Here is a 71,651-nt window from a genome sequence, read left to right as displayed (position 1 = left end):
CAAAATCTCAGATTACTAAACCAGAAACCAATTCACCGGCAGTTTAAACGCATTATGCTGTAACGGACCTAAATCAGTGTACACAAGTCCGAATCAGGTTTTCTTTGAGGCATTTTAAAGCTACTTCAGAACACTACAAGTTTTATGTTTTGGCCCAGAGCTAAATCAGAATGGATCCTGGTCAAAAATCGTGATAAACTGGACTGAACTGAAGAAACGGACTGCTGGGAAATTCTTAAAACAGTAGGGGTATTTTGGACTTTTCACGTTCTGCGTTGCTCCGATTGAGCTGAAATTTTATAGGCACCTATAAAACACCATTCTCTACAACGTTTCTTCTTTGACCAAAGGCCAATTCGGCCTCTAACATATAGGTACAATTTCGGACAGAATGCTTGGGAAATTTTCCAGAAATCTGGAATTTTTAGCTCTAAGTGTAATTTCCTCAAATTTCTGGTTCTAATCACCACTAAACAACCTTATATAACCTTAATTACAACATTCATGCATCATACATCACATTGAGCAGAAAATCAGAAACCCTAGTTCATCAAATAAATTGGGGAAAACCTCTAAATCATGCTAATCATCCATAATCTCACCACTATAATCACCTACTAAACTTAATTTAACAAGATTAGATGTAAAACTTGGAGAGATAAACTCTCTTACCTTGAATAAAAGTCACCAAGAGTAGCACAAGCTCTCCCCTTCAAGAATCACACCACCACTCACTAGCTAGTCACTAGAAAGCAAGTTTAATCGGTTTACTTCGCTCGATTCCTCACTTATTTGTTGGATTTGGAGATGAAATGAAAGATTTCCCTTGGAGTTTTTCCTCCTTGATGCTCTCGGCCAGCTCCAGCAGAAATGAGGAAGAATTGGCTAAGTGTTGAGGTTATATGGATGGTAATGGTCTTGGGTAAGAAGCCATGAGGTGGTGACACTTGTCACCACCACCACCCTTTCTTTTTCTCTTTCTTTCTTGCCTTTCTTAGCCACCAATTTTCGGTCAACATGCTGCCAAGAGAGAAGATATTATGTGCAAAAGTCAACAACTTGTTGGGTAAGAAAAATGGTGGTCAAGCGGTGCGTTCAATCGGTAATGCGCGGGACCCGCCGGTTCGCGCCGTTTTTCTTAAAAACTCACGTACTAGGGTTTTTACCTCCCATTCACTAACCTTATATCATTGCTACTACTTACATATTATTTCTCACTTAAAAGTCACTTTTAATCATCAAATTGATCCTCGGCCAGTACCGAAAATTCATCCGGCGGAAAAATCGAAAAACCCTAATTTTGCTCAAAACTTGAAACCAAAGCGTAAAACCTTATTTTCTAGGTTTATTTACACTTAGTGTGAAATAATGAGGTAGGGGGCCTTAATAAATAATAATTTTCAAATAAAAGGCATTTTTGAGGAAAAATGTAGGAAATTTGCGGGTCCTCACATCCTCTCCCCCTTAAAAGAATTTCGACCTCGAAATTCATACCTTTTGTCGCGAACAGGCCAGGATACTTTTCTTGCATATCCGTTTCTAGCTCCCAAGTTGCTTCTTCCACTTCATGATGCTTCCATAGTACCTTTACTAAAGGAATCTGCTTGTTTCTCAAGTCCTTCACCTTCCTATCCAGTATTTGAATAGGTCGTTATTCATAGGTTAAAGACTCGTCAAGTTCAACATCTTCGGGTGGAAAAATGTGAGTCGGATCCGGATGGTATTTCTTAAGCAAAGAAACGTGGAAAACGTCATGGATCCTAGATAAGCTAGCGGGTAACTCAAGTCGATAAGCCACCTTTCCTATTCGCTGCAGCATCTTGAAAGGTCCTATATATCGTGGTTGCAACTTTTTCCCTTTTCCGGATCTAATCTTTCCCTTTAATGATGTGATCCGAAGAAACACCTTATCTCCTATTTCAAACTCCAAGTCTTTCCTCCTATGATCGGCATAGCTTTTCTGACGGCTTTGGGCGGTTTGAAGTCTCTGGCGGATCACTCTCACCTTTTCATAGGCTTCCTCAACCCATGGTATAGTAGCCGGATCTATGACTTTTCTCTCCCCTACTTCATCCCAATGGATTGGAGATCGACATCGTCGTCCGTACAAAGCTTCATATGGAGCCATTTGAATAGAGGAATGATAACTATTGTTATACGCGAATTCAACCAAAGTCAAGTATTGGCTCCAACTTCCTTTAAAATCCACAATACAGGCTCTCAGCATATCCTCAAGAGTTTGAATAGTTCTCTCAGATTGTCCATCAGTTTGCGGGTGATACGCTGTGCTATAACTCAGCTTAGTTCCTAGAGCCTCTTGTAATTTCTGCCAGAATCGGGATACAAACCTAGGGTCTCTATCAGATACAATGCTCACTGGTACCCCATGTAGTCTCACTACCTCATCCATATAAAGTTTAGCAAGTTTCTCCAAGGAATATTTCATATTTACTGGCAGAAAATGTGCAGTCTTAGTCAATCGATCCACTATTACCCAAATTGCATCATGCCCCTTTTGTGTTCGTGGCAATCCTGACACAAAATCCATCGTTATGTGCTCCCACTTCCACTCAGGGATCTCTAAAGGCTGTAACAAACCTGACGGCTTTTGATGCTCAGCTTTCACCTGTTGGCACGTAAGACATTTTTGCACAAACTGGGCAATCTCCGCCTTCATTTTCTCCCACCAATACAGATTCCTAAGATCTTGGTACATTTTATTATTCCCTGGGTGCACCGTATACCTAGAGCAATGTGATTCCTCTAAAATCTCCCTTTTCAATTCCTCATCCCTAGGTACCACGACACGATTTCGAAACTTTAAAATTCCATCAGGGCTTAGATTAAAATTAGGTAACTCCCCTTTCTTCACTCTCTCTACCCACTTCTGCACTATTGGATCCTTCACTTGGCCCTCTTTGATTCGTTCCATCAATGCCGATTTCGTCTCAATATTTCCAAAAACCACCTTTTCCGATTCCAAACGAGGTTTCCACTCACATACATCTTCCAATAGGCCCCACTCTCTCACTATAGAACTTGCCAGTTGAGCCTTCCGGCTTAAAGCATCTGCTACAACGTTGGCCTTTCCAGGATGATAGTTAATTGTACAATCATAATCCTCTAAGAACTCTACCCACCGACGTTGTCTTAGATTTAACTCCTTCTGAGAAAATAGATACTTAAGGCTCTTATGATCCGTATAAACCTCGAAAGTTACACCATAGAGATAATGTCGCCATTTCTTCAAAGCGAACACTACAGCTGCAAGTTCCAAGTCATGGGTCGGGTAATTTTGCTCATGAGTTTTTAACTTTCGGGATGCGTAGGCAATCACTTTCCTATTCTGCATCAGCACGCACCCTAGCCCTTCTTTTGAAGCATCGGTATAAACCGTATAACTATCCTTTCCACTGGGCAAAGCTAAAACTGGAGCCATAGTGAATTGTTTCTTAAGCTCTTGAAAACCATTTTCACACTTAACGTCCCAAATATACTTTCCTTGTTTCTTGGTCAGGTTAGTCAAGGGTCCTGCAATCCTCGAGAAATTCTTTATAAATCTGCGGTAGTATCCTGCTAGACCTAGAAAACTTCGCACCTCGGTGGGATTTTCTGGCTGTTTCCATTTAGCCACAGCTTCCACTTTCGCCGGGTCTACAGCAAGGCCATCTTTCGAAATTATATGACCTAAAAACCCCACCTCTTCCAACCAAAATTCACACTTACTGAACTTAGCAAACAGTTGGTGCTCTCTTAGGGTTTGCAATACTATCCGCAAATGTTGTTCATGCTCCTCCCTTGACCTCGAATACACCAAGATATCATCAATGAACACCACTACAAACCTATCCAAGTAAGGTTTGAACACTCGATGCATCATGTCCATGAATGCTGCCGGGGCATTGGTTAAACCAAAAGGCATCACAGCGAACTCAAAATGCCCATATCGAGTGTTAAATGCCGTTTTTGGCACATCCTCCTTTCTAATTCTCAACTGATAGTACCCTTGTCGCAGATCCAACTTGGAAAACACTACAGCCCCTTGTAATTGATCAAATAACTCATCTATGTGGGGCAAGGGATATTTATTCTTAATGGTTACTGCATTCAATCCTCGATAGTCAATGCACAACCTTAAACTCCCGTCCTTTTTCTTAACAAATAGAACTGGAGCTCCCCATGGAGACTCGCTCTCATGAATAAACCCTCGTTCTAGCAAGTCTTGCAGTTGCACCTTCAACTCCTTGAGCTCAGCGGGTGCCATACGATAAGGAGTTTTAGAGATGGGAGTGGTTCCGGGTACTAAATCAACCTTAAATTCAATCTCCCTTTCGGGTGGCAAAGACTCCAATTCTTCCGGAAATACGTCCGGGTATTCACTGATTACTGGCATGTCTTCCAACTTAGTCTTTTCTCCCGGAGTGTTAATTAGAAAAGCTAGGTAACCACGAGCCCCACGACTAAGCAACTTCCTAGCCCTTATACCCGAAATAAGTGCAGAAGAGGCTATCATACCCCTCACATCAAGCTTTAGAGTTGCCTCCCCTGGTATACAAAATTCGACCACTTTCATCTTACAATCTACTCGAGCATGATAGTGAGCTAGCCAATCCATACCTAGGATAACATCATACCCCTTAATGGCTAGACTAATGAGGTCCACTACCAATTTCCGTTCGCCAATCCAAATATCACAACTCCTATATACCTCATTCGCAAGCAAAGTTTGATTACCTGTAGGTGTTCTTACCTCTAAGTCATAAGGTAACCTTTCAACTTTCGAGTCAATTCCAAGCATAAATGCAGGATTAACAAAAGAGTGAGTAGCACCGGGGTCTATTAAAATTCTAGCTAACCGGTGAAAAACAGGGATTGTACCTTCTACCACCTTGGTTGGTTCAAGCACAGTTGTTTGATCTAGCGAGTACACTCTGGCCGGTACCCTCGACCTAGCCCCTCCAGCAGTAGTCGGCTTTGGGTTTGACCTGGCAGTCGACTGAGTGTCACTGATTAGCGGACAGTTGACCATCTGATGATCCGCACTTCCGCACCTCAAGCACTTCCGAGCCTTTCTCCAGCACTCGTCTTCAGTGTGGTTCAATTTTCCACAATACCCACATGTCACTCGGGGAGTGGAGGTTTGACCTCCCTGAGTAAAACCTCTACCTTGACCTCTACCGCCCTGGCCTCCCCTCTGGGCATTCCCTCTCGGAGCACTGCCCCTAAACGTGTTCGAAAATCGTCCACTTCCAGCTCCACGACCGGATTTAGCGGGTGGCATGCTCCGCTCGCCTCGTACCGACCCTTGGGCTCCACTAGGTGCCCCTTTCCGCTTAGCGTGGAAATTCCTTACTTGCGTCCTAGCAGTTTCTATCCTTAAAGCCTTCTCCAGAACCTCCGTGAAAGTATTGATTTGGACCGCTGCTAAGGCTTCTTGCAATTCCACATTTAACCCTTGTATAAACCTTCGTACTTTCCTTGGTTCCGTAGCAATCAATTCGGGAGCGAATTTAGACAATTTGGTAAACTGAGTCTCATACTCAGTTACACTCATCAGTCCCTGACGGAGTTTAATGAATTCGTCCTCTCTCTTCTCCTGGACGATGGGTGGAAAGTATTTTTCGTTGAAGTCCCGTACAAAGTTTAGCCAAGTCCAGGCAGTTTTCTCTCTCTCCCACTTGGCCCTCACTACATTCCACCAAGCCCTAGCTGGCCCTTCAAATTGGAATACGGCAAATTGGACTTGTCTCTCCTCAGTGTAGTTTAGGGCAGCAAAGATATTTACCATGGTCTCCAGCCATTTCTCAGCTTCATACGGGTCTGGTCCTCCTAAGAATTTGGGTGGAGAGAACTTCTGGAATCTCTCCAAGGCTCTATCTTGCCCCGAATCAGGGTCTCTAGGTTGATTTACAGACCCTTGACCCTGTTGCTCCACCAACCGAGTCAAAATATTAGTCATCTGTTGGATGGCAGTGGCCACCTGATCTCCCCCGGCAGTCTGGGGTTCAGGTTGCTGTTCAACCGCTGCCTCCCTCTCCTCTATCGGTTCAGGCACCGGTTCCTGTACTTGCTCACCCTCACGGCCTCGCCTGGAACCGCGTTCTCGATTAGTTTTCTTGGTCCAACTCCTTTTATCCTCCATGTTTGAGAGTCAACCAACTAGAACATATAAACGGGGTAAGGTACGACTCATATATCGCGTTGCAACAATATAACTAGAGGCAAATAAACACGTAAGAAACAAGCACTTTATTTACATATCAAACAAGTCGTATATACAGGCCAACAAGTCACGTAGTCAAAGGCTATAACAGCCAAGGAACATAGAACAAAAGATATTTATATCCACCAGGACACGTCTAAAACAAAAACAAAAGAAGACATGTCGTCCCACTATGTTCCTAACTAGCCCACAAAACCTCCTAAAACCCCGATCCTAACAAGTGGTCTGGCTAGACGCCGACCCAACTGACTCCGAGGACGCGCTCGGCTCCTCCTCCATGTCCTCCTCAGGATCCTCCTCTGGATCCTCCTCAGGGGCACCGGGAGCGGCAGGAGCTACAGGCGCTTGGCCTTCCTCGGCCAAGTCCTGGATCACGTCCTCAACAAGTGCCTCGCACTTGGTCAGGATGTGGTCAGTCCGGTCTCGTATATGGCCAACTATGTGCATCAAACGTCCAGTCACCGCATGAGCCTGATCACGGTAAGCATCTGACTGCTGCTGCTCTGCCAGAACCGCGGCCTCCAACTATCGTATCCGAGCTCCCTGATCTCGGAGAGTGGCCTGGAGACGCTCTATCTCCGCAAAGCACCTACGATTGGTGCTACCCAATCGTCTCCGATCGTCATCTATAGCAAGCACTACTCGGTCAGGGTAAGAGTAGGTCTTCCAGCAATCGCAGCGCCGGATCTTGCGCGCTGGGGACCACCGCTGCGCTGGCCCGCCGGGAACCTCCTGGTATGTGATCACGCGACATACAGGGCCCGCTAGATATGGCTCGACCACGGGAGCGTCAGTAGGTGCGTCAGTAGGCACCTCAGGCACCTCAGTAGGTATCTCGATCGGTATGTCAGTAGGTGCAGGCTGGGACGGTCCAGCACCCCCAGAAGAGTCAGTGTCTGCCATCACCTAAGTTTGCAAATAACATTGCAAAGGTAAGTACACATCAAGCACAAAACAAGGCTAAGGCTAAACTCGATAATAAAACCCTAGCCTATCAAGTCAAGCACTCAAACTATCCAGATCAATTCAAGCCTAAGCTCTGATACCACCTGTGACGACCCCACCTCTCCCTAAGGCGTACCAAAGGGTTCGGCGGACCGCCTGCCCAGCTCTCGCCAGGACTCACTCACTATCTCAATCGAATCATAAATACACAACCATGCACCATAAATAATATTCACGATTCAGACTTATAATTTACATTGATAGGAGTCAGGTACAAAGTCTTAATACACCAACTAGTACAAAACGTATACAATCCAAGTACAACATGTTTCGTTCGAGGAATAGCGCGAGTACAAGACCAAAAAGTCAAAAGTCAAAACAAACGGCTACACTAGTCTTTTACAAGTCTCTCGCGTCACCCGTACCCCTGTAAGGAAAACAAACTAACGGGGTGAGCCAAAGCTCAGTGAAGTTCCCAAATATCAAATTGGTCAGCAACCAAGTTATAGCAAAATAAAAGTGAAATGGCGAGCAAACAAGTCAAATCAAGGAAATAGTACTTCAGCTAGTCAAGTAGTATTAGATGCACATTCACATATAAGGATACGGTATTCATGTTACGGCTCCATTCCAGCTTGGTCAAGTGGTAGTCGACACTCCGTCAACTTTCAAGTAATTCCAAGTCCAAATAAACTCCGCTACACGCCAATTTCCGTCCACCGATCAACCCCCTATTCCGGGCCCGCATGCCATACGAAACATGGGTGGTAATACTCGAGTATACCGTTAGTCGAGTAGATAACACTCCACTCGACATTACAAGTGACCCAGGGTTTGTTATCTAATCGACCAGGCCCTTGCCGGCTCGACTCGATTAACTAGCCACAGGGTTTCTGGAATTCCAGGCAAGATATAATTCAAGTACATGTACAACAAGTCAAGTATGATCAATAGCAAGAACAAGTCATATTAGGGCAAGTGCGATAAAGTACACCCTTGCCCTTTCATTCATTGTCATGTAATCACGCAAGTCAAGTAGGGAGTACACATATCAAGTACAATCGGATATTTGGAAGCACTCACCACAATAGTGCTTCTAGTTTTCGCGTCGAGGTGGTACTCCGGGTTGGGAGTCCAAATCTGCGATAAAACTTTACTTGAGAACTTTGAAATCAACCAAGGTTCGAAACTTAAGCGTTTCGTTCGATAAGAATCAAGAAATTGAAATTCACTTGAGAAGAGTCGTGAAATAGTTGCTCGCTCTTTAAACTGGAAAATTTGATAACATTTCTGCTTGAATATGACTCTTGAGTCAAAAGTGCAAGTAAAACGGTTTCGTAGTGATTCATATCGTTTTCCTAAGGGTACAAGTTCGGCCAAGTCCTAACATATAACCCTCGATAAACAAGTGGCAAAGGTCCTCGATAGTTCAAGTGATAATCACTTAACCTTCACTCAAGTCGCAAAGATAGTTTTCTAGACCTCGAGTAAAAATTTGGGCAGCATGCCCTTTGTGTTTACCTAATTTCCAGCCATTTAGGCTTCAATATTTTCCTTCAACAACATCCCAACATCATACAAATAAGCAATTTATGTCAAGAGCCGTTCCATAGGCTCACAATATTATAACAACAAGAATCGCCTCAAGTACAAGTGCAGAAATTCAATGTGGCACAAGACAGATTTGACGTACAAATGCGGTAATAACACATTCGAGGCTACGCTTATCGGATTAAGACGAAACCTGTGCCCTTTCGAAGCTAAGACACAAAGCTACAACATTCATGAAGGTCACTTAGTCCATTTCCTAATGTAACTTAGTCAAAATCTCAGATTACTAAACCAGAAACCAATTCACCGGCAGTTTAAACGCATTATGCTGTAACGGACCTAAATCAGTGTACACAAGTCCGAATCAGGTTTTCTTTGAGGCATTTTAAAGCTACTTCAGAACACTACAAGTTTTATGTTTTGGCCCAGAGCTAAATCAGAATGGATCCTGGTCAAAAATCGTGATAAACTGGACTGAACTGAAGAAACGGACTGCTGGGAAATTCTTAAAACAGTAGGGGTATTTTGGACTTTTCACGTTCTGCGTTGCTCCGATTGAGCTGAAATTTTATAGGCACCTATAAAACACCATTCTCTACAACGTTTCTTCTTTGACCAAAGGCCAATTCGGCCTCTAACATATAGGTACAATTTCGGACAGAATGCTTGGGAAATTTTCCAGAAATCTGGAATTTTTAGCTCTAAGTGTAATTTCCTCAAATTTCTGGTTCTAATCACCACTAAACAACCTTATATAACCTTAATTACAACATTCATGCATCATACATCACATTGAGCAGAAAATCAGAAACCCTAGTTCATCAAATAAATTGGGGAAAACCTCTAAATCATGCTAATCATCCATAATCTCACCACTATAATCACCTACTAAACTTAATTTAACAAGATTAGATGTAAAACTTGGAGAGATAAACTCTCTTACCTTGAATAAAAGTCACCAAGAGTAGCACAAGCTCTCCCCTTCAAGAATCACACCACCACTCACTAGCTAGTCACTAGAAAGCAAGTTTAATCGGTTTACTTCGCTCGATTCCTCACTTATTTGTTGGATTTGGAGATGAAATGAAAGATTTCCCTTGGAGTTTTTCCTCCTTGATGCTCTCGGCCAGCTCCAGCAGAAATGAGGAAGAATTGGCTAAGTGTTGAGGTTATATGGATGGTAATGGTCTTGGGTAAGAAGCCATGAGGTGGTGACACTTGTCACCACCACCACCCTTTCTTTTTCTCTTTCTTTCTTGCCTTTCTTAGCCACCAATTTTCGGTCAACATGCTGCCAAGAGAGAAGATATTATGTGCAAAAGTCAACAACTTGTTGGGTAAGAAAAATGGTGGTCAAGCGGTGCGTTCAATCGGTAATGCGCGGGACCCGCCGGTTCGCGCCGTTTTTCTTAAAAACTCACGTACTAGGGTTTTTACCTCCCATTCACTAACCTTATATCATTGCTACTACTTACATATTATTTCTCACTTAAAAGTCACTTTTAATCATCAAATTGATCCTCGGCCAGTACCGAAAATTCATCCGGCGGAAAAATCGAAAAACCCTAATTTTGCTCAAAACTTGAAACCAAAGCGTAAAACCTTATTTTCTAGGTTTATTTACACTTAGTGTGAAATAATGAGGTAGGGGGCCTTAATAAATAATAATTTTCAAATAAAAGGCATTTTTGAGGAAAAATGTAGGAAATTTGCGGGTCCTCACATCCTCTCCCCCTTAAAAGAATTTCGACCTCGAAATTCATACCTTTTGTCGCGAACAGGCCAGGATACTTTTCTTGCATATCCGTTTCTAGCTCCCAAGTTGCTTCTTCCACTTCATGATGCTTCCATAGTACCTTTACTAAAGGAATCTGCTTGTTTCTCAAGTCCTTCACCTTCCTATCCAGTATTTGAATAGGTCGTTCTTCATAGGTTAAAGACTCGTCAAGTTCAACATCTTCGGGTGGAAAAATGTGAGTCGGATCCGGATGGTATTTCTTAAGCAAAGAAACGTGGAAAACGTCATGGATCCTAGATAAGCTAGCGGGTAACTCAAGTCGATAAGCCACCTTTCCTATTCGCTGCAGCATCTTGAAAGGTCCTATATATCGTGGTTGCAACTTTTTCCCTTTTCCGGATCTAATCTTTCCCTTTAATGATGTGATCCGAAGAAACACCTTATCTCCTATTTCAAACTCCAAGTCTTTCCTCCTATGATCGGCATAGCTTTTCTGACGGCTTTGGGCGGTTTGAAGTCTCTGGCGGATCACTCTCACCTTTTCATAGGCTTCCTCAACCCATGGTATAGTAGCCGGATCTATGACTTTTCTCTCCCCTACTTCATCCCAATGGATTGGAGATCGACATCGTCGTCCGTACAAAGCTTCATATGGAGCCATTTGAATAGAGGAATGATAACTATTGTTATACGCGAATTCAACCAAAGTCAAGTATTGGCTCCAACTTCCTTTAAAATCCACAATACAGGCTCTCAGCATATCCTCAAGAGTTTGAATAGTTCTCTCAGATTGTCCATCAGTTTGCGGGTGATACGCTGTGCTATAACTCAGCTTAGTTCCTAGAGCCTCTTGTAATTTCTGCCAGAATCGGGATACAAACCTAGGGTCTCTATCAGATACAATGCTCACTGGTACCCCATGTAGTCTCACTACCTCATCCATATAAAGTTTAGCAAGTTTCTCCAAGGAATATTTCATATTTACTGGCAGAAAATGTGCAGTCTTAGTCAATCGATCCACTATTACCCAAATTGCATCATGCCCCTTTTGTGTTCGTGGCAATCCTGACACAAAATCCATCGTTATGTGCTCCCACTTCCACTCAGGGATCTCTAAAGGCTGTAACAAACCTGACGGCTTTTGATGCTCAGCTTTCACCTGTTGGCACGTAAGACATTTTTGCACAAACTGGGCAATCTCCGCCTTCATTTTCTCCCACCAATACAGATTCCTAAGATCTTGGTACATTTTATTATTCCCTGGGTGCACCGTATACCTAGAGCAATGTGATTCCTCTAAAATCTCCCTTTTCAATTCCTCATCCCTAGGTACCACGACACGATTTCGAAACTTTAAAATTCCATCAGGGCTTAGATTAAAATTAGGTAACTCCCCTTTCTTCACTCTCTCTACCCACTTCTGCACTATTGGATCCTTCACTTGGCCCTCTTTGATTCGTTCCATCAATGCCGATTTCGTCTCAATATTTCCAAAAACCACCTTTTCCGATTCCAAACGAGGTTTCCACTCACATACATCTTCCAATAGGCCCCACTCTCTCACTATAGAACTTGCCAGTTGAGCCTTCCGGCTTAAAGCATCTGCTACAACGTTGGCCTTTCCAGGATGATAGTTAATTGTACAATCATAATCCTCTAAGAACTCTACCCACCGACGTTGTCTTAGATTTAACTCCTTCTGAGAAAACAGATACTTAAGGCTCTTATGATCCGTATAAACCTCGAAAGTTACACCATAGAGATAATGTCGCCATTTCTTCAAAGCGAACACTACAGCTGCAAGTTCCAAGTCATGGGTCGGGTAATTTTGCTCATGAGTTTTTAACTTTCGGGATGCGTAGGCAATCACTTTCCTATTCTGCATCAGCACGCACCCTAGCCCTTCTTTTGAAGCATCGGTATAAACCGTATAACTATCCTTTCCACTGGGCAAAGCTAAAACTGGAGCCATAGTGAATTGTTTCTTAAGCTCTTGAAAACCATTTTCACACTTAACGTCCCAAATATACTTTCCTTGTTTCTTGGTCAGGTTAGTCAAGGGTCCTGCAATCCTCGAGAAATTCTTTATAAATCTGCGGTAGTATCCTGCTAGACCTAGAAAACTTCGCACCTCGGTGGGATTTTCTGGCTGTTTCCATTTAGCCACAGCTTCCACTTTCGCCGGGTCTACAGCAAGGCCATCTTTCGAAATTATATGACCTAAAAACCCCACCTCTTCCAACCAAAATTCACACTTACTGAACTTAGCAAACAGTTGGTGCTCTCTTAGGGTTTGCAATACTATCCGCAAATGTTGTTCATGCTCCTCCCTTGACCTCGAATACACCAAGATATCATCAATGAACACCACTACAAACCTATCCAAGTAAGGTTTGAACACTCGATGCATCATGTCCATGAATGCTGCCGGGGCATTGGTTAAACCAAAAGGCATCACAGCGAACTCAAAATGCCCATATCGAGTGTTAAATGCCGTTTTTGGCACATCCTCCTTTCTAATTCTCAACTGATAGTACCCTTGTCGCAGATCCAACTTGGAAAACACTACAGCCCCTTGTAATTGATCAAATAACTCATCTATGTGGGGCAAGGGATATTTATTCTTAATGGTTACTGCATTCAATCCTCGATAGTCAATGCACAACCTTAAACTCCCGTCCTTTTTCTTAACAAATAGAACTGGAGCTCCCCATGGAGACTCGCTCTCATGAATAAACCCTCGTTCTAGCAAGTCTTGCAGTTGCACCTTCAACTCCTTGAGCTCAGCGGGTGCCATACGATAAGGAGTTTTAGAGATGGGAGTGGTTCCGGGTACTAAATCAACCTTAAATTCAATCTCCCTTTCGGGTGGCAAAGACTCCAATTCTTCCGGAAATACGTCCGGGTATTCACTGATTACTGGCATGTCTTCCAACTTAGTCTTTTCTCCCGGAGTGTTAATTAGAAAAGCTAGGTAACCACGAGCCCCACGACTAAGCAACTTCCTAGCCCTTATACCCGAAATAAGTGCAGAAGAGGCTATCATACCCCTCACATCAAGCTTTAGAGTTGCCTCCCCTGGTATACAAAATTCGACCACTTTCATCTTACAATCTACTCGAGCATGATAGTGAGCTAGCCAATCCATACCTAGGATAACATCATACCCCTTAATGGCTAGACTAATGAGGTCCACTACCAATTTCCGTTCGCCAATCCAAATATCACAACTCCTATACACCTCATTCGCAAGCAAAGTTTGATTACCTGTAGGTGTTCTTACCTCTAAGTCATAAGGTAACCTTTCAACTTTCGAGTCAATTCCAAGCATAAATGCAGGATTAACAAAAGAGTGAGTAGCACCGGGGTCTATTAAAATTCTAGCTAACCGGTGAAAAACAGGGATTGTACCTTCTACCACCTTGGTTGGTTCAAGCACAGTTGTTTGATCTAGCGAGTACACTCTGGCCGGTACCCTCGACCTAGCCCCTCCAGCAGTAGTCGGCTTTGGGTTTGACCTGGCAGTCGACTGAGTGTCACTGATTAGCGGACAGTTGACCATCTGATGATCCGCACTTCCGCACCTCAAGCACTTCCGAGCCTTTCTCCAGCACTCGTCTTCAGTGTGGTTCAATTTTCCACAATACCCACATGTCACTCGGGGAGTGGAGGTTTGACCTCCCTGAGTAAAACCTCTACCTTGACCTCTACCGCCCTGGCCTCCCCTCTGGGCATTCCCTCTCGGAGCACTGCCCCTAAACGTGTTCGAAAATCGTCCACTTCCAGCTCCACGACCGGATTTAGCGGGTGGCATGCTCCGCTCGCCTCGTACCGACCCTTGGGCTCCACTAGGTGCCCCTTTCCGCTTAGCGTGGAAATTCCTTACTTGCGTCCTAGCAGTTTCTATCCTTAAAGCCTTCTCCAGAACCTCCGTGAAAGTATTGATTTGGACCGCTGCTAAGGCTTCTTGCAATTCCACATTTAACCCTTGTATAAACCTTCGTACTTTCCTTGGTTCCGTAGCAATCAATTCGGGAGCGAATTTAGACAATTTGGTAAACTGAGTCTCATACTCAGTTACACTCATCAGTCCCTGACGGAGTTTAATGAATTCGTCCTCTCTCTTCTCCTGGACGATGGGTGGAAGGTATTTTTCGTTGAAGTCCCGTACAAAGTTTAGCCAAGTCCAGGCAGTTTCCTCTCTCTCCCACTTGGCCCTCACTACATTCCACCAAGCCCTAGCTGGCCCTTCAAATTGGAATACGGCAAATTGGACTTGTCTCTCCTCAGTGTAGTTTAGGGCAGCAAAGATATTTACCATGGTCTCCAGCCATTTCTCAGCTTCATACGGGTCTGGTCCTCCTAAGAATTTGGGTGGAGAGAACTTCTGGAATCTCTCCAAGGCTCTATCTTGCCCCGAATCAGGGTCTCTAGGTTGATTTACAGACCCTTGACCCTGTTGCTCCACCAACCGAGTCAAAATATTAGTCATCTGTTGGATGGCAGTGGCCACCTGATCTCCCCCGGCAGTCTGGGGTTCAGGTTGCTGTTCAACCGCTGCCTCCCTCTCCTCTATCGGTTCAGGCACTGGTTCCTGTACTTGCTCACCCTCACGGCCTCGCCTGGAACCGCGTTCTCGATTAGTTTTCTTGGTCCGACTCCTTTTATCCTCCATGTTTGAGAGTCAACCAACTAGAACATATAAACGGGGTAAGGTACGACTCATATATCGCGTTGCAACAATATAACTAGAGGCAAATAAACACGTAAGAAACAAGCACTTTATTTACATAGGGTCATACACTTGCATTCTCTTTATACCACATCCACACTCTTTTAGCCACATTTTCTCATTATTTAGACTTTTTCTCAATCTACACTTTCTCACCACTTTCTTCCTATCACTTATTTATTTTTCTATCTCACAAATGGCATTCAATTGCACTTATATGTATCTACTATCCTATTTTCATTCATTTGCACACAAAAACACCTTTATTTTCTCACACTTGCACACTTGCACTTAAGTCCTCACTTGCATTAATCACGACTTCCTTGAGAGCTTTCCTTATTGGCCACCACAATTCATGTGGTTGGGACCTAAAAGCCTCATGAGAAACATTTTAGATTTAGGATTGCATTTTTCTTTCCTTTTCGCATCCATTAGTCATATCCAACATGCGATACATACCTTGGGTAGAAAAATTAGCAGCAAGACAGGCAAGTAAGGAGTGTCTACGTGACAAGGCATCAGCTACCACATTTGTCTTGCCAATCTTGTATTTAATCACATAGGAGAAGGTGTCAATGAAGCTTACCCATTTGGCATGTCTCTTGCTTAACTTGGGTTGCCCCTTGAGAAACTTCAGTGACTCGTGATCGGTGTGTATCACGAACTCCCGAGGGCGAAGATAGTGTTGCCAGGTCTCCAAGGCCCTCACCAGTGCGTGCAACTCCTTGTCATACGTTGGGTAGTTTAAAGCAGCTCCTCCCAGTTTCTCACTAAAGAAGGCACAAGGCCTTTTGTCTTGTATAAGGACAGCGCCAATACCTACACCAGAAGCATCACACTCGATTTCAAAAGTCTTATTAAAGTTTGGTAACGCTAAAACAGGTGCATGTGTGAGTTTGTTTTTGAGGGTAAGAAATGCTTGTTCTTGGTCTTCCCCCCAGTAGAACTTGTCATTTTTCTTAGTCACTGTCGCGCCCCACTTTTTGAGTAGTGAATGTAGTGTGTGGGATATGTATGTGAACGTGTGTGAAAATGAAAATAAAAGGCCGTGGGATTGTGAAATGCAACGGTTTGGCCAAACAACAGTTCAAAAAAGGGTTTTTTGGATGGAAAATGGAGTCGCCACTTGGTATAGAGTTAGGGTGTACCAAGTCACCCAAAAAAAAAGTGATTTTTGGAAAGAAAAGCAGACAAACCCTTTTTATAGAAATTTGTAGGTCTACGTAACCAAAAAAAGGGATCGGGGGTCACGTTTGATAAGGGAGAAGGCAAAGGCAAAGCCTAAGGCACTCCCTTACCCTAGCCAAAGCTAGTTGCGTGACTTAGCCCTCCTTTTCCTAATTCTTTTACCCAAAGTATGTTTTGCATGTTGGATACGACTAATGGATGCGAAAAAAAAATGCAATCCTAAATCTAAAATGTCTCTTATGAGGCTTTTTGGTCCCAATCACATGAGTTGTGATGGCCAATAAGGAAAACTCTCATAGAGGTCACGGGTAATGCAAATGAAGACCCAAATATGAGTGCATGTGTGAAAAATGTAAGAGGAATGCAAAATAAGATAGAAATACAAATGTAAGTGCAAGTGTGCAAATGTAAGAAAAGTGCAATGTGTGCAAATGTAAGAAAAGTGCATGTGTGCCAATTGAGAAAGTAAAGGTGTTTGTGTGCGAGTGGATGAAAATATGGTATAATAGTAGTAAATACATATGTGCAATGGGGTGCAATTTGTGAGGCATGGCATGTGGATTGAGAAAAAATATAAGTAGTGAGAAAATGTGGATAAAAAAGTGAGGAGGTGATATGATAGAAATGAAAGTGTATGAATCCTAGAGGAATGCATCAAGTCGGGTACAGGAATGACTCCTAACTTCACGACTTTAATTTTTCCTTTGATTAGAAGGAAGGACTAGCGTGCTAAGGCTATTTTGTAGCCACACTCGCTCGTTTCCCTTACGAAAAGGGGACTCTCAAGCAAATGTACCCTATAACTAGCATGGAGATGTAAAAAACCTAAATTGAAAGGGAAAGGGTTGGAGGGGCATGCCAAATGCTAGAAAACTAAGAAAAATGCATGAAATGTAGTGAGACATGCGATTATTAACTAGCGAGGGAGATCCCTAAGGGTCTAGCATTGGACTAGCCCATATCTATGAATTCCTACTAGCGTTGGACTAGTGGAAAACGGGATAATAAGCCACAACTAGAATTGGACTAGTGTGGTGACGTGCATTCATCCATCATATTCATCTATGACTATAGAAAGCAAGTAGACATGCAAATCATCTATAAACACGTAGCACATAGCACATAAGTATGGTATCTAGATGCAAGGCCCTAAGAAAACAAGTAACACGTAACACGTAGGCATGCAAATCACATAGGGCAAATAAAACAAAGAAAGCCCTATCTATTACATTAGGGGAGCCCTACTACAATCTAAAAAGGAGAAATAAATAAATAATTAAAATAAATACCTAACTATTACAAATTTGACATTCAAGTGCCTTTCAAATAACCAAAATTGAATTAAAAATAAATATGCCAAATTAAAAAATAAATAAAGTGAATAAATAAATAAATAAATCAAAAGGCAAGCAATTAGGCATGTAAAGGCACATAAGGCACGTAGAGTCAAATAAAGTAAGAAATGAAGGAAAGGGTGTACCTCCCTTGAGTTGGGCCCTAATGAAATAAAATCACTTACTTGCCCTCTAAAATACAAAGAAATAGTCAAGGCACCACTTTAATTAATAAATAATCATAAAAGATAAAAGTAAACATGAAATTGAATCAATTAAATCATGTAGACAACCCACATTTGAGAAGCCAAAAGAAGAAAGGACTTGATTGCAAAAAATTAACAAAGCTTTGGAGTCAAATTATAATCATCACAAAGATTCGAGGAAAATAAAGCTTAGGGACTCATTTGCAATTAAAGTAAGGACCCAATTGAAAGAAATTGAAAGTTTATAGGGCCATAGTGCAACAAAGGGAGACTGGGGGCCAAAGTGCAATTTTTAGAAAGTTATCTCATGCAAACTCCATGCGAGTTAACGTGAAAAACATTCTGAAACAAGACGAACCAACTGCTGCACCTTTCATTCCACTTTCAAATTACTAATTCAGATTTGATCTCATACTTTGACCCAAAGCTTAAATTAAACAACACAAAAATATGAACTTGACATCCAAACAAGAAAAATCATAGGAAGAGATCATGCAAATATTGGAAAAAACTTCATGCAAAAAGGCATGGAGAAGCTTTCTACAACAAGAAAATCTGCTGCAACTTCCTCGGCCTCTTATCAAAACTGTCTGTTTTGTTATGGGTGAGTAGTTTATACACAAGATTAAATCATCATGATGAGATTGATAAAACGAATCTAGACCGCAAACCAAAGGCATGCGGCTTCAACTTGGATCAAAATAAGCCCCCAACAATGTTAGTTGGTCAGACCCAACACAACAGGAAAATAAGGGAACCATCAAAGTCCCAAGTTCCTTTCAAGTTTCTGGTTAACAACCTTTGCAAACAAATTGAACCCATTACCAAACAGTAAACCCAAAGCCATACAATCTTGCTAACAAGACAGCCAAACATCAACTTGGTTTTCCAGCTCACAGATGAAGGAGCGGATTTCTGAACAAGCAATGAAATGGAAAAAAGGAAACAGCAAAGAACAGCAATCATGCGCAATTTAAAGGAAAATCCTGTTCTAATCAAAGCGAAATCCTGTTCTAATCCTGTTCACCCATCTTAGGAAAATGCAGATTTGGTTTTATCGAAAACCCATCGAACAAGAAAACACACCAGATTTCAGTTTAGCAGATTGCATGTTTAATCGCAAGCTAGCTTATTTCAATCGAACTCAGTCTGAATCAAACAAACACGATTTCCTACATATCCTTCTAACATGAACTAACCAGTAACTAACATCAAGAGAAAGATCTAAACTACGCCATTCTTGCCAACAAGACTTATGTGGAGTAGGAAAGAAACAAGTAATGAGAAAGGAACATGGGCGCAGCAAGCATGATTTCTTTCATCATGCGACCGAATGTAAAAGTGCAACAAGGACACACAAAGAAAAACTCGCGGCAAATATATTCACAGTATACTATCCGAAGACCGAAAAGATCATAACCTTCAAAACATGCCCAAAACATGAACCAACAAAGGGGAAATCAGCATTTGTCCATGCTTGCTGCAATTTTCTGCTGCAGTTTCGCATGCTCCAATTCATGCCAATGGAATGCCAAAATAATACACACAAAAAAGAACTCACCCTTTATTCATCAAACTCACACACATCTCCAAACATTCATCTATCACTGATCAAGCATGATCACCTCACCCCCAAACTGTTCCAACCGAGATGTCCAAAATCCAAGAAAGCAAGAACAACGACAACAAAACAAAAAAATGCAGCAAAAGAGACCTTAGCTTGGAGCAGCTAACGTTTCAGCATTACATGGTAATATCTACTGCTATGACAAACCAGAAAATTTACAACGAGCAACAAAAGAAAGTTTTGAAATAAAGCTAAGCATTCTATACAACCAAAAAACAAAACAGCCATGAAGGAGAGGTTTATAAGACAGCGCGCATGTACAACATCAAAACCAACCCAACTCTCGGTTTGGGCATTTTATCAAACAGCCAACGGACATAAGAAATTTCACCAAATTTTTGTCGATTGAAGTTATGATTAGCCCTAAAATTATCAGAACAAACAGAAATTCAGTTCCAGGCACCATATAATACACATATATCCGCGGGCGATGTAAAACACAGAAGGAAGGCTGAAACGTAAACGAAGAAATTACCTCTCACGGTCTCGCCGAAACAAAATGCTCCAAGGTAGGCAGGAGACAAATCCGGTGCTCTTGATTTCTGAAGTTTAATTGAATCTGGAGGGTGGTGGCACTGGTAGTGGTCAAAAGAGGGAGCGAATGATCGGCGGATGCGGACTGGTGGTTCCGGCAACCCTTCGGACGAACCTTCCTTGCTCGATTTGTATCGCAGCTTTGCGCCTCTGCTTTGGTTCCTCCATTTCTTTGCTCTGCCCGAAAGCTTCCAAAAGTTCCAGGTTTTTCTTCCGCTGTTTTTCCCTTCCGCCCTCCAGACGAAACGCTCTGTTCTTTCCCTTCAATTTTTCGTTTCTTTGTTCCATCCCTTTCTCCTGATTTTTGTTTCTTTTCCTAGCCCCCAGACTTTCTCTCACTCTCTAGCCGCTTTCCTTCTTCACTCTCCAAAAACCCCCCTCTAGTCTTCTGATTTTTCCCTGTTCTTTCTTTTTCCTTGCCGCTCTCTGAAGCCCAGTCCGCCGCCCCTAGTCTGTCCTCTGTTTTTTATTTTCTTGCTTGGTCGCCTAGCTTTTCTTCTTTCCTCCCTCAGCTTCATTAGTTTTTTCTGCATTCCTCTAGCCGCTCCCCCTCTGGTTTTCCTCTTCTCAAATTTCTTTCCGCCGTTCCTCTCGTTCTTTCTTTGTTTCCGCCGTCACACCAGCTATTCCAATCTCTCTTTAGCTCCCTTTTCCTGCAGATTCACCCTTCTCTGCTTTCTCTCGGTCTCACTATTTTTTTCTTATGCAGCCGCCCCAATCCCTCAGCTCTCTCTCTTACTCTGTTTTCATTTTTTTAAGGCACCCCCCAAAGACTGAACCTAATTTGAAAGGCCCAGATTTCAAACCCCAAAGCAGGCTTATGTGTCTTATTCCTGTCCCTTTGATTGACTTTTTCTTTTTCTTTCTTTTTTCTTTTTTTTTTCTTTTTCAAAACCCTAGAATCAAAACAAACAAAATAAAATTAAATGATTAAATGATTAAAGTTTAATTAAATGATAAAAATGACTTAAAAATAAAAGTCTAAAAGTAAATGAAATGAATCAAAAAAAATAAAAATACCAGTAAACAAAAATACCTTAAAAATTTGGTGTCTACAGTCACGGCGGTCATTGGGGCGGCAATGGTGCTGAAGTCCTTGACAAAGCGCCGGTAGAAGCCTGCCAATCCAAGAAAACTGCGTACCTCAGGGACGGATGTGGGAGTTGGCCATTGCTCGATGGCCTCAATCTTGGACTTGTCTACCTTGATACCCTGCGAACTCACTACATAGCCCAGAAACACGAGTTCATTAGTACAAAAGGTACACTTCTTAAGCTTAGCGTATAGACGCACCTTTCGAAGTGTCTCAAGAACTAGTCTCACATGCTCCAGGTGCTCATGCTCACTGCGACTATATATCAGAATATCATCAAAGTAAACTATGACAAATTTGCCAATAAACTGCCTCAAGACATGATTCATTAGTCGCATGAAGGTGCTAGCGGCGTTAGTCAACCCAAAAGGCATGACTAGCCACTCATAAAGACCATGCTTGGTTTTGAAGGCCTGTAGACACCAAATTTTTGAACCGTTTTATTTATTATTAATTTACTTTTATTTTATTTTTATTTTATTTTTTAGTGATAAGTATTATCTATTAATTTCATAATTTTTGTTTTGGGTATTTTCTAGTATTTTTATAGCATTTTTTATTATTACTATTATCTTCTTTCTCTGATATTCATTTGTTACTCATTTAGTTGGCCTTAAATGTAAAAAATTAAAAAAAATTATTATTAAAAAATTAAAAAAATTTTAAAAAAAAAATTTATTACATGCAAGCTGCGTTCGTCCGCAGCTTGCAAAGAAGAGTTGCAGCAAGGCCCTTGAGGGCAATTTAAGTGATGAATGGCCAGGTGTCTAGGACACCTCAGGCCCTAGAGAATTCTAGAAGAGGATAGGTGGAGGGTGGAAATGAAAGAGGAAGGACGTGAGATGTGGACCAGCGTCGGATGAAGGGTTTTTGAAAAAACAAGGCTGGCCGCAGAAGCAAAGGGAGAGATACCGAAAAGGAAACGGAAAAGGGGTTCGAAAGAAGAGAGAGAAAGAGAGAGAGAGCTGAGGTTCTGTGAGGGGGAGAGAAGAAAAAGCTAGGTTTGCAGAAAAGAGGCGGCTTTGAGGGCAGGAGAGTGAAACAGAGGCGAAAAGAAAGAAAAACGGAGAGGTCTGAAGTTTGAGAGAGAAAAACAGTGCGGCGGCTAAGTAGTAGAAGAAAAGCAAAAGGAGGAAAGTAAGGAATAGAGAAAAAGATCTGGGCGACAGAGGAACTTAGGAGATTCAAGGTTTCCGCTGGGAGTTTCTTCATCAGGCTGGTGTTAAGGGTTCTCAAGGTAATCTCGTTTTGTTATCCTCCTTCGCTTACACATTCTCTTTCTCTGCAACCAGAAAGTTCCGCTACTTGATGTTCTTGTTCTTATGATCTGTCTTTATTCTTTCGGTTCTTTCATTTTCATGCGCTGATTGATACAGAAAGTGGTTTCATGTCATGGCATCTAGGTTGTACGTTATTGTGGACCTTAAGACTGTTTGGGTAGAAACTATCTCTAGTTTTTTTTAGCTAAACAACAAACCCATTCCATTTGTAAAAGCTTTATGAACGAATCTGGTTTTGTAAATTGTTTTCTCCAACGTAGATCGTCTTTCTTCTGTTAGTTAAATATTGCACTTGGATGATGGATTTAGGGACGATCTATAAGTTTTTTTATCTGATGAGTCTGTGGGATGTTGATGTCTATGGCTGGGGTTCGCACGCCCAAACGAACAGCTCACAAAATGGTATGAGGTGCCGGGCAAATCTGTTCTGAGGTCCCCTTGATTGCTGTTCTATTTTTCTTTTTTCTTTTTCTTTGCATTTAAGTTGCATGCTTAATCAGATGTTTGGCAAGAGGTTTAGGAAAGCTAATTTTCATTGTGATGGCCCTGTAGTTGGGAAACGTTCAATCCAAATTTTGTTAGAAAAATGCTTTTGTTTGCGCTGGTTTGGATGCGCTGGTTTCTTTGGTTGTTGCCGTCATTTTTGTTGGTCCTTTTACTCCAGCTTTGCTGTCTCTTGTATCTTGCAATGGTTTAGGGTGCTCATATCCAATGGTTTTTTTTGTGTTGTAAGCTGAAAACAATGTTTGATGAACCTGTTTGCCTGACTTTAGGATGTTTGGGCGCTTAGAGTTGCGCATAAAAATCTGCTACAACAAGCTGAAAGCTCTCGGCTTGTTGCAGCGGCTTGGACCAAATTCTGTTTCCCTTTTGCTGGGAAGTTTTGAGCTATGCATCTTGTGTTTTCTGGTTTCGTTTGCTTTGGTTAAGAGCAATGCATATTAAATGGGACTAGATTTAGGTTCTGTCAATTGCACACCTTGGCTATTTTTCGTTGCTTTGATTTCATTTCCTCCTGTTTGTGGTTTTGTCCAAAAAGTCGCATTTCATCTTCATGATTTGTTGCTTTCCTTTCTTCCCGCAACAGCCCACACAAGCTGGTTTGGGTCATTTTTGCTAGCTAAATCTGATGTCCAAATAATTACTGATAAGGTTGCATGCTTTGTTCTGAAGCTACAAAGGTTTTGGTGTGAATGTTTCACGGTTTGAGACTGCACAAATAAGAAGAAAACATTGCAGAAGCATAAGCCTCGTAACCTTGCATGAACTTGCATGAAAATTTTCTGAAAATTGCATTTTTGCCCACATGTTCCTCCTCATGCTACTAAGGCCCTATTGTGTGCCAATTTATTTCATTTGAGTCCTAGAGTAATTGCAACTTGAACCATTACTCGACCTTTTCTTTACTCTTGGACCCTTGAAGTTCCCAAATAGTTTAATTGGACTTGAAAAGATTTGGTCAGTGATTACTTTTGGGATTGATTGGTAATTTTCCTTCTTTGTAATTATGCGTTATTTGATTATTTTTTAAGTTGCAATTGAGGAAGGATTCGATGATTTAGTGGATTCAAATTATCTTATTTACATTTTACTGTTAAATTGGTGCATTAATCCCTTGCTTTGATAGTTTTAGCCCAAGTTATCTCTTTCTCTGGTGACTTTAGCCCAAGTTAAGTCTTGTTCACTTTACTAGCATCACAAATGGGGAGGTATAACTTCTTTTATCTTTTTTGTCTCTCCCCTATGTGATCCAATGTGCTAAGTGAGAATTGCATGTCTACTTTGCTTTCCTTGCTTTTCCTTAATTCCTTTCATTTATTTCATTTACTTTTGCTTTTATTGAGTCATTCTTTTATTTATTTATGGGGTATGTGTACACCTCTTGGCTTGTAATAGATAGGGTTTGGAGAGTATTTTTATTCACTTTTCCTCTTCCCCATTTGTTTTAGTTAGCAAATGTAATAGGTTCATTAGCTTGATTGCTTGCTTTTGTTGCTACATGTTAATTTGTTTTATTAGGTTCTTGCATTTAGTCGAGCATGCTAAGTGTTATGTGTTACGTGTTTATAGGTGATTGGCATGTCTACTTGCTTTCTATAGTCATAGATGAATGCGATGGATGAATGCGTCACCGTGGCTAGTCCAACGCTGGTCATGGTCTTTCCCCTCGAGCTCTCGCAAGTCCAATGCTTGTGAGAGAATTTTGGAAAAGGACTAGTCCAATGCTAGACCCAATAGGCTGTCCCCTCTCGTTAGTACATACTTGCATGTCTCACTATATTTCATGCATTTTTCTTAGTTTTCTAGCATTTGGTATGCCCCTCCAACCCTTTCCCTTTCATTTTAGGCTTTTTGCATCTCCATGCTAGTTATAGGGTACATTTGCTGTAGACACCAAATTTTGAATTAATGCTTTGTGTTTAGATGATTTGCGTTTTAGTTCATTATGTGTTTGTCTAGCCCTTTTAGGTTTTATTTTATTTTAGTTTTATTCCCTTTTTAGTTTTTAGTTGTTTTTGTAGTTTTTATTTTGTAAGTTTAGCGTAGAATTTTTAGAGAAAAAAAGGAAAAGTGAAAAATGAAAAAAGGGGAAAAAGAAAATCATGAAAAAGAGGAAAAAAGGAAAATTGTTCACAAAAATACGTTCAAATTCAATCTTTTGGCATTTCGGTTTATTTTTGTTAATTTATTTTTGAAAAATGGAAAATGATGAAAAATGGAAAAATGAAAGAAAATGTCGAAAATGGTAATTTTGTTATTTTTAGTTTGTTTATTTTGATTAAAATTGTTGTTTTGTTATTATTTAGTTTTATTTAGTTTACTATTATTTTTGTTAAATCATTAATTTTAAAAAAAAAAAAAAAAAAGAGAGAAGCCAAAAGCTGCATTTTTGCCGCAGCTTGCAAATGAAAGTTGCGGGAGGTCCTGGGGGAAATTTTTGGCTGAAGAGGCCAGGTGTCTAGGACACCTGGAGGGGGGATGAATCTAGAAGGAGGGGGGCTAGGTTTTTGAGCTAACAGAGAGAGAGTCGGTGGGCTAGAGAGAAACAGATCGGGGGAGACGGCTAAGAAAATCAGAAAAAAAGGCTTGCGGCTGGGAGAAGGGGAAGGTTAACAGTGAAAAGAAAGGAACCAAGGGGATTGAAGGGGACGGCTGGATAAAAAAGGGATTGAAAATCCGGGGCTGAAAAAAAAGGGAAAGGGGATAGATAGAGTGAGAGAAGGATAGCTGAGGGAGTTTCGAGAGGAAGCTAAGAGTGGAGTTTATGATGGCTGGATGAGAGGAAGGGAGAAATCTGAGAGCAAAAGAAAAGAAAAGGGGCGCCGCAAGAGGAAAAGAGATGAGGAAGGGGAAGATCGGACATCGGGCTAGATAAAAACAGCAGCGAGAGGAAAAGAAAAACACTAGAGGGCTTGAAGGCTGAGAAAGCTTGAAGGAGGAGGAGAACCAAGAAGGTCACGGCTGGGCAAAGCTTTGAGGTCTCTGGTCAAATCAAAAAGAACGAAGAGGGTTGCTACTCAAGTTTTTGCCGATAAAATTCATCAGAAAAACAACGCTGTAAGGTTCTTTCTTGACTTTATCCTATGGACAATCTTTGTTACTAAATCTGTGTCTATGAAATCAGGGGTTTACTTGGTGTTTTTGATTGTCTCTCTTGATTTTGAGTCCGTGAGCATGGAAAAGTCTGGATTACAGTAGCTATTTCCTTACCGATAGTCGTAAAGCTGCGATCTTTTGTTCCTAGGTTACGGGATATACTTTGTTGGGTTCCAAATCTGTTCGACGTTGTTATTTTGTTCCTGGACTGCATTTTAGTAGCAAGATGTCATCTTTGAAAGGAAAGGGCATTTATACGACCAGCTCCTCTGAAAATGTATCTAAGTTCATGCGCTGCAATTTGCAAAAAGAAACCCAGCAACCAGAAATCTTGCAATAAAGTGTAATATTTGGCTTGTTTGATGATTGGGGTTGCATCTTGTGGTTGTTTTGGGTTCAAAGTTGATGTTTTGTTGGTAATGTTTCACAGCAAGTTGTAGGAAAAATTCCTGCTGCATTTTTCCCATTCTTTTGCTGTTTAGCTCCTTTTATCCCTGTCGGTCTGCTTAGACTTCTTGCTTTAAAACTGCAACAAAATTTAGCTATTGTTTTAGTTGATAGCTGAGAGTTAAATCCAGATATCTAGTGAACCTGTTTGCCTGATGAGATGGAGAGAAAGTCATGGCAGAAATGGTGTAGGAATCTTAAAAAAAGTTGCAGCAGCCTTTTGTTTTTTTTTTCCTTCTTTTTTTCTTTACATGTTTTGCATGATTTTCCAGAATTTGGCATGAATGTTTGCTGGAAAATGCAGAGCAGGATTGTCGAGCCATTTTGCATTGAATTCTCCAGCATTTGCATGTTTTTTCCTTTTTTTTCTGGTTTGAAATACGCATGGCTCAAAGCTGCCAAAGTTTGCGGCAGAAATTTGCAGATTCCAGCTTTCATTCGCAGCTCAAAGTAAAGAAAAGAATGGTCCTTCTACGTATACATGCATGAAATCAAAAGGAAAAATTACATTTTTGCCCCCCCAAGCTGCTATAATTCATTCAATTGGGTCCCTGTTCTTGTTACATCTAAACCCTTCAAGTTGCCCTTTGTTCTGCATTGGCCCAGAGAATTAGATAATTTAACCAAATTTTGTCCTTTTAAATGTTTCCTTCTTTAATGCGATTTTTGGTGACTTTGGATAGATTAATTTTGGGGTTTAATGCATAATAAGAGGTTAGCAATTTTTAGTTGGGTTTTATCTTGTTGGACTTTTCATAAAAATAAAATTTGGTTTGATTTGGATTTTTTTTTTTTTGTTTGGGCTCAAGCAAGTGGTTTTAGTTTATTTTGTTGGGTTTCTGACGCAGGTTTAGGAAGATAGAGCCCAACACTTTTTGTTGGGTTTTAGAATTGGGTTTGTGATTTAATTGGATCATTCTTAGGATCAGAATATTAGACTAGCCCATTTGCTTTGCTTGGTTTTCTGTTGGGCCAAGTGAGTCTGGTCCAAACAAATAAAATGGCCCAACAGTTTGCTTGATTAAAAATCTGATAATTGAAGTTGCGAATCAGTCCCTGAATTTCTCTTTAATTGTACTATGGCCCTGAATATTTTCAACCTCTTTCAATTGGGTCCTTATTTTAATTGCACATAAGTCCTTGGACTTTATTTTTTCTTTAAATCTGGCCCCAAATTTTGTCAATCTTTGCAATCAAGTCCTTTCTTCTTTTGACTTCTTAAATGTGGGTTGTTGACATGATTTAATTGATTCAAATTCATGTTTATTTTTTATCCTTTGTGATTATTTGCCAAATAAATTGGTACCTTGACCATTTCTTTTATTTTGGAGGATAAATAAGTTGATTTCACTCCATTAGAGCTTCATTTCAAGGGCGGTATATTTTCTTTTATCCCTTTTTGTGTCTCTCCTATGTGAACCAACGTGCTACGTGAGAAATACATGTCTACTTTGCTTTTTTAGCCTTTCCTTAATTTCTTTTATTTATGTCATTTACTTTTGTTTTTTTTATTTATTTAAGTTATTCTTTATGGGGTATGTGTACACCTCTTGGCTTGTAATAGATAGGGTTTGGAGGTGCATTCGATGAAGAGCTGTTGAAGACTTGTGCCTAACTAGCAAATGTAATAGTTAGGGCCTTAATCACCTTATGTGTCTTGCATGTCTATGTGCTATATGTTTAATCGTTTTCTTAGGTTTTGGCATTTAGATATGCATGCTAAGTGTTATGTGCTATGTGATTGACATGTCTACTCGCTTTCCATATCCCTGAATGAATGTGATGGATGAATGTACGTTTCCACTAGTCCAACGCTAGTCGGAATTCATAGAATGGGCTAGTCCAACGCTAGACCCTTAGGGATTTTCCTTCGTTAGTACATATTTGCGTGATCATTACATGTCATGCATTTTAGTTTACCATTTGGCATGCCCCTCGAACCCCTTTTCCTTTCATTTTAGGATTTTTGCATTTCATGCTAGTTATAGGGTTCATTTGCTTGAGAGTCCCCTTAAATATGGGATATAGACGAGTGTGGCTTTTTCTAAGCCTTAGCACGCTTGTATCCTCTCTATCAAAGGGCAAATTGAGTCACGATTTAGGTCTCCCCGTACCCATTATGCATGAATTCCCTAGGTTCATGCATCCACTCTATCATTGCACACGAACATTTCTTCTCTCATTTGCACACGTACACCTTTTATCCCTTCACTTACACACGAACACTTTTATCATCACTTGCACACATGTACTTCATATTATCATTTCACACACCGCACCTTGCCCACTCACGTGCACATTTTCACTTACATATTATTGCCTTTTATTACTTTTTTTTTAAACTCATGTCCTCACATTGCATACATGCATTCCATTCATTTGCATCCCACTCGCATTATTCGTGACTTCTTCAAAGGATCGTTATTGGGCTTCACAATTAATGTGATTGGCACCACCCAACCTTTGAAGAGAAATTTCCCCCAATACCCCTAGGTCTAGGGTTTTGCATTCATGTAGCACATCCAAATGTAATAAATTCTTTGGTTAAAACAAGAAAATCTTTGATTAAATCAACGCAACTAGCCTTGGCTAGGTCGAAGGGGTGCCTTGGATTTTTATCCTTGCCTTCCCCTTCGTCAAATGTGACTCCCGAATCTTTTTCTTTGTTTGCGTGGACTAGGAGTCGTTCAAAAGGGTTTCTTACTTTTTTCCTTAAAAAATTCACTTTTTGGGTGACTTGGTACACCCTAACTCTATACCAAGTGGCGACTCCATTTTTCATATAAAAAAACCCTTTTTGAACTATTTTTCTTGGGTCAAATCGTCGCATTTTCAAAAGTCCCATTTAGACCCATTTTTCTTTTAAGTCACAATTCATTTTCCAAACAACAAAAACATTCTTTAAACCATTTATTCATTTTTCCAAAAAAATGGGGCGCGACATTTGCTTGAGAGTTACCCCTTAAATATGGGATATAGACGAGTATGGCTTTTCTAAGCCTTAGCACGCTTGTATTCCCTCTATCAAAGGGAAAATTAAAATCACAAAGTTAGGGGTCATTCCCATACCTGACTTGATGCACTCCTCTAGGTTCATGCACCTCCATTTTACCATATCATTTTCTTATTTTTTTATCTACATTTTTCTCACTACTTTTATTTTTCTCACTCCACATGCCATGTTCACAAATTTCTCTTCTTTTCCTATCACTTATTTATTTTCTACCTCACAAATTGCACCCAGTTGCACTTATATGCATTTACTACTATTATACCATATTTTCATCCACTTGCACACAAACACCTTTATTTTCTCAATTGGCACACATGCACTTTTCTTACATTTGCACACTTGCACTTACATTTGTATTTGTATTTTTATTTTATTTTGCATTCTTCTTACATTTTCACACTTGCACTCATATTTGGGTCTTCATTTGCATTACCCGTGACCTCTATGAGAGTTTTCCTTATTGGCCATCACAACTCATGTGATTGGGACCAAAAAGCCTCATAAGAGACATTTTAGATTTAGGATTGCATTTTTTTCATATCCATTAGTCACATCCAACATGCAACACCTATTTTGGGTAGAAGAATTAGGAAAAGAAGGACTAAGTCACGCAACTAGCTTTGGCTAGGGTAAGGGAGTACCTTAGGCTTTGCATTTGCCTTCTCCCTTATCAAATGTGACCCCTGATCCCTTTCTTTGGTTACGTAGACCTAAGAAATTCTTTAAAAAGGGTTTGTTTACTTTTCTTTCCAAAAAAAATCACTTTTTGGGTGACTTGGTACACCCTAACTCTATACCAAGTGGCGACTCCTTTTCTATTTAAAAACCCTTTGTTTGGCCAAACCGTCGCATTTCACAATCCCACGGCCTTTTATTTTCACTTTCACACACGTTCACATACATATCCCACACACTACTTTCACACCTCAAAAAGTGGGGCGCGACAGCTTGGCGACTCCACTGGGGAACTCCTAAGTGGGTCCAAGCATTTGATTTAGCCATTCTTTACATTTTCTACCCTTGTTATGTGTAGCATTTGGATATTAGGGTTGTATTTTCCATTTTAGGACCTTTTGCCTCGCGCGCGTATCAAACTACTCCCTCACTCACGTATGTATGATTGGTTCCTTGGATGTATGTTTTACTTGTTTTATCTCGCACTTTGCATTGCATTTGGGGGGGTGTGTGTTACCTTTAGAGCCTCGCGTTGGGTCTCAACCCTTTCCCTCAAAATAGGGAACACTTCATACGTGCGCGTTTATTTACTGTTATCTCATTTTATTTTATTTTCGTGGGCTCTTTCCCACACCGCCTTGTAGGACTAGGAATGGTTTCTCTAGGTATGTGGATGGTAACTCTGCGCCCATAGCAGTACCTAGGGGATCGCTCGAGCCACCGACCGAGGGTCTTGGGATTGATGACCCATTCCCTTAGGTCTGAAGGCTTGGGGACTTTTTTAAACCTTATCGAATCTAGTTGCATTAGTGAGCCCCAGGCTCATGCATCCATGTTAGAGTTTTCCTAGGTTAGAGTCAACCTCACCCTTTTTAAGCACATTAGGCACGAGGGAAGGGGTTTCACCCCTTTTACATGCTTTTATTGTATTTCTTTCCTTGATTGCTCCCAATATGTTATGTGTACTATCAATTGCACTAACCATTTCGTTATTTTTTTTTTGCTTGCATTCATGTGCCTTAGCAATAAGAGACCTCTTTGGCTCTCTTTTAGTGACTTACCCACTAGATAACTCACATGTTTAAATTTCAGTTATTACACTTAATTTTCAATAAGTACATTTCATTTTTAGACCTTTTCCCCCCGATGCATTATTTATGTCCTTTAGGCCATATTTGTCACATATTTACATCGCCTTAATAAATGGCATCATGCATTAAACCTTAGAAGGAACGCCATTTAGGCAATTCCATGTTAGGGATAAGCCAACTCTATAATCCCATGGGTATTTAACCCTATTTTTGAGATCTGCACGTTTACCCTTTTTGCAAAATAACCTAAGGGGTAAAATCCCAAGGTAACGGTATCTAAGTGAATTCCCCATCCAGATGATGCAGTGTCGAATGCTCAACCAAGTCCCCCGAGAGCTGAATCAGTGGAAGAATAACCTATCTTATGAGATTGGAGGGCTATTCCAATATGTGGGGCATCTACCAAACCTTGTCGACATAATGCCCAACGTGTCTGCTATCCAAGCATTGATCAATTATTGGGATCCGGATGTCTCAGTTTTCCGGTTTGGAATGTGCGAACTCACCCCAACCCTATAAGAGTTAGAGGGATTGTTGCAAGTACCGGGAAATGGCAGTCCTATGATATACCCGAGCGGGGAAACGAGAGAGCAGTTTTGCAGATTTTTGGGATTGAGGAACAATAGCTTAGACCAACACCCCGATACTAGATCTTGTCCACTGAGGTTTTTATATGACCGGTTTGAGGAAAAGGAGTCTTTTGAGCACCATCAGATCGATTTCTTTATAACAAGGGGGCAATGGGAAGAGAAGCGTGTGCAAGCTTTTGGTTTGGTTTTGATCAACTTATTGCTATTCCCTCAAAGACATGAAAAGGTGACATTTGCAACAATCAATATGATTCAAAGTCTTTTTTTAGGAATTCGTGGAACGACACCAACTTTGATACCCATTGTCATAGCGGACATCTTCTCAGCCCTTACCAATTGCCAAAGGAAATGGGGTTTCTTCTATGCTTCAAATTTAATACTTCAAATGTGGATCATGGAACATTTGGTGAAGAGATCACTTAACCCTTTGGGTTCTTGTCTCTTAGTTGAGAATTGGATTGATTCACATCGAGAGAGAGTCAGCCGCTACTACCGCGTGATGTCGTCAAGCCAGTTTATTGAGGAGTTCAACAATTTGACACCAAAAAAAGTGCAGTGGGTTCTAGATTGGACCAGGGTTAGAGACCCAGCTTTTAGGACTACTCAACATGACTTCATCCCTCTAACTGGAGTTAATGGTCTAGTCGCCTATATTCCACAAAGGGTTATGAGACAGTTTGGATACCTGCAAAGCATTCCTATGGTACAAGGGGTTGAAGATCTCAGATTGGGTACGGTGACCGAGAGTCGAAGTATGGTATTAGAGGCTTGGGGAAATTTGCAAGGTCTTGAGAATTTGCAGTTGGAATTGGTAAACAAGATGGCACCTGCAGTTATGCCTGGGTACAATGAATGGATCAAACAAAGGGTGGAACATGATAGGGCAAGGCAACAATCAGCATCAGCCAGTCCCGAAGAACAAATGGAGAAGCTAAGGAAAGAATTAGAGGAATCTCAAGCCCAGTTTATAATGGCCAACAGAGTTTTAGAAGATACCCAAGTGCAGTTGAGGAGGGAGAAGAAGAAGAATGAGAAACTAGAGGAAGCCATAGACGCCCTTGATAGGATTAGGGAAGGAGCTCGTAAGCTCAGTTTAGGGAGCTCTAGAGAGTCACAAAGTACAAGTCTCTTGAGACATAGGGATTTTGTAAACATGGTTACTAAGACCATTGACGAGGTTGTAAAGAAAGATTGAACTCTTCCACATTTTATGAGAAGCTTTCCATTTCAAAGTTCTAAATTCACTTACAGGTTTGGAAATGGAATTTTACCCCGAAGGCTTGCATCATGCTAGGCCTACCCTTGGCACAAAAAGGGTCCCCCCATAGGACATGCATCTGAATTGTTTGAACAATTACTAACTCATGTCTTTTTCTTTTTCTCTTTTGAATGAGTTGCAGAAATCTAGTAACGATTGGTTTATCTAAAGATGTCTTTTGCATCCTCAGGGTAAAGTTTCAAAATAGCTTCTCGGAAAAGCCCCATTATTACGCGATCCCGAAGTAAAACCCAAAGGAATCGTGTAGACATGAGTACTCAGCCAGAATCGTCTGATAAGACCGCTGCAACTACCCAGCCGGAAGCCACAAGCCCCGGGGTTCAGTTGACTGAATTACTCACCAAATTTGGGGAAATGACATCTGAAATGGCCGCTCAAAAGGAGTTGATCGACGAGCTCATTAGTAGCGGAGTGCAGCCCGAGCCTGCGCCCGTCAAACAACCGGAATCCGAACCATTTGTCATTCCTCCAATTCAAACCACTTTTGAGGGAGTTTTCAACCCGCAGTATACTTATACTCAAAATCCTCCGTTCTATCCTTCCTATGGGCAAGGATTTCAGCCTCAAGGTGGTCCAAACATGCCTCTGGATCCACAAGCTTTTTATCAGACTACCGCAGAGCCTGTTGTGCCAGAGCACACTGTTCAAACCAAGCCAGAAGTAGGAGAGTCGTCTGCCCCGGTGGATATGAAGCTACTTAAGCGGTTGGATCGTTTTGATGAGTTCATCAGGAAAAGCCAAGGTTTAAGCAAACAAAGGGTGTTAGACTACGATGATCTGTGCCTGTTTCCAAATGTACAACTGCCCGTAGGGTTCAAGACCCCGAAGTTCAATAAATATGATGGTACAGGCAACCCTAAGACACACTTGCGTTTGTTTGCCAACAAGTTGGGCAGACCAATGGATGACGAAAACTTGCCATTAAGGTTATTTCCAGAGAGTCTAGAAGGAGACACCCTCGATTGGTATTCCAACTTAAAGCCAGAGGAGGTGAAGACTTGGCTTGATCTATCCAACGCCTTCATCAGACAATACGAATATAACTGCGAGCAAGCACCGACCAGAACTACTTTGGAAGGCACAAAGAGGCGACCATCTGAAGATCATAAGACATACGCCAAAAGATGGAGAAAGATAGCTGCCAAGGTTGAGCCTCCGATGACCGAAGATGAAATTGTTCGCACTTTCATAAAGGCGCATGATCCTCCACACTTTGAAGAAATCTTCCGTATGACCGGATGTTCATTTGCTGCGATTGTGAATAAACTCGAAGAGTATGATGATTTTGTGAGATCCGGAAAAATTGTTAACATCTCTGCCTTAAAATCACAAGTAGAAGCTTTGCAAGGGCAAGGGAGCAGTGGAAAGAAGCCGCAGTTTAAAAAGAAAGGGGGGGATGCAACTTTTATCTGGAACCAGAACCCTTCACCCAAACCCCGATACCAACACAATCTAACCTACCAACCACATTACCCTTATTATTCAAACCCGCACCATGTATATACTACCAATATCCACCACCCTCGACCTCGCCCAAACTATCCTAACCCACCTTTAGCTCCTTTTCAAATTTCTCAACCAAATCCTGTAACAGCCCCACCTTCCCCTAAGGCGAACCAAAGGGGTTAGCGGACTGCCTGCCCAGCTCTCGCCAGGACTAACGGTACAGTTTACGTCGTTCTATTACGTTCCGAAACATACCAAAGCGTGCAAACAAGTCAAAATCACTAAATAAAAAAACGAAAATCGAAGCCGGAATGAATAGTGCAGGACACGTCAGAATCCGGATACTAGGCCGAGAGTAGCCAAAATTTTTCGTTTGCCGTTTGAAATACGAGTTGATCCGAAATTCAACCAAATATCATCCAAACATAAATATACATTGAATTTCAACATTTACAACCATAGTGGCAAGCCAAAACCATTCATTAAGGAAGTACATATTCGGTTTGCCTATCAAAAGGAAATGAACCCGTTACACATTAGGGTTTCATTTCAAGAGCTATACAAAAGACATTTACATGCTCAACTTGGCAATTAACTATCCAATCCATTCCCAAAAGTAATTATATCCCTGTAAGGAAAACAAATAACACGGAATGAGCTAAAGCCCAGTGAGCAACTACCACAATAACAGTTAAGATCACATAAGTATAACCATTCAATTCAAGTATGCAATTTCGAAGTAAAGCAAATCAGTGAAAGGATACGGTCGGCTCTCAAGAGCCCATTTCCACGCTTGCAATCTTGATCCAACCTCATTGACCCTCTGTCAATGTTAAGAATACCAAACCGTAGACCTCACTTTACTTCCATTCCTTCCACCCAACATACCCCAACAGGGCCCGCACTCCAATTCAGTAGCTTTTGGTAATACTCGAGTATACCGGAACCAAGAGTCTCATTACTACAAGGTTCCCCAGTACAGTCCCCGTGGCATGACAATTTTCACGACCAAGCCCTCGCCGGCTCGATCCAATTGACTACCGAACGGGGTTGAGCTCAGTAATACAGTAAAGCCGTTGGATACTCGTCCAAACGACACCAAATCAGTTTCCATAAAATGGAATGCAATAACTCATATATCAAGTTCAGTAAGACAGTGAAACAGTGGACAATCAGTGATACTATCAAAAGGGGTGAGGGCGGTCAAGTACACCCTCACCTTAATCAATTCCAATATCCAAGTAAGCCTTCAAGGCATCACATATACATTTAGCAAAGCCACATAATAACATTTAAGTGAGTAGTATACTCACCAATCAATTAAGTGCTATTTCATGCACTTCCGTCAGGAGACTGTCGTGAACCACCGTCACGCCCTAGAACACGTAAACAAATGCAATGAGACTCGATAGCGAGTCACAAAACAATGCTGAACACAACCCCAATAGGGTTTCATTTGCATAAATAAGCATGATAGCAAACCAGAAATTAGAAATAGCATTAGTCTTGGCCCCGAATAGAAAAACTGTTTTGCCCTTATTATGCGGTAATGGCACAACTCTCACTACAATTATCGGATGGGGGTGTAAGACCCACCGTTTCGAATCTATGGAACAGGGCTACAACAATGTAGAAGGTCACTCAATCCAGTTCCTGACCCAACTAGGTCAAAAATACCAAATACTAAACCAGAATCACCAAAACAGGTTTGCAAAACACAGAAAACTGTAATCAGTATATCTCAGTTCATACAAGTCCAAATGCCGAAATTCCAAAGGCATACATTAGCTAAGACATCCAGCTACATTTCATCAGAAGACACCAGCTCCAAAATCCAAACCAATTCCAGTCAAAATGGCCAATTACTATCGCAGTTTTCGCATTCTGATCAAAGCAGAACAGCTACAGTAATTTCGTCATATCTCACTCTAAACTAATCTAAATGACCTGAAATTTTACAGGCACCTCAAACACATCAATACCTACAACTTTAATGTTTTGAGCAAAGTCTAATTCGGCCTCTAACCCTATGATCTAAAACCGGACAGAATTGGGGATTTTCAAACCCTAACTTTTCACAATGCACTCCAAATCCAAAATTAGTTGTATTTATCCACATTTCACACCCACTAGAGTCATTATAGGCCACTGCCAATCATCATAAACAACCACACCATCATAATCCAATTAAACCAGAAAAATCATCAATAAAATAAAAACTTCACCAAATCACTTCAAACCAAGATAAAAACCAGAAATTTCAGCACTCTAATCACTAATAAGCATAACATAAGCATCATTAGGTGTATTAGGGTGTTTCAAGCCTCACTTACCAAGAAACAAGAGAGATGAAGATGTTGGACACCTTAGCTCTTCAAACAAACTTCACCAAACAACTTACTAGCACTAGAAGGAAGGATTTTATGGAGTAGAATCTAATCTATGTGTTTGGTTGTGGAAGATAGCACTAAATGGAAGCTTGAAAGTTGGAGAAATTCCTTTCTTCTTTGCAAGGAGAGGGCCGGCCATAAGAGGTAAGAAAATGGTGATTTTTGTGCATTTTTTTGATATTTAATCCTTTGGTCAAAAAAGTCAAGAAAGTGAATAGTGTTTCTTAAAGTCCAACAAATGAGAAGGTGACACTTGTCACCTCCATAAATGCATTCTTATCTTTCTTTTCTCTCTCACATCAATCATTTCACACACTCTACTTATCTCTTAACACCCGATAAATTTTACACAGTATCCGGAATTTAACCTAATTGGCCGAATTTTTTCGAACTTTTCGCACTAGTGGGTCCCACGTCCAATATATATTCTTAATTTTCTAAAAATTCTCCAATGCTAGAAAAATCATCTAAAAACTATAATTGCTCATAAAATCCACTAAGAAAATATTTCTAAGCCAGAAACGCAAAAATTATGCAATTAAGGGAACTAAAATCCTAGGAAAATGATTAGGGTTTTACGGGTTCTCACAAATCCACCCCAAAACCGACCTCGCCCTCCATATAACCCAAGATTTCCTCCCCCAAATAGACCTGTTTATAGCCATCCTCAACCTCCTGAACCTTCCAACCAAGCCCGTAGCCGTACATTTACCGATTTAGGCAGGCCTCTAGACCAATTTTATGACCAGTTGAAGGCCGCCGGAAAAATTGGTATGGTACCCCTTCCGACCTATCCATATGGCACATTCGCTGGGTATAACCCACAAGCCGTCTGTGATTATCATTCAGGGGCACCCGGACATTCAACTGTTGATTGCAAGGCTCTTAAGCATAGAATTCAAGATATGATTGAAGCTGGAGAGATTGTAATCAGGAAAAGGGAGGCACAAGGGCCGAATATAAATAGGAACCCCTTGTCGGAACATACTAATACCATTGGAGTCATTCTGGACGACGCAGAGTATGAGGAGCAAGTCCAAAAATTGGCAAGGGAAGCTGAGGTGTTTGGGGTCACAGACCAACCATTTGTAATAGAGGTGTCGTTTAAGGAAGATAAAAGGCCTTTTATTTTGGATTTCACTCCAGCTGAGAGCGAGGCTTTGGAGCCAGTGGTCATCGAATTCCCAGAGCAGGAGCATGTTCTATGTTTGCAGCGAGTGCCATGGAACTACGATGAACCTGTCCTACAAATTGGAAAAAAGTCAGTTGCCAAAGAAGAGGTGTCAGTGGTCACTAGATCAGGGAGGATTGCAAGTCCGTTTGGAGCTACCGTTCCGATTCAAACAAGTAACCCCGAGCTGCCCGCTAAACCAACAATTACTGAGAAGGAAGCCTTGGATTTTCTTAAAAGGCTCCAAAGAAGCGAATATAATGTAGTCGAGAAGCTAAGCAAGTCGCCCGCCCAAATATCCATGTTGGATCTGCTCTTTTCTTCGGATATGCATAGGGATGCGTTGCTCGAAGTGTTGACTAAAGCTCAAATCCCTAAAGACATTTCGGTTGTTAATTTCTCACATATAGTTGGGAGTGTGTTATTTACAAAACAAATCACTTTCTCTGATGATGAATTACCGGCAGAAGGCATTGGACATAACAAAGCTCTGTACATAGCTGTGAGGTGCAACGGGAAAATGTTGCCAAAGGTGTTGATTGACAATGGATCTGCGCTTAATATCTGTCCTTGGAGTACCTTGGAAAAGCTAGGGTTGTAAGATATCAAGCTAAGGCCTTCAGGGACCATAGTTAGAGGTTTTGATGGAGCACAAAGAGAACCTATAGGAGAAGTGGATTTAGTAGTCGAGATGGGGCCCGCACAGTTTTAAATAGCCTGCCAAGTTATGCACTTTCCTAGTATTTACAATATTTTGCTTGGAAGGCCGTGGATTCATAAGTCCGGGGCTGTACCTTCTTCATTGCATCAATTGTTGAAATTCATAGTAAATGACAAATTGATAACTATCTTTGCCGAGAAGGATTGCCTCGTAATTGCTGATTCTGGGTCCGAAGAAGATGGTAGCCGAAACGCCACAGTGACCCCTCATAGCACAGCTGATATCGTCTCCGTAAGTTGGATAACAAAAGAGGAACGAGCTCTGTCAAAGGCCAGTGTCATGATGGCTAAGGAAATGATCCGCGGAGGATATGAGTTTGACAAAGGGTTGGGACGTGATCTACAAGGAATTTTGAAACCAGTGGAAATTGTGGAGAAAAAGGATTCATTCGGTTTGGGTTTCCGACCAACCGCTAAAGACATCAAAGAAATGAAGGAACGCAAGAAAGCAGAGAAAGAAGGCAGGCAAAAGGCCTTTGATATTCCACCACTGCATTATACTTTTCCACGACCAACCGAGGTGATCACGTCAGAGATTAACCCAGTTGACGAAATCGAAACTAGTTTGGCCCAATTGTTCGTTGGGGCAACATTTGAAGACAGTTTCCCACATGAGGCCGAGTTTCCCGACATCCCTGAAGGATCAATTTCCAATTGGACAGCCGAGTTTCTGCCCATTCAGAAGGAGTTTCGGTAAAACTAAATGGGTTTGTCATTCATGCGAATTCATGAAAATACTTCTGCATCTGTAAATAACTAATGAAAGCATCTTTATCTTTGACTAAAATTTGCACATGTAAATATTGTTGCCGCTTGCTTTCTTTTTGTTTTCGTTTTCAATCAAAGGTTTTATAAAAATGCACAAGTGGTTCTTGTCATGTTGTTTTGTTTATTCGTTTGTCATATTGCTTATTCATTTGTTTGTTGTATGTTTGTTTGCTTATTATCCCACGTTCGTTAATTCTTTCAAATGGCCAAAAATAAAACTATTTGACCCTTTGGATATCACTATTATGGAATTCAATAATGGCAATCTCTATATCACTCACGACTTGGAGGTCTGGGAATCTGAGCTTCAAAGCGAGAGTGATAATGAGGAGGTATTCGATTCTTTTGCAAAGGACTTTGAACAATATGAGGAGAAACCAAAACCGAACCTAGAAGAAATAGAAAAGGTTAACATTGGCACTAAAGATGAAGTTAAGGAGGTGCAAATTAGTATTCATTTGAATGAGAGGCAGAAAAAGGAGATGCTTGAATTCTTGACTGTGTTCCAGGATGTATTTGCATGGTCCTATGATGATATGACTGGTATTTCAATTGATGTGGTATTGCATAAGTTGCCCACAGACCCTACTTTTCCATCCGTAAAGCAAAAATCCCGAAAATTCAAACCAGATATGAGCCTCAAAATAAAAGAGCAAATTGAAAAACAGCTCAAAACCAACATTATCATTGTTTCCCATTACCCTATTTGGCTTTCGAATCCAGTCCCTGTTCCAAAAAAGAATGGAGAGGTGCGAGTTTGTGTTGATTATAGAGACCTCAATAAGGTCAGTCCTAAAGATGATTTTCCTCTGCCAAATATTCACATTCTCCTGGATAATACCGCTGGGCATGAGATTGAATCTTTTTGTGATTGCTTTGCTGGATACCACCAGATTTTGATGGCAGAAGAGGATAGGGAGAAGACTGCTTTTATCACCCCTTGAGGCACATTTTGCTACCGAGTGATGCCCTTTGGTTTAAAGAATGCCGGAGCTACGTATCAAAGGACCATGACCACCCTGTTTCATGATATGATCCACCAGGAGATGGAGGTCTACGTGGATGACATCATAATCAAGTCTAAAAGGGCAGAGAACCATTTGGTTGATTTGAAGAAGCTGTTCGAAAGGTTGCGAAAGTACAATTTGAAACTAAATCCTGTAAAGTGCGCCTTTGGGGCACCAGCTGGTAAATTGTTGGGCTTCATTGTTAGTAAAAGAGGCATAGAGATAGAACCAGCGAAAATCAATGCAATTCGAGATATGCCAGTGCCGAAAACTCAGAAGGACGTGAAAAGTTTCTTAGGAAAGATCAATTTTATTGGGAGATTCATTGCCCAACTAACTGCCACATGCGAGCCGTTGTTCAAATTGTTGAGAAAGAATGTGCCATTGTATTGGAGTGAAGAATGCCAACAAGCTTTTGATAAGATCAAGGATTATTTGTTACATCCGCCAGTCTTGGTGCCACCCAAGCCGGGTCGACCATTAATCATGTACCTATCTGTACTTGAAGAAGCAGTTGGTTGTGTCCTCGGGCAGCATGATGACTCCGGAAGGAAGGAGCAAGCCATTTACTAACTAAGCAAAAAGTTCACGCAGTATGAGGCTAATTATTCATTCATTGAGAAAAGCTACTGTGCATTAGCCTGGGCAGTTCAAAAGTTGAGACATTACCTGTTGAGCCATACCACTTATCTTATTTCCCGATCTGATCCTTTGAAGTATCTCTTGGAGAAGTCGATGCTAACTGGACGTCTGGCTAAATGGCAGATAATTCTCTCAGAGTTCGATATTGTTTTCACTTCACAAAAGGCTGTCAAGGGGCAAGCTATAGCGGATCATTTGGCAGAAAATCCAAAGGGATGATGATTATCAACAACTTCATACTTATCTCCCTGATGAGAAAGTCTTATTTGTAGGCGCCACAGACGATATAAGTGAGTAAAGTCCTGAATGGAGGCTTTTCTTCGATGGAGCTTCGAATTCTCTCGGAGCTGGAATTGGAGCTGTTTTGGTTTCAACCGAAGGGAAGCATTACCCTGCCGCTGCCAAATTGCAATTTGCTTGCACAAACAACATGGCTGAATATGAAGCCTGCATTTTTTGTCTCGAAATGGCTTTAGAAATGAAAATCAAAGAGTTGATAGCTTTCAGTGATTCAGATTTGCTCGTGCACCAAACCTTGAAGCAGTGGATAACTAAAGATTCAAAAATTCTGCCCTACCATTGTAGTCTGCTCACTCTGGCCAAGCAATTTCAAAATTTGGAGTTCAGACATCTCCCGCGAGCCCGAAACGCATTTGCTGATGCTTTGGCCACCTTAGCTTCTATGATCCAGTATCCAGATAAATTGAGGATCGAACCAATCCAGATTCAACTTCAAGACAAGCCTGCCCACTGTTGGGTTGTAGACAAGTCCTCTGACAATATTCCTTGGTATAATGATATTAAGGAGTTTCTCAAAACTGGGTCTTACCCTCTGCATGCTAGTACAACGGACAAGAGTTTTCTGCGTAGAATGACTTCAAAATTTTTCTTAAGTGGAGAAGTTTTGTACAAAAGAACCTTAGATTTGAACCTTTTAAAGTGCATTGATGAAGACGAAACTCAATATATGATGAAAGAAGTGCATAGTGGCGTTTGTGGACCTCACATGAATGGCCATTTGCTAGCAAAGAAAATCATGAGAACCGGATACTTCTGGCTTACTATGGAGCGTGATTGTATAGATTTTGTCCAGAGATGTATAAAATGTCAAATGCACGGTGACATTATACGCGCTCCACCCACTGAATTGCATAGTATGATCGCCCCATGGCCCTGTTCAATGTGGGGTATGGACGTGATTGGTACAATTGATCCTCCCGCTTCAAATGGACATCGGTTTATATTGGTGGCAATTGAGTACTTTACTAAATGGGTTGAAGCGGTGTCATTCAAACATGTAACGAAGAAGGTAGTTGCCAATTTCTTGAGATATCAAATCATCTGTCGCTTTGGAGTACCCGAAACGCTTATTACAGACAATGCCAAGAATTTGAACAATGACATGGTAGATGGACTATGCGAGCAGTTCAAGATCAGACATCGCAACTCTGCCATTTTTAGGCCTCAGATGAATGGAGCTGTAGAAGCCGCAAACAAGAATTTGAAGAAGATTTTCCGCAAAATGACTGAAAGGCATCGCGATTGGCATGAAAAGTTGCCTTATGCATTAATGGCGTATCGGACTTCTATCCGAACATCGACCGGGGTAACACTATATTCACTCATATATGGAATGGAAGCTGTATTACCAGTTGAAGTTGAAATTCCTTCGCTACGAATCCTCATGGAAGCTAAATTGGAGGAGGCTGATTGGATGAAGCAGCGCCATGAGCAATTGACTTTAATCGATGAAAAGCGGCTCAATGCTATTTTTCATGGTCAGTGCTATCAGAAACGTGTGGCCCGAGCTTACAACAAAAAAGTCCATCGGCGTGCATTCGAAGAAGGTGACAAAGTACTAAAGTGGATTTTGCCAATGCAAGATGAAGCTAAAGGCAAATTTGCTCTAAATTGGCAATGGCCGTTCATTGTCCAAAAGGTATTACCTGGCGGAGCACTTATTTTGGCAGAAATGGATGGACGAACATTCCCTCAACCCATCAACTCAGACATGTGCAAGAAGTTTTTCATTTAATCATGCAAATTTTCTTTAGAAATTAATGCAAACGGCGAAATGCAAGTCAGGCCATCTTCTTTTACACTTAAAACATTTTATCTCTACTTGTCCCCTTTGAGCCATCCGAATTGACAAATTTTCGCTTGATAACCCCTGAGAATTACAAACCCCACACTGGGCAAATTTATTTTGAAAGAGAGATTGTGACGCCCCGAAAAGTATGAGTGTGAGGACCCGTAAACCCCCTGTTAATTTTTCCTAGGGTTTTATCCCCTTGAATAGTATGTTTTCTGCGTTTTCTGGCTTAGAAATATTTTCTTGGTGGATTTTATGAGCAATTATAGTTTTTAGATAATTTTTCTAGTATTGGAGAGTTTTTGAAAAATTAAGGATAAATAACGGACGTGGGACCCACTAGTGCGAAAAGTTCGAAAAAATTCGGCCAATTAGGTTAAATTCTGGATACTGTGTAAAATTTATCGGGTGTTAAGAGATAAGTGGAGTGTGTGAAATGATTGATGTGAGAGAGAAAAGAAAGGATAGGAGTGCATTTATGAAGTGCTACGTGTCACTTGGTGATTGGTTTTGACTTAAGAACACTATTCACCCTTTTTGACCTTTTGACTACTTGGGTTAAATATCTAAAAAATTAACCAAAAATCACCATTGTCTTCAACCTCTTGGCCGGCCCTCTCACTAAGAAAAGGAAAGAAAACTTCTTCAATTGTCAAGCTCCCAACTAGCTCAATCTTCCAAATCAAGTGCATAAATTAGTTTCTACTCCATAAAATCTTTCTAGTTGGTGTTAGTGGTTGGTTTGGTGAAGTTTTTGGAAGAGCTAAGGTGTCCAACATCTCTACCTCTCTTGTTACTAGGTGAGTGGTGTGTGTATCTTCCTCATTCACTTAATAAAGCTTAGGTTATGCTTAGTAGTGGCTAAAGTGATGATATATATGGTTTATTTCTTGGTTTGAAATGATTTGGTGAAGTTTTCATTTTATTCATAAATTTTCTGGTTTAATGTAATCATGGTGTTGTGGTTGTTTATGATGGTTGATAATGAGGGGTTATGACTCTAGTGGATGGAAATGATTGATATTTGCAACCAATTTTGGGTTTGGATTGAAACATGAAAAGTTAGGGTTCATAAACCCCCTTTTCTGTCCGGTTTTGGATCAGGTGGTTAGGGGCTGAATTGGACTTTGATCAAAACATGAAAGTTGTAGGTATTGATGATTTTGAAGTGCCTATAAAATTTCAGGTGATTTGGACTAGTGTAGAGTGAGATCTGTCGATTTTACTGTTGCTGTTCTGGGTTGATCAGAATGCGAAAACTGCACTTGTAATTGGCCATTTTGACTGGAATTGCTTTGGATTTGGATGTTGGTGTCTTCTAATGAAATGTAGCTGGATGTCTTAGCTACCATATGCCTTTGGAATCAATGCATTTGGACTTATATGGACCGAGTTGGACTCATTACAGCATTGTGTGATTTGTGAACCTGTTTTAGTGGTTCTGGTTTGGTATTTTGGCATATTTGACCTAGTTATGCTAGGATTTGGACTGAGTGGCCTTCTACATTGTTGTAGCCCTGGTTCTTAGCTTCGAAACGGTGGATCTTGCACCTTCATCCGACTATCGTAGCGCCTTTGGTGCCATTACCGTAAAATGACATCAAAACCTGTTTTTCTGGTTTTGAGCTTAACTTTCATTTCCGGACTTTTCCCCAGCTTGACTTGTCTTTGTACTTCTTGGAGCTTGCTGAATGGCTATTGGATGAACTTGTTGTTGTGTGTGTACCTTTGGGTTTGAATGAGAAGAATAATGAAGCCATGATGGCTGGAAAAGTTAGCAAATGTAGGGGAAGTGCTGTCCGAACTTTTAAAGGATTTGTTTGCATTGAGTTTGTGATCTAAGACTTGGATTTGAGCAAGGCAATGATACATGATGGATGGTTTCTGAGCCGTGGAGGTGAGTGACCTCAAACTACTTCTAAAGTTATTTATGAACCGTTTCTTACATTATTTACTTTTGAACTGTTTCCAAAGTTACTTTTGAAATGTTTTCTTGCATATCATGCGTGCTGGCATGTGAGTGTGCCTTGTTTGCTATATTTCTTGACTTCATGACTTGTATTTTGGTTGATAACGTGTTAAGCGCTTATAATGATTTCCAAAACGAGTTTTCGAGGCGAGTGTGTACTTTATCGCACTCGACCTCGATAAATGTGAAATTTTCGATTGAAATGTTACTTGCGCATGAATGTAAGCCTTTTGGGCTGAACTGGCCATTGCCCCTTGTTACCGGTCGTCTTTAGCCAGAAGCGGACTCGGTCAGGCGATTAGGAACTTGGGTGAACGTTTGGTATACTCGAGTATTACCTATGTAGGTTGGTGGAGCCAGGCCAAAAGCCAGGGACGGGGTGAATGAAATGAAATGAATGACCAAATGAGCGAGGAAATGTCAGGAGAATGAATGTATCCTTTCATGAATGTTACTATCGCTTTCCATTATAAATGTTCCTTGAATTATTGATAATCCATATTTACTGTTTTGCAAATGTTGTAGTTGTTTCCGGATTTATCATTTGATTTATGACATCATTGCTATATGACATCATTGAAATGAACTATTGTGAAACCGATTTGATTACTGATTTTAATGGTTACTCGCTGAGCTTCTAGCTCACCCCAAAAATGTTTTATTTCCCCCCCCCACAGGGCTCAAGGCGAAGAAAAGCTTGGAGTGCTTATTCACGTGACTGGATGGCTTATATCGTGTACAGTTTAAGTTTGGATCTATTTTATGTACGAGTTGGTCTTGTATAAATATTTGAAAATGATATGGATGTAAGTATACGTTCCACGATTGGAATCAGTTTCGCTGCATTTTGTAATATGTAATCATTGGAGAATTTGATGTAATTTTGAGATTTATATTGTAATTGGGTTGAGGACTGTAGTGAGCGACTGAGTCCCGGCGAGAGCTGGGCAGGCGACCCGCCGAACCCTCTGGTTCGCCTTAGGGAGAGGTGGGGCCGTCACAGTTGGTATCAGAGCTTAGGCTTCAGATCTCTGTAGTGTATCAGAGCTTATATGTGAAATTGTGGCTGAATTGAGAGGAAATTGGGTGCTGGTCTTTGGTTGGAAAAGTAAAGAAAACAAAGGGAAGTGTTGTCGAAATTTTCTGTAGGAACTCCTGTACAGTCTCAGGAAATCTGTTATAACTTGATATAAAAAAAATTGGAATTGAGTTCTGTTTATTGCGTTAGAAACTAGAGTCAGAGTACTATCAACCGTGAAAATTTCAGCCTGTTTCTCAATTCTCATGAATATCTGTGATTTTTCAAAGTTGATTGAAATTGCAAACCTGTTCTGTCTTTTTCTGGATGAAGCAGCAATTTGAGGCTCGAATTTGACTAACTTGTGGACCGAATCTTATAAATATGTCTTCTGAAAAATTGTAACCCTTTGTGTCTATTTTTCGACGGCATAAATTTATCAATTTTGGACTTAAGAATCTTGAGATATGATTTTTCAAATAGTGTTTCGTAAAACTGGAAAATTCTGTTTTCTTAGAACAATTCTTACTTTCATTTCCCACTTTGAGTTTGGAGTTGGTAAATCATTGTAGGTATGGTTTTTGGGTAGAAGTGAAGGGTTTTGGGGTCGTTCATGTCTTTAGGACCAATTGTTACCTTTTCACTTCAAAACCACATTTTTATCTCTTTGCACTAGTATGACTCGTAGTCGAGCCTTATTTGTGTATTCTATTTACCGTCCCTGTTCCTGTTGAGGCGTTTGGGCCCAGTAAGGGGTATGTTTGGTAGACAGAATTTGGTATAAAGTGATACTCTACTGGACTGGTTACTTTACGTGAAAGTTGACGGAGTGTCAACTACTATTTGATCAAACTCTGGTGAAGAAAAGGGAATTTGGCTCCTGAGAGTCACCTGTATCCTTTCTATTTGAATCACTGTGTTTAATTATTTCATTTTATATCTGGTGTGTGTAGTTGACTAACTAAAAGTGAAGTTCCATGATTCTTGACTGCGTGTACTTTTAATTGGGTACGAAAAGGCTGTCAATTCTTGACTGCCCTAACCCAAGTGTGGCAGATGAAGGCTGTGATTTGGGTGTAATTTGGTTCAAGTTTGATTGAATTTCTTCAAGAAAATTCTGATTTCTTCAAGAAAAGCAATCTAGTGACTTGAGAAGTGATTGGTGAGATCATTAGAGTGTTTTAATACACTTGAGTGAAACACGAGTGTGAGTGATATACTAAGGGAGTCAGTGAGGTGTTATTTCCACTAACCCTATTTTTGCAGGAATACCTCAACATGTCCGAAGGGAAGGAAACTACTCCTTTCGATATTAAACTTGTGATGGAGGCTATGACTGAAAAATTGCTCAAGATAATGAAACAGGAATTAGAACCATTGCATGAGAGGATGGATAGTCTCGAACACTCCCAAACCAATTCTAAGTCCCGGAGACACAAAGCACCAACCCGTGACTATGAAAGTTCCAACTCCGAGGAGGAATATGGGTCGAGGACATGGAGGAATAAACACCGCAAAGCTGGTGTGGATCCAATCAAAGGCGTTAAAATGCAATTGCCTACTTTCCAAGGCAAATCCGACCCCGATGTCTATTTGGAATGGGAGAAACGAGTGGAGTTGATCTTTGATTGCAATGATTACACCGAGGAGCAGCAAATGAGACTTGCAGTCATGCAATTCACCGACTACGCCATAGTGTGGTGGGATCAAATCACTACTAGTAGAAGGCGAAGTGGTGAATACCCTATCACTACATGGACCGAATTGAAGGGTGTCATGAAAAAACGCTTTGTTCCTAGTCACTACCACCGTGACTTGTACCTCAAACATCAAAATTTGACACAAGGAACCAAAAGCGTGGAGGACTACCATAAGGAGATGGAGATAGCCATGTTAAGGGCTGACATTGTCGAGGACCGGGAAGCTACTATGGCACGATTTTTAAGTGGATTGAGGCCTGAAATAGCAGATCAAGTGGAGATGCACCATTATGTGGACCTCCATTATATGCTAGACAAAGCTATTAAGATTGAAAGGAGGCTCAAGAGGAGGGGTCCAATTCGACAAAATTCCAACTTTCAAGCTGGAAATTGGAGAGACCAACCCTTCAAGAGGGAGGTCAACCCCTCTAGTGCATTCCCTTTGACCAAACAAGGTGGGACAACCAAGGAATTACTAAGGCCGAATGCAACTTCCTCAAAACCACCCTCAAGGGGCGATGGTAGGCCTACTCATGAGGTAAGCAAAGTTCGATACCGAGACACTAAGTGCTTTAAGTGTCAAGGATTTGGACATATTGCTTCCCAATGCCCAAATCAAAGGGTTATGCTTATGCTACCAAATGGGGAAGTACAAACGGATGAGGAGGATGAGTGTGAGGACATGCCTCCCTTGGTCGAGGAAGATGAGGAATTTGAGGAGATACCAGCTCATGGTAAAGTTGGTATGGTTGCAAGGCGAGCTCTAACTACTCAGGCTGGTAGAGATGACCTTCAACGAGAGAACATATTTTACTCAAGGTGCCATGTGATGGACAAGCTTTGTAGCTTGGTAATTGACCCAGGGAGCTGTACCAATGTTGCTAGTGCACTTATGGTGGAACGATTGAACTTGCCAACAAATGATCACCCCCGACCTTACAAACTACAATGGTTGAATAACAGTGGTGAGGTACGTGTTCATAAGCAAGTTTTAATTAATTGTGCCATTGGTAGATATAAAGATGATGTTTTATGTGATGGTGTGCCTATGCAAGCTACTCATATTATTTTGGGTCGGCCATGGTAATTTGATAAAAGGGTCATTTTTTATGGATTCTTGAATAAGTATTCCTTTGTGCACAATACTAAAAAGATCACACTTGCACCTCTTACACCTCAACAAGTGCATGAGGACCAAATTGGGTTGCAAAAGGAATATGACATGCATTGTGACATTAAAAAGAAAAATTTGCATGATACAAAGAGCAAAATGGCCGAACCATCTTCTCATAAAATTGACACTTCACATTCGGCCATTGAAGGAAAAAAGGAGAGAAAATCCATCATGCTTGCTAGAACTAGAGATGTGAGAAAGGCTTTGCACTCTAATCAGATTTTGCTTATCTTGTTTTGTAAAGAGTCTTTGCTCACTAATGAACTTGGAGCTTCCTTGCCTAGTGCTAATGCTAAGCTTAAGAAGTGTACTTTTTGCACTAACCAACTTGTCTTCCTAGGTTATGTTGTGAGTGAACAGGGAATACGAGTTGACCAAGAAAAGGTGAAGGCCATAAATGAGTGGCCAATTCCAACCAGTGTAAGTGAGGTAAGGAGTTTTCATGGCTTGGCAAGCCTCTATAGACGCTTTGTCAAGGATTTGAGCACCATTGCTACCCCACTTACAGCCATTATCAAGAAAAATGTGCCGTTCCAATGGGAAGAAGAACAAGCTAAGTCTTTCCAGTTACTTAAACACAAGCTCACACATGCACCTGTATTAAGTTTACCTAATTTTGACAAGGCTTTTGAAGTAGAGTGTGATGCTTCTGGTGTAGGTATTAGAGCTGTGCTAATTCAAGAGGGAAAACCAGTGGCCTACTTTAGTGAGAAGTTGAACGGTGCTTCGTTGAACTACTCAACTTATGACAAGGAGTTGATGGCCTTGGTGCGAGCTCTCCAAACTTGGCAACACTACCTCAGACCTCGGGAATTCATACTCCACACTGATCATGAATCGCTCAAACACATCAAATCACAAACCAAATTGAGCAAAAGGCATCCGAGGTGGGTAGCTTTCATTGATAGTTTTGCTTTTGTCATCAAATATAAGGTTGGAAAGACTAATGTAGTGGCTGATGCACTTTCTAAAAGGTATACACTAATCACTACATTAGACACTAAGTTGCTTGGCTTTGAATTCATTAAGGATTTATATGCAGTTGACCTAGACTTTGGTGAGATTTTCACAACCTTGCCACGAGTTACTCGTGAGCATTATTCTATGTCGCAGGGGTTCTTGTACTACAAAGGTAAACTATGTATTCCAATGTGCTCCATGCGACTTTTGTTGGTTAGAGAGGCTCATGGTGGAGGCCTCATGGGACATTTTGGAGTGGCCAAGACCTTGTCAATTCTCCAAGAGCATTTCTACTGGCCTCGCATGAAGAGGGATGTCGAGAGGCATACACAAAGGTGTGTAACTTGTCACCAAGCAAAATCAAAGGTATATCCTTATGGACTCTACACTCCTTTACCCATTCCACATGAACCTTGGGTAGATTTGTCTATGGACTTTGTCCTTGGATTGCCCAGAACTAGACAAGGGCATGATTCCATTTATGTGGTAGTTGATCGTTTCTCAAAGATGGCTCACTTCATTCCTTGCCATAAAACTGATGATGCTAAACATGTGGCTGATTTATTCTTTAGAGACATAGTGCGTTTACATGGGGTACCTCGTACCATTGTTTCTGATAGGGATGTAAGGTTCCTTAGCTACTTTTGGAAAACTTTGTGGTATAAACTAGGGACTAAATTACTTTTTTCTACTTCTAGTCACCCACAAACTGATGGACAAACTGAAGTGGTTAATCGGACTTTATCTACATTGTTGTGAGCAATTATTAAAAAGAACATTACATCTTGGGAAGATTGCTTGCCTCATGTTGAATTTGCATATAATCGCACTGTGCATACTTCTACTCAATTTTCACCTTTTGAAATTGTTTATGGATTTAACCCTCTCACACCTTTAGACTTGTCTCCTTTACCTATTTCTGAGAGAGTTAACCTCGATGGTAAGAAAAAGGCTGAGTTCGTGCATGATTTGCATACCAAAGCTAGAGCTAATATTGAGAAACGTACCCTTCAATACATTCAATGTGCCAACAAGGGACGTCGCAAGATGGTGTTTGAACCAGGTGATTGGGTTTGGATACACATGAGAAAGGAGCGTTTTCCAAACCAAAGGCGCAACAAACTCCTTCCACGGGGTGATGGCCCATTTCAAGTTGTGGAGCACATCAATGACAATGCCTACAAACTTGACCTTCCAGGTGAGTATGGAGTACATGCTACATTCAATGTGGCTGACTTGAGTCCTTTTCATGCAGATGACGAGCTTGATTTGGGGACAAATCGCCTTCAAGAGGAGGGGATTGATGAGGGGCTCAAGGCTGGTCAAACACAAGTTGCACAAGTCATTCAAGTACCAAGTGGGCCAGTCACAAGAGCTCGTGCCAAGAAGATGCGTGAATCTTTACAAGCCCTTGTGAGTACAATCCAAGGCCGCATTGGAGATGATTTAAAGATTATTGAAGGCTTGGAGAATGAAGATTCAAAACTTTACACATTGCTCCAAGTAGAAGACCCTCCAGCGCCTGTTGCTAGTTAGGCGTGCCCTCACCTAGCGGTCACGCTTAAGGAAGGGTTAAGCTAGTTCTATTATTTATCTTTTTTTTATATAGTTAAATATTAGTTAAAGTCAGTCCATTATGAACTTAGGCTGGCCGAATCCTTGTCATTAATTGGTAGGGTTAGTTTAGTCAATTTTGGGATTAGGGTTAATGCTTGTAAAGGCTATAAATAGCCATGCTTCCTCCTTGTTAAGGGGGTCAGAAATTACATAATATTTGTGAGTGTATTCACTTTTCTCTTCCAAGAGAGCTTTGCTTGAATACTTGAGAGAGTTTTCTTGAGTTATTCAAATTGAACTTATCAATCAAGTATACACCTTGATTGTGGCGTTCTTCTACCCAGACCGTTGGTTCACTAAATCGTTAGTTGTTGGGTTGAGGTTCATCTTAGTTCATCAACTCGGGGTTTAGAGGGGTCATACGTGCAGCTTTTTCAACTTGATTGTGCAATTGGCTCTCGGTTAAGCTAAATCGAAACAAGAAGGAAATGAATTTGTTTTGATTTGGTCAAAATTTGTGGCTGGTCTAAAGGTCACTCCCTCTCCTCTCTCGGCTGAAATCACATGACTTGGTTAATTTTTGTAGGCCATTTTGGATAATTTTTCTCTTGGTAAAAAATGAAGGCAAGGAGCTTGACTAAAGAAAATTTTTAGTCAAAATGTTTTGTAGTTGACCAAGATATTTTACACTAATTGTGGGTGCATTCAAGTCATCTAATCACATGAAATGAGCAAACATGGAAAGTAAATAATATCATGCAAATTGCAACACGTTCGAACATTAGATGAAATTATAAATGACAAAAATAATTGTCGGGCTCTCACACAATTCATTGGGCATTCCCTCACAAAATATTGACTTTCATGTGAACAAAATATGATAATGAAAAACTGGTGCAAGATGAAATTTTCAATAGAGGAAGGAATTCACAAAGAAGAATTTTGCCTAACCATGAGTATTGCCGGTCATTGTTTTCTCAAAATAGGTAGAGAATAGAAGCAAGCAACTAATAAACTCTTTTGTCACTTTTCAGATGATTATCTTGTACTACTCACAATAATTTCTTTTGTATGCATTGAAATTTCTATTATCCTAATAAGTCAACAAATTGTAAGCCTAGTTGCACTAGATGTAACCTAACCCTAGCTATCAATCATTTTTTTTATTTCAAAAAAGAGACATTCATGGTCACCTATATTCAAATCATGCCCAATTCACTGGGCATTCCCTCTTTCTTTTTTCATTTCCCAAAATCCCATCCTAAATAATGTGTATATTTTCTAAACAGTGTGCAAATTTTTTTAGTTCATAGCCAGTACATCTAACAAAAGAATATGAGTACAATAAGGGACAAAGTTTCTTACCAATGTTAACCCTAAAATTGCCAACTACTATAGGAACCTAAACCCTTGGATTGTGTAGTTTTTCGCCTGGAAAAAACAGTGTGGGCCTTTTTTGGGAGGAATTTAGGCAGCTATTCCATGATGAGACAAGCATTTGGCCAAGATCTGAGGAGGTTTTAGGGAATTGTCCTCTCTACTATCTCAAAGTAGTACAGGTCTTTCGGAGTGACTTCAGAAATTAGCACACAAGGGAAAAGGGTTTTCAGATATCTATTTTGATATTATTGATAAAAGAATATTCTATTAATAATTTGGGTAGGACAAATTTTTACTGTGCAAACGCCATTTGAGGACGGTGATTGATATATTTTTATAATTTCTGTTTTTCTTTTTATTGTTGCTAAATAAAACGTTACCGTCTTGCATCCTTCTTCTTACCTTGCAATGTGACCATGTTTTTTTGCCACTGATTCCCTCAGAAGTTCCTGGACGGTAGATGGCCGTCCACCGTTCAGGCCCCCTGTCCGTGTAATGGTACCCATTTTCAGTCTATCCTCTAATACTAAAAGTACAGCTGACCCGCAGAGCAGGCGCCTGGCAGTTGATTTGATTACAAATTCATCACAGTATTCTAATACATTAGTTACCATAAGTGACGCCGGAACAGGTGTCATTACAAAACCAAAGTTCAGTTTTCTCAATCAGCCCCTAATCTTTTCCCTTAAATTTGACTTATCAATTCTATCTTCTCTCTTTGGCTTCCCTCCTCTTCTTTTTCATGATCCTGCATTTACGTTACAAAATTGTTGCTGGAGCCCTGCATAGCTCTTGTATGCTGAGAAGTTAACAATTGCAGCACAACTGAAAGTTACCACTGCAATATCCTGACAATGACATCATGACGAATTTCATCTCAAGTACAGAGTAGTAGAATAAAACCTTATGTTTAGGCAATCTAAAAGTTTATCAGGAGACAGAATCAGAGTAATATATTCTAATAACACCTACAGTAAAACTTGCCCTTATAGAAAAGCTAAATTGTTTTTGTGTCTCTCGTTTCCTATATCCATCATTGGAAAATTAATCAAAACTGTAATAGATAGACCACCAAAAATTCTACAGCAAAAGTTCTCTGAAAAAGAGCGTTGAAGCAAAAGCAACAATTAATTAATCCTGCTTGTTTCGTGCTTCTCTTGCTCGGTGTCTGAGCTCAGCTTTCTTCCATCTCACAATCAAGTAACATAATGAGAAAAGGGTGTTTACCTACAAAAAGGGCAGGATCATGATGCAGTTCAGAAGTCAGGGAAGCAGCGTTACGAGGGGAGAGAGAGAGAGAGAGACTTACCAATACTACAATTGCAACAACCAGAAGAGGTCCAGACCAAAGTACTGAGAGAAAGAGTCCATGTGAGTCAAAATAATTCTGGGTTGCAAAGCTTTTCCAGTTGTTAGCTAAGATGCTATTCAGCCACTCAGCTAGATATACTCCTGCCACTAAATCAATGGTACTCTTTTTCAGTGTTACTTTTGTGCAGGTAATCCTAAAACAAAGTGTGAAATTTCAGATAAAATATGAAATGTGCACATTCACAGGCAAATTTTGACAGGCTGCTTCCATTGCTGGCATTTCAGGAGGCATACACTAAATATGGACTCTGCTACATCATTACTGGAAGTTTCCACACTTGTTACTTTCTTCTGTCCATAACTTTCAACAGACTCTCATGCTAAAATTCTCTCTGTAACTTCCTCAGCAAATCAACAAAATCTATTAGTATTACTTGTTTAGCAAGTCAGCATAGCTCATTCTTATATGTCATGTGTCCTGCTCTAGTCCACCTAGACAGAACACTGATGAAAGGCTAACAAGTGATGTGAATGATGTCTGTATGCACAACAATCTAATTGAGACACAGCTAATATATCAGCAAGGCTAGGCCTGCTAAGACTGAGATCACTGCATCAGTTAGACAGACAGTTTAGATCAACAACCCAAAAAATAAAAGCTCAAAAGCATGTTAAGTTAAGCAAGTTTCAGCGACTTTATGTCCCGTTCCCCCAACCCAAAAAGCAAATGTTTCCTTCCGTTTCCTTTTCTATGAAAACACAAACCAGCTAAATGTAGTCATATGTTGTTCAAGTCTGTTATCTAGTGCCAACCTATCCTTGTTATTCTTATCCATTTACAGGCTCGTTTGAAAAACTTTATAATTTCCATATGCAACAAACCAAACTATTAAACAATCAGCTTTTGCTTTTTCCCCTCTCAAACTTCCCTGCTAAACCATAAGATTTTCCATGAAGTTGACTTTCTACAAGTTCAGGTTCTTTGGCAGCATTTAACGCCAATACTACTAATCTCGTTAAGTATTCCATCCAATAGGTAGGAAGTTGCACTACATGAACGTTGCACGTACATATCACAGTAATCATAAACTTTGCCAATCAAACAAGGTTCCTGAAGATACAAGATTACGTTCAGGTATTTGGCTAAAGATGAGAAAGTGACCTTAAAATCAACTACCTCGGTTATCTTTTCCAGCTTTATGTCTGCCATGAACTATAATATTATCAATGCATAGCCCAAAGAAAATTTTCAATGCATATGAGTGAAATAAATTATATTAACATTTAATAATCTGGCCACCTCAACTGGCTCAACCAGGAACCAACTCAATCAGATCTCGCTGTCCATTGACCATCCCACAACTGCATAATAATCATAGGAACCGCTCAACCTGGGTGACCTGGCCACTCTTCTGTCTTAACAATCGATCTGGAGGATTCCTCAGATACAGTCAAATCCTAATCAATTTTGAAACTTTGGCACAAGCAAGCTTAAACTCATGGTATTAAAACATCAAGCTTGAATAGGCTATTCCTCTTTGATGCTCATGAGGACACTTCTATTACAGGTACCTATTCACTTCTTTGACACAAAAAATCCAATATCAGGAAAAAAAAAAGGAAAGAAAACCTTAAAGCACCAAACTTTCTCAAGAAACAAAGTAATGTCTACACAACTGGCCGATCCTTTAACTGGGAGAAGCTCATTTAAATTTTTTTTCATTTTTCTTTTTTAACTTTCAAGAAGCTCGAGTGAGAGAAGTTCAAAAGTCATTGAAGGAAGCAGTGTGAGAGCAAAAGTGGAACTTCGAAAACATCCAAGCACGTACAAGAGTACATTGTAACAAACATAAACAGAATATGAATGAAAGGGACAAAACTTCATGTCCCTTGGCCTATTATATAGCTCCTTTGTGATATATTACTATGCAGCTTTTGTGTTAGATTAACAATCATGAAACAAAAAAGTGCTCATTTTGTTGGCTTTTATGCATGCGTCTTTTTAGTTGCTTTTTCTTCTCCTGTGAGCGATTGCATGCATAAAGCAGAGATTGCCAGAGGTGACTAAAAGCAGAAGTTACAATTTGAGAACTGTAGTCTTGCTTTCCCCTAACTTTTAGCATTAAGTATTTCAATCATCATACGGAATAGATAAATAATATGTAAATGTCACTCCATTTTTTCTATAATTGCACTGCACTCTATTTTTTTTCCCTTTTCTTTTCTGAGACCCAAATGCCCCTCATTCAGTACTCCTCCTTCGTCCAATATATTTACTAGCCATGAGCTATTCCTTAACCAGAGAGTCAGAGACCTTCATTCCTCTCCGTAGAAACGTACTTAATATGCCATATCTCTTCCATGACTGATCACAGGCCCTTTCGTCTATCTTCAACGATTTAACTTGATTTTCTCACCTATACATGTCCTTACCACACAACTCAGCTGATGAATTTTCACCTTGGGTTTGGAACATGTGGCAGCTCTTCTGAGTCACGATTTTTCACCATTCTTCACTGATTCACAATCAATTAACCTACGGCTCCAACCACTTGAAGGATATCATTTGCTTTAGTAGCATAAAGTGGGTTTGATCATTTTTTCTTGTAGGATTCAGATTTGGCTGATGGGTAAGATAGATTAGATGGTGCTAAAATCCATCTGGTGAAGTTCTCTAACTAGATATTAGACATAAACACATGAAAGCATAGGTAATTCAGACTTGCAATCTGTTGAAACACGTCATTAAGGGAGATAAATGAACAGTTATCGTTAACTGTTGAACAAAGGTTGTCATCAGGAAACCTACATGCAAGAAGGAACAAGCACATCTGAAAATTAGTATTCCTCCTTGTAATGATTGCCACTAGGAAGAGCACAGCATGGAAAGCAACTAGGCATATCAACCATGGCTCCTGCAGAGAGATACACACACACAAATGTCAATCAATCAGGATATCATACATACAGCAATGAAATTATCTTAGATCCAACACATGTCAAACAAGGTGAAATGAAACAAGAAATTAAAGGAAAGAATATGGGAGATGAATATGGACATTGATTGGTTAGTAAAAATGAGCAGACACTCAAATCACTACCAATAACTAGACATTTTTTAAACCTGGTCAGCTAGCTTGAGTGGAGCAAACTAATATTTAAGGCCTACCAAAGCTCTTGTTGACTTTCCAGCTATAAGTAACAAAGGCAAAGATCCTTGACTCCTCTTTTTTCTTTCCCATGACTAACAATTTCATAACCTATAATTGGTGGAGCCAGACAAAATCCAAACAGGGGCACTTAAAGGAATGAATTTAACTCCAAAATAACATGAAGCCAAAAGACTGAAGCCTAGATATCCCATTGCCCCTTGTGGACCAACTGATTATTAATAGACTAAAGCATGAAAAGTATTTTAATCATGCAGATGCAAATATATCTTACCATTACCTTATCAGTAAAACCGCCTTTAACATACTGACTCGACTTATAAAACATAATATATTGAATTAGAGGCGTTGTCCTAACCAGATTGACAACTAACAATTTTATTTTCCAATTTAAATTTCAAGTTATGCCTGAGTCTTTTATTCTGATAACGAAAGCCTTAACATCAGGTTGACTACATTGACTCAAGATCTTGATAAGAAGAAACCACTGCCACACTTTTAAATTTTTCATCATCAGAACAAAGATTGAAGAAGAGCAAGCAAGATCTCCCACCTGGTGAAAGGAAAAAAAAATGCAGAATTTAAATAATTCTATTTTGCACTATTTCACCAAATGAGAAACAACGAACAGTTAATTGTGCCTGAACTCAATGATGTAAACTGATTGAAGCAGAAGAAAAAAACATTTAAATGCCTAAAACTTGCAGTCACTAGTGCGAAACCTAATATTTGGACTCAAACTCATTAAAGCGAGATCCAAGAGCACCAAATTGGTATCCATTCCCTTTTACTATTTCTCCTGGTTATTTTCACCTGTATTATTCCACACAAATTTCTCAAAGATACGTTGTTACACTGAATTAAAAAGCACTGATACCAATGCTCCTAATCAAAACATTTTCTTAAACCTAACAGCTGGAAAAACTCGAAGTCCTGATTTACTAGCCTGCCAACCGAGTCCAAAACATGGGCTATAATGAAACAGATTACAACCGAAAAAACACAGCAATGAATGAAAACCTATATATCCCATCAATAAGTAACACAGTATTGAATAATGTGATGAGGGAAAATATTAAAAGCAAAGACAAATCAATTAGCCCCGAAGACATTGTGTACTACAATCTGAAACAATCAACCCTTTTTAAAATTCAATGAAGATATTAAGAATGCCACCAAAAAAAAAAACACAGCGAAAAAAAATGAAAAATCCTCCTCTCGAAACGTCATACCAGTCCAACACTTAAGGAAAAAAAGGGCTAAACAAATACAAGGATTTGATGCCAAAAATTAAGAGAAAATTTGAAACAATGCAAGTTAGTACCCTCCAGTCAATGGCATGGAAGAATCCCATAAAGTTGTTATAGGCAGGAGTTAAACTGGAGCGCAATTCGGCGGTGAGTTTCTCAACCAGATCTGCCATTTGGTCCTTGTGGGCATTCAGTGCTGATGTTAGTTCTTCCATCTTCCGTTTATCTTTCTGGAGTCTCCGGTTGATCTTTCAACTCTTTCGTTCGTTGGAAAGACAAGTAGGGCTTTATTGTAGTATTTTCTGAGTGAAATTCTGGGGGTCTCAATTTCGAACCGTCTCTCTGTTTATTATTTTCCTTGTTTAACAGATTCGAGGAGGAGTTACTACTGAGGGTATTCTCGCTTTGTAATTTTTTTTTTCTTCTCCATCGGGTTATTTACAATCATTCCTTAAGTTATGTCTTAGTTTTCACTTTATTCCTAACATGTAATTTTTATTACCTCTTCATTATTGTGACTTTTCATTTATCCTTTTCCCCTCTTTTATTTCCTTTTCTCTTCTTTTCTTCTTCTCTCTTCCATCATTCCCAATAGAAAGATGTATGCTGGTAATTGCATTTCGAAAGTTTGTAATTGCATTTCTAGATGAATCTTTAAAAGGCATCAAATGCTAATTTCGATCTTTTGTAAGATGTCATGTGTCACAAATTGCAATTAATAATTATTAATCAGGTCACAAATTCATCTTGTGAATTTTCTTGAGAATCAAATGAGAAACTAAAATGAAAAGGGGAACAAACAAAAGAATTGAAAGGTTAGAAAAATGATATTTTGGGGAATTACTTTGAATATTTTGTAATCATTTGAGGAGAAGGTAAATCTCTACAATTCCTGTTTTTTAGTTTCAATCACTAAGATGAAGTTTCTTCTGAGAAAAAGTAGGGGTGCCAATCGGGTCATAAATGGGTTGGCAGATCGATTTGAGATCCAGGTATAACAAAGAACCTACTAACCCGAACATGACTCACCAACCCGCAAACGGGTCAAGATACCTGACCTATACCTGAATTTTTTGGATTGTAGTTTTGCACTGAAGTTGATGGGTCAATTTTGGGTTGGCGGGTCAATTTCTGGTTAGCAGGTCAATTTCAGGTTGACCTGAATTTGAAATTTTCGGGTTGACCTAATACATAATTCCAATCTACTAATTTACCACTATAGTTTCTAATAGAACCAATTTCACACAAGGCTGATGTGAGGACCCGAAATTCTCTTTTACTGGCTTATTTATTTATTTATGGGTTAATATCAGAAACCTCCCTTAAGGTTTCTTCTAATCACACGTAGCACCCTTCATGTTTTCGAAATCACACTTAGCACCCCTGGAATGACAACTTTGGTATCATTGTCAACCCCTCATTATTTTTGTTCCACTTTTACCCTCCTTATGAACTCTATTTATGTAACTCACATCCCACCAACTTTGGTAACACTACAAAATCGTGCCTGAACAGTGTAACATGTTTGAACATTTTGTAATTTTATGTAAGTTTCTTGTACATCTTTATAATAGATTGCGTATCTGTTATTAAGTTTTACAAATAATTCACATAGAGTTACACATTGTTTAAAAAATGTTACATTGATCTGAACGGAGATAAAAAAAATCTGAATATGGATTCTCATAATGGCGACAATAGTTTCAATATGTGGTTGTAGTTGTAAATAAATTTACTCTTCCATTTTTGTGAAAATGAGGTAGTATAAATAGTTTTTTGTGCATCCTAGTTGAATGGAGTTTGTAAGTTATTAATATTGCGATACCCTATTGTCAAGTAAAAATGGCTTGCTAATGCTATATACTCATGAATTCCCATCATCCTTGAATTACTTTTAGATTGCGTTATTATTCACTTAGGAATTGCAAAAAGTTAACATCACTGGAAACTCCATGACTATTTAATATTAGGGAGTAGGATAGGAACAGTAGTTAGATCAACCATCCCTAAATAGTGTAACATTTTTTGAATATTTTGTAATTTTATGTAAATTTCTTGTACATCGTTACTATAGAAATGTGATAAGTGGTTAGTGTACATATGGGTCCAATATGTAATAATTGTATTTGTGTTGATAAGTTTTACAAATAGTTCAATTAGAGTTACACTTTGTATAAAAAATATTACATAATTACAGAATACTTTTACATAATTTAGGGAAAACCTCAAGGGAGGTTTCCGAAATTAACTCTACATAAATAGACTAATAGAGTTCACAAGGAAGGTAAAAGTGGAACAAAAATAATGAGGGATTGACAATGATACCAAAGTTGTCATTCTAGGGATCCCAAGTGTGATTTTGAAAATATGAGGGGTGCTAGGTGTGATTAGAAGAAACCTCAAGGGAGGTTTCTGATATTAATCCTTTATTTATTTATTCATTTGCTCCAATTAATTTATTTTATTCATTTTAATTGCATCCGCTTGGTACATATGAGAACTCAGGAAATTTATGTGTACACTTCGAATTTATTTCATTACATTTAATCTGTTATTAGAAATATTATATGTAACGAATGAATGGTTAAATTAAATGCATAATGGAATTCCTATAAAATTGAAAATTTAGGAAAAAAATAATAAAAATAAAATATAAAACAAAATAATGATAAAGATAAAATATATATAATAATAAACAGAATAATAGAATGGTGTAGAAAATTTTAGGAATCAAATAAATATATGATAGGCATATTGCAAATTGTGTCATGTGAATTTATTATATAGTTGAATAAGTACATGTCTAATAAATTTTTCTTATAGTTAAATGTGTGAAAATCTACTAGATCAATGTAAGAAAATTTTCTAACGAAATACAAATAAAGTTAGGAGTTAATGTATGAAATAATAAAATTATAGCCTTAGTAAGCAAATAAACTAAAGCTCACAGGACCAATTTAACCTTAAATGTTAGACAATTCACCATGCAGCCTAAGGAAGTAATATTTTGGACAATCGAGTGAGACTTAGGCAAAACAATTGCCAAAATAATTGGGTGGTGATCAAAGAGGAATCAAAGGAAGGCTGCTGCCAATAAGCTGCTAAGTCCACGCAGCAACTAGTGGAGCAAATAGAGGCTGATTCATAAGCTGGGTAGTGACTGAAAGAGAGGCTAAGAGAAATCAATTGTTACGACAGTTAGGCGATCCACTAACTTCTAGGGTACACCCTAGAAGGGATACGGGGCAGGAGACGACCGCTCTTGAACGGTCTCCTCATAATAAAAAACGTGAGGAGACAAATGAGCCAAGTCAGCAAGGCTGAAGTAGGGCAGAAAAATGGCACCGTTCCAAATAAAAAAAATGTTGACTTCCAAACGTGAGCAGACGGAGCAAACGGAAGAGAATTAGATTTTGAAATTCAAGTTGAAATTTTGAATTAGCCGCAGAAAACAAAACTGAGGGAAGAGTCTTGGCGTGCTTCTGAAGGAGCTCTACTCTGACAGTCTGACCGACCGCTCACGGAAGGTAGAAAGCTGAAGTTCGAGTGGAATTCGACCTACTAGCTCTTTTTAGGTGAAGTGGGTGTAGTCTACTCTGATGAAAATAGCAATTGACAGAAAAGTGGGTGGAGAGGCAGGCAGCAAGGTAGAAGCAAACAGAGATGAAGCCAAAGTTTGGATGGAAAACTGAATAGCAGAAGCAGCTGTGGTCTTCAACTGGGTATAAGAGTATTGTATCTATTTTGAATGCGCGCAAGGCAGGCGGTAAGGTAGAAGCAAACAGAGGAAGGACAATATCTCACGAAGCCAGATTTTGTCCTTCAACTTAATAGCAGAAGCAGCTACGCTCTCCGACTTCGGTGAATCGTGAAACCTATTAGCAGACCAAGGTAACATGACTGAACTATGTCAGTAACTGTGGCCAATAATTTGTCACCCAAATGCACATCTGTTAAATGAAGGATGAAATTAGAGTCACTGAAGATATAATATGAAGATGATAGAAGAATAGTGAAGTTGTACTATATTTGCATGTGTGTACCGTATCTGTGTGTGTGTGACCATTTAGTTTTTCAGTGATGGACTATAAAGGGATAGTAGTTTTTGGAAGACCTAGGGGTATGTATTCAAGTAAACCATCGAACGGAATTAGGAAAAGATGAGAGAAACAAAGTCACATTTAACAAGTGAATGAATGTACATCTTGTTGTAAATTAGTTACATGTTATAGCCACCGTATTACAATTGATATGAATCATTATACATCTAGTAATTGGTCCATGCTCATGGAGTAATATTAGTTTGCCCCTCTCTTGACCGTGTAGTGTGTATAAAATAGATGTGTAGAGTTGAATGAGGTGAAACTGAGGAAAAGACATGTATGTGAATAACAAATGGGTGAACCTTGTATTATAAGTAAATTACATGATGTAAAAAATATATTACAATGAGTAAAAAGTGATTGTTTGGCCCTCAAAATGTAGAAATAGTAGAAAATGTGGAGTTGGCTTATGCGGTTGTCATTAACGAATGACATAAGGTCCAGTGAACTAAAGAATCTAGAATCAAAATATAATCACCAGCGTGGATGTACATACAGTTAAAATAGACTTACATCGTGTGACCAATACATTACAATCCGTATAAGTTAGTGTACATGGAGTTGTATTTGTACACAGATTGTCTTAGAGTAAAAGTAAGGTGATGTGAATCATTAATCATATTGATAGTGTAATAATAGAATTTGGTATATGAGTAATGTATAATTCATAACACATTATGAATGGTAATATACATTTATGTACATACTATTCATGAAGTGTTGCAAATTAGGGTGTTTAATGCATAATTGGCAGGATCAGAAGTAATGGATTGCAGCAAATTGGCAGAAGATGGGACCCCTGAGTTAGGAATGGAGTTCAACAGCGAAGAGGATGCATACAAGTTTTACAACAAATATGCCTTTAAAATGGGTTTTAGTGTACGTAAATACTATCTGAATAAAGACAAAGACGGCGTGACCACATCTAGGAGATATAGTTGCTGCAAGGAAGGTGTGAAGCGCAAGTACAAAGGTGATGTGATGCCAAAGAGGACACGAGCGCCGATGAAAACAGGGTGTGGAGCTAAAATGGTTATCGTGTTGTTTAGAGGAACAATGAAGTATCGTGTGCATGACCTTGTCTTAGAGCATAACCATGAGTTGCACATTGCTCAATGTACGCACATGATGCCATCACAAAGAAAAGTGAGCGAGGCTTAAGGATTTCAAGCTGAAATAAGCGAGGACGCTGGGCTTTCATTGAAACAGAGCCATGAGCTTATGGGAAAGGAGGCAGGTGGGATGGGAAATGTGGGATATACTCGGGAAGAACTGAAACGATATCTTCGTACTCGACGGGAAAGGAGTTTGAAATATGGAGAAGCAGGTAGCATGCTGAATTATTTTTAAGAGCAAACACTCGAAAATCCATCGTTTTTTCATGCCGTACAACTGGACTGTGAAGAGCAGATAACGATATCTTTTGGGCTGATGCAGGAATGTTAATTGACTACAAATTTTTTGGAGACGTAATTACATTCGACACAACCTACAAAACAAATAAAGAATACCGGCCACTTGGAGTGTTTGTGGGTTTTAACCAACATAGGCAAATTGTGATATTTGGTGTTGCCCTTATGTATGATGAGACTATAGATTCTTTCAAATGCGTGTTTGGTACATTTCTAGAACCAATGTGCGGAAAGCGTCCAAGTACCATACTAACCGACCAAGATCTTGCCATGGCAGCCGCTCTTTCAGTTGTTATGCCTAAAACATTTCACGGTCTATGTACGTTTCACATAAAGCGTAATTTTATGAAACATCTTGGCAATCACTACAAGGAAAATAGTGATCTTCCATACATGTTTGGTGCATGCATGTATGAGTTTGAAGAAGTGGAACAATTCAATAGGGTGTGGGAGACGATGGTGAAGAAACACAATCTTGAAAATAATGAATGGCTCTCCGGGTTGTATAGAATTCGTGATAAATGGGCAACGTGCATGATGAAAGAAAGATGGACCGCGGGAATGCGAAGCACCCAACTTAGCGAAAGCCTAAATACAACAATTAAAAATAATTTGAAACTGGATCATGACCTTGTGCAGTTCTTTAGACATTTCAATCGGGTGGTTGATGAAAAGAGACATAATGAACTGATCGCAGAATATGAAATGAGGCAAAAGCTCCCCATGGTCGGGTTAAGGCAAACACCTATGCTTGTGCATGCATCAGAGACGTATTCACCAACCGTATTTGTTGCATTCCAAAATGAATATGGTGAGTCAACAGCTATGGTTATATTGAGACAACAAGATGCAGCGATAATTGTGGAGTTTGCGGTCATGAGGTATGATGGAGGACCTGAAAGAATAGTGGTATTCAATCGGAATGATCTAAGTGTACGTTGTAGTTGCAAAAAATACGAGAATGAAGGCATTTTATGTGGGCACGCGTTGAAGGTGTTTGATACTGTGGGCATAAAAATAATTCCTCCTGAATACATTAAGAGGCGATGGACAAAAAGAGCTCGGGCTAGAGACTGTTTTGATCGGTGAAGACAGGAAGTTGTGACTGATCCTAAAATAATGATTTCAACTCGTTATCGGGAGCTCGCTCCAACCATTGTGAGAACCCGTAATTTTCCCATTTTCTAGGTTTTATTATCTTTCATGGCTTGTTTTCTGCATTTTCGTGATTAGAAAAAATTCTAGATAATTTTTATGAGTAAATATAGTTTTTAGATGATTTTTCTAGTATCGAATAGTTTTTGAGAAATTATGAGCGTATACCGGACGTGGGACCCACTAGGGCGAAAAGTTCGAAAAAATTCGGCCAACTAGGTTAAGTTTTGGATATTGGATTTAAATTATCGGGTGCTAAGAGATAATTAGAGATTGCTGGTTGGATTGTTGTGAGAGAAAACAAAGAGATAGAGATGCATTAATTATAGTGACAAGTGTCACCAAATGATTAGTGGTACTTTATGACTACTATTCATTGTCTTACCAATTGACCAAATAAATCCAAAAATTTACCAAAAATTCACTATTTTCTCTTCATCTTGGCCGGCCAACTTCAAGAAAGAAAGAAAGAAAACTCTCCAAGTTCTTGCTTCCATTTAGCTCAAATCCATCAAAACAACCACTTAAACTTGCTTTTGTTCCATAAAACCTCTTCACTTAGTGTTGGTAAGGTGATTGGTGAAGTTGTTTGGAAAGCTAAGGTGACTAGTTGCTCTCTCTCTTGTGTTGCTAAGGTGAGTTGTGAAGAACCCCTCTCCTCCCTCTAATGAAACTTAATTCATGATTAGTGGTAGTATAAGATGCAATTTTATGGATTATATCTTGATTTTTGGTTGAATTGGTGAAGTCTTATACTTATTGGTGATTTTTCTGTTTTCATATGAATATGATTATGTGGTCATGTATGATGATTGGAAATGGTATTTAAGGAATATAGAAGGTGGAAAAAGTGGTTAATTGCAAGCAATTTCTGTTTTGGAAGAAATTTGGAAAGTTAGGGTTTTATGATTGTACATTCTGCCTGGCACAGTAGCTCATAGTTAGAGGCTGAATTGACCTTGGGTTAAAACATGAAAGTTGTAGGGAATGATATTTTAGAGATGCCTACAAAATTTCAGGTCAATCGGAGTAGTGTAACTTGTGAAAAGATGGAATTACCCTTGCTGTCCTGTTTCTACCCGAACTTGAGAACTGCGACTGTAATTGGTTAATTTGGTTGGGAATGTTTCAGAATTGGTTGTTGAGGTCTTCTGATGAAATGTATCCCTGTATCTTAGCTTTCGGATGGCTTTGGAATTACTGGATTTGGACATAGGTAGCCTGATTTAGGATGTTTGCACCAGAATGCATTTTGTGAACCTGTTTTTCCGGTTCTGGTGTAGTATATTGCATTTTTGACCTGGTTACACTCGAAACTGGGAAGAGTGACCTTCTTCAACACTGTAACCCTATCTCTTAGCTTCGAAACGGTGGGTCCTGTACCTTCATCTAATAATCGTAGTGCTTTTGGTACCAAAACCATAAAATGATGTCAAAAACTATTTTTTTTGGGTTAACACTTAACCCCATTTCCGGATTTTTCTGGTTTCCTCTAATGCTTATGTATGCTTATGGAACCCTATTTTGGTAGTATTTGGCATTGGTTTATGACTCGTTATCGAGTCTCATTGTACTTGTTTGCATGTTTTAGGGCGTGACGGTGGTTTATGACGCTCCTTTAACGGAGGTGTATGAAATATCATTTTCAAGCTTGGTGAGTGTACTACTCACATGTGTGTTACTATATGGTTTTAATACTTGAACTTGATGCGTTGAATGTTTACTGCACCATCGATATTGATTGAAGTGAGGGTGTACTTTATCACTCTTACTTATATGCCTTATATCATCGTTTATCATGTTATTGGAATGTTACATGGAATGTTACATGAAATGAAAGTACTTGACTTGGTATCGTTTGGACGAGTATCCAACGACCATGATTGTTACCATTGATTTCAACCCCATTGGTAGTTGATTGAATCGAGCCGGCGAGAGTTTGGTCGTGCCAATTAATGAGTCTTGGGGATTGTTATATGGAATCTTGTAGTATGAGAGACTCTCGATTCCGGTATACTCGAGTAATACCACATTGCAAGTGTTTGGAGTTCGGGCCCGGTAGGTGAATGTTAGGTGGACGGAATGGAAGTAAAGTGGAGCCTACGGTTGGTTACTCTTAAACATTGATGGAGGGTCAATGAAGTCCGATCAAGTATACAAACGAGGAAAGGGGCTCTTGAGAGCCGTCCGTATCTTTTTATCAATTTATTGAAATATGATCATGGCTTACTTTCTTGTGGAATGCAAATCTCATGCTTATATGAACTTGGTTGCTTGAGTGGTATTATCTCACTGGGCGTAAGCTCACCCTATTCCTTTTGTTTTCCTTACAGGAAATAAACACTTTCGGAATGACTTTTGATAGTTGGTTGCCGAATTGAGCTAGTTGGACATATCTTTTGTATAGCTCCTTGATTGAAACCCTAAATGTACTTTTGGGTCCGTTTCTCTTTTGATTTGGCAAACCGTACATGTATCCACTTTGGAATAATTTTTGTATGCCACTTTGGATTGTATATGCTTAATTTCAACATGTAAATATTTGCTTGATGTTCGATTGGATTTTGACGTGTCGGTTACTATTCATGGCCAACTCTGGTTTCATTTTTTTTATTTGGACATTGTGACTCGTTTACGCGCGTTAGTATGTTCCGACACATCGTAAATCGATGTGAACTGAACCGTTAGTCCTTGGGAGAGCTGGGTAGGCAGTCCGCTAACCCCTTTGGTTCGCCTTAGGGGAAGGTGAGGCTGTCACATGTGGTATCAGAGCCTAGGTTTGAATTAGTTTGGATGTATTAGAAATGCTTGATTTGAGGATTCTTTTGATTACGTCCTTTAAGATTATTTATGCTTATTTACTCTTTTGGTGTAGGATGGACGGTCATGGTGAGCCTAGTAGTCCCCCGGCTGGAGAGCGACCTCGTGGAGCGCTCCCAGTGACCCCATACCAGATTCGGCCAGGAGGGGCCGTTGTTCGTTGGAGCCTGGCTAACCGCCTCTCACTTTGCGAGTGTCGACACACGTATGCCTATCCTAACGCATTAGTATTGGCCGTGGCGGAGGAGCGTAAGGAATTAGCTCGAGATAACGCTAGGTTGGAGGCCGAGGTGACCCAGTTTAGGGCGGCCAATGAGAAACAAGCCGAGCACATTAAGGGGTTGGAGTACGATGTACTTGAGATTGAGAATCGGGTGGATGACCTGTGCACTCATCTTAGGGAAACCCGTGAGCGCGAGACTAAGCGAGCGCGAAAGGTTAAGGTTCGAGCTGCCTCGATCTTGAACCTATGCGCGGACATGGTCGAGGGCGTGAGTGACGAGAATTCATGTGCGGGGCCTGAGGCTGGGGTTGGATCCACCCCGTCGGGTGGATCTACTAGCCCGTCGACGGACTAGGTCTCGACTCCTAGGGTTTTGGGATAGTTTTGTTTCTTGTATATAGGGATAGGGAAAGAGCCTTAGCTAATCGTTTTGTACGTTGGATTAGCTACGTGTATATTTCTTTTGATGAGGCCATTCCCTTGTGATTGTCCATGTTTGTACTTGACTTGACTGTACGTGACTTGACTGGTTGTTGATATGTGTGTTGTTTGCCTTGTTTGGAATGTATATATATGTTTGTAAAAGTTTTGGGATTTTATTTACATGTATGGTCATTTTATTGTTCTAGTATGTTTGTCTAGATCAAATAGATTTGATGGAAGGCACACGTAGTGGACAGGGGCGTGGAAGCGGGAATATGCAACCTATGCCAGACCGGGGTGCTGGAAAAACCTCCTCTGGACCTAATCCTGAACCGAGAGTTGACCCCAACGTGCAGATCACTGCCGCTATGCAGCAAATGACCAACCTGCTAGCACAAATGGTGCAGCAACAAGGCCAAAACCCAAACCCTAATCCTGGAAACCCGGGCGGGCAACCATGTTGAAAGTGACGATAGGGCACTTGAGCGGTTCCAAAAGTTCGCACCACCGAAGTTTATTGGGGGACCCGATCCGGATGTCGCCGAAAGGTGGCTTGAGAAGATGATAGACATTTTTGCTGCCCTGCACTATACTGAAGAACGGCAGGTGACTTTTGCCGTTTTCCAACTGGAAGGGGCGGCCCGTTCCTGGTGGAATGTCATTCGGAAAAAATGGGAACGGGAACAAATGTCTAGGACTTGGGTAAACTTTATGAGAGAGTTTAACGCGAAATTTTTCCCCCCTCTAGTTCAGGAGAGGAAGGAAGATGAGTTTATTCGACTCCGCCAAGGGGCTCAGTCTGTAGCGGAGTATGAAAGCCAGTTCACGCGCTTATCTAAGTTTGTCCCTGAGTTAATTGTGACGGAACAACGGCGGATCAGGCTTTTATTCAGGGCCTGAATGTGAAAATTCAGAAGTACCTCGCGGTGGCCCAGATTAACGCTTTTAGCGAGGCCGTTGAGAAAGCCCAACGAGTAGAGAGCGCCAGGGTCCAAGTACGAAACTTCCAGGCGAAGAAGCGGGGTTTTCCTAGAAGCAACTCTGGGCATGGGGATAAAGATACCTCCTCCAAGTTCGGACGAGGAGTTGGAGGTGGACGACAGTCGGGTTCCGACAAGGGGGCTCAGTCCAGGGGTGGCTCAGCCGGAAGAGGCGAAGGCGGAAACTTCCAGAAGGGTTCCGGTTCGGCGTTCCGTGGGCCTTGTGGGTACTGCGGAAAGCCGAATCACTCCAAAGATAATTGCTGGAAGAAAGGGGGTAAATGTCTGCGTTGTGGAAGCGCAGACCACAAGCTTGCTACCTGTCCACTCTTAAAGCAAGACGGAAAGGAAGCTCAAACCGCTCCAAAGATCAATATGGGACCAGTTAAGGGAGATGGGACGAAACCCAAGGTGCCAGCTCGAGTATATTCATTAGAATCTCGACAAGTCCCAGATTCCTCAGAGGTTGTAGAAGATACAATCCCTATTTTCTACCGTTTTGTCAAAGTTTTAATTGATCCTGGTGCCTCTCATTCCTTCGTTAACCCTGATTTCATGTGTGGCATCGATATAAAACCTGCTAGTTTACCATAAGACCTAGAAGTTAGTACACCTACGGAGAATCAACGTTTGGTTACTAGTATGGTTTATAGGGATTGTGAAGTGTGGGTAGGAGAGAAGAGATTGTTAGGGGACTTGATAAGCTTGGTTATTAAGGGGTATGATGTGATCTTGGGTATGGACTGGCTAGCCAAGTATAATGCCCAACTGGATTGTAAAACGAAAGTGGTAGAATTCCGCATCCCTGGTGAGGCAACCTTAAGGTTGGACATAAGAGGTAGGCTAGCCTCATCTGCTTTGATTTCGGGCATTAGGGCGAGAAAGCTGCTAAGTAGAGGGGCGCAAGGATTTTTAGCCTTTTTGATTAACACCCCCACGGATAAGTTGAAAGTGGAGGACGTGCCCATAGTGAAGAAATTTCCGGACGTGTTTGCTGATGAGTTAGTAGCTCTACCTCCGGAAAGAGAGATTGAATTCAAAATAGACCTGCTACCGGGAACCTCACCTATCTTGAAAACACCATACCGAATGGCTCCTGCGGAGCTCAAGGAGCTAAAGTTGCAATTGCAGGATCTTTTAGAGCGGGGATTCATTCAAGAGAGTGGGTCTCCTTGAGGAGCCCCTGTGCTGTTTGTGAAGAAAAAGGACGGTGGGTTGAGGATGTGTATCGATTATCGGGGCCTGAATAATATTACGGTGAAAAATAAGTATCCACTGCCCCACATAGATGAGTTGTTTGATCAGTTACAGGGAGCGGTGGTTTTCTCGAAACTGGATCTCCGCCAAGGGTAATACCAGTTATTAATCAGGAAGGAGGATATTCCGAAAACTACTTTCAACTCGAGATATGGGCATTACGAGTTTGCAGTTATGCCCTTTGGATTAACCAATGCTCCTGCCACCTTCATGGATTTAATGCATAGGGTTTTTAAGCCCTACCTGGATCGATTTATAGTAGTCTTCATCGACGATATTCTGGTCTATTCTAAGACATGTGAAGAGCATGAGCAGCACTTGAAGATTGTCTTACAAACCCTAAGAGACCATCAACTGTACGCCAAGTTCAGCAAGTGCGAATTTTGGCTAGAGAAAATTACTTTTCTGGG

General features: G+C 40.3%; 4 protein-coding genes across 6 annotated transcripts; 2 read left to right on the top strand and 2 right to left on the bottom strand.

Moving 5' to 3' along the window:
- Positions 1-1,651: 1,651 nt before the first annotated feature.
- LOC140015865 (uncharacterized) lies at positions 1,652-6,142 on the bottom strand. Its single transcript, XM_072068692.1, has 7 exons — positions 5,916-6,142; positions 4,735-5,477; positions 4,005-4,545; positions 3,209-3,845; positions 2,738-3,085; positions 2,599-2,626; positions 1,652-2,196 (listed from the first exon to the last, which is right to left on the bottom strand). Exons 1-7 carry the CDS (start codon positions 6,140-6,142, stop codon positions 1,652-1,654), a joined length of 3,069 nt encoding a protein of 1,022 aa, XP_071924793.1.
- Positions 6,143-25,355: 19,213 nt separating this feature from the next.
- On the top strand, positions 25,356-34,867 carry LOC140016099 (uncharacterized). Of its 3 annotated transcripts, XM_072069239.1 has the most exons (3): positions 25,356-26,009; positions 26,197-27,872; positions 33,313-34,867. In XM_072069239.1, the coding sequence occupies exon 3, from the start codon at positions 33,393-33,395 to the stop codon at positions 34,770-34,772; it is 1,380 nt and encodes a 459-aa protein (XP_071925340.1). In that variant the 5' UTR covers positions 25,356-26,009; positions 26,197-27,872; positions 33,313-33,392; the 3' UTR covers positions 34,773-34,867. The 3 variants fall into 3 exon arrangements, with proteins under 3 accessions (XP_071925340.1, XP_071925339.1, XP_071925341.1); XM_072069238.1 differs by having other exon boundaries at positions 25,357-27,872; XM_072069240.1 differs by lacking the exon at positions 26,197-27,872 and having other exon boundaries at positions 25,359-26,009.
- A 19,084-nt stretch (positions 34,868-53,951) lies between these two features.
- LOC113741769 (uncharacterized) lies at positions 53,952-59,232 on the bottom strand. Its single transcript, XM_072069671.1, has 4 exons — positions 58,943-59,232; positions 57,258-57,363; positions 54,447-54,595; positions 53,952-54,364 (listed from the first exon to the last, which is right to left on the bottom strand). The coding sequence occupies exons 1-4, from the start codon at positions 59,081-59,083 to the stop codon at positions 54,269-54,271; spliced, it is 492 nt and encodes a 163-aa protein (XP_071925772.1). The 5' UTR covers positions 59,084-59,232; the 3' UTR covers positions 53,952-54,268.
- A 4,504-nt stretch (positions 59,233-63,736) lies between these two features.
- On the top strand, positions 63,737-65,472 carry LOC113740615 (protein FAR1-RELATED SEQUENCE 5-like). Its single transcript, XM_027268163.2, has 3 exons — positions 63,737-64,117; positions 64,181-64,298; positions 64,409-65,472. The coding sequence occupies exons 1-3, from the start codon at positions 63,737-63,739 to the stop codon at positions 65,470-65,472; spliced, it is 1,563 nt and encodes a 520-aa protein (XP_027123964.2).
- The last annotated feature ends 6,179 nt before the right edge of the window (positions 65,473-71,651 follow it).

Source organism: Coffea arabica, chromosome 10c (genome assembly GCF_036785885.1).
Source record: "Coffea arabica cultivar ET-39 chromosome 10c, Coffea Arabica ET-39 HiFi, whole genome shotgun sequence".
In the NCBI taxonomy this organism is placed as follows: domain Eukaryota; kingdom Viridiplantae; phylum Streptophyta; class Magnoliopsida; order Gentianales; family Rubiaceae; genus Coffea; species Coffea arabica.
Note: the sequence above shows the minus strand (reverse complement) of the source record. Positions and strands in the feature narration are given on the sequence as shown.

Excerpts from the sequence above, each read along its gene's own strand:
- LOC140015865 (XM_072068692.1), bottom strand. The coding sequence starts at position 6,142 with ATGGAGGATAAAAGGAGTTGGACCAAGAAAACTAATCGAGAACGCGGT. Across the intron at positions 3,846-4,004 it reads AAGTTGGATCTGCGACAAGG|GTTTGTAGTGGTGTTCATTG; the intron begins GTACTATCAGTT and ends TTACTTGGATAG. Across the intron at positions 3,086-3,208 it reads TCTATGGTGTAACTTTCGAG|GCCAACGTTGTAGCAGATGC; the intron begins GTTTATACGGAT and ends CATCCTGGAAAG.
- LOC140016099 (XM_072069239.1), top strand. The coding sequence starts at position 33,393 with ATGAGTACTCAGCCAGAATCGTCTGATAAGACCGCTGCAACTACCCAG.
- LOC113741769 (XM_072069671.1), bottom strand. The coding sequence starts at position 59,083 with ATGGAAGAACTAACATCAGCACTGAATGCCCACAAGGACCAAATGGCA. Across the intron at positions 57,364-58,942 it reads TCCATGCCATTGACTGGAGG|GAGCCATGGTTGATATGCCT; the intron begins GTACTAACTTGC and ends ATCTCTCTGCAG. Across the intron at positions 54,365-54,446 it reads TTGTTGCAATTGTAGTATTG|GTAAACACCCTTTTCTCATT; the intron begins GTAAGTCTCTCT and ends CCCTTTTTGTAG.
- LOC113740615 (XM_027268163.2), top strand. The coding sequence starts at position 63,737 with ATGGATTGCAGCAAATTGGCAGAAGATGGGACCCCTGAGTTAGGAATG. Across the intron at positions 64,118-64,180 it reads TGATGCCATCACAAAGAAAA|AGCCATGAGCTTATGGGAAA; the intron begins GTGAGCGAGGCT and ends TCATTGAAACAG. Across the intron at positions 64,299-64,408 it reads TTTGAAATATGGAGAAGCAG|GAATGTTAATTGACTACAAA; the intron begins GTAGCATGCTGA and ends GGGCTGATGCAG.